The sequence below is a fragment of the Thalia democratica genome, chromosome 4 (assembly GCF_965202585.1).
Source record: "Thalia democratica chromosome 4, ktThaDemo2.hap1.1, whole genome shotgun sequence".
NCBI classification, from domain to species: domain Eukaryota; kingdom Metazoa; phylum Chordata; class Thaliacea; order Salpida; family Salpidae; genus Thalia; species Thalia democratica.
The window spans coordinates 50851315-50912262 of record NC_139168.1 but is presented as its reverse complement, the minus strand read 5'-3'; the positions used below and the strand labels follow the sequence as shown (position 1 = coordinate 50912262).

General features: G+C 25.0%; 4 protein-coding genes across 7 annotated transcripts in view; 3 read left to right on the top strand and 1 right to left on the bottom strand.

Annotated features, from left to right (window-relative positions):
- Window positions 1–518: 518 nt before the first annotated feature.
- On the top strand, window positions 519–11971 carry LOC145834125 (proteasome subunit beta type-2-like). Its single transcript, XM_082941479.1, has 4 exons — window positions 519–668; window positions 6306–6499; window positions 7213–7425; window positions 11420–11971. Exons 1-4 carry the CDS (start codon window positions 578–580, stop codon window positions 11525–11527), a joined length of 606 nt encoding a protein of 201 aa, XP_082797605.1. The 5' UTR covers window positions 519–577; the 3' UTR covers window positions 11528–11971.
- An 11058-nt stretch (window positions 11972–23029) lies between these two features.
- LOC145834165 (box C/D snoRNA protein 1-like) lies at window positions 23030–33593 on the bottom strand. 2 transcript variants are annotated; one of them, XM_082941528.1, is made up of 9 exons: window positions 33396–33593; window positions 32754–32904; window positions 30495–30560; window positions 30322–30431; window positions 29244–29335; window positions 26538–26713; window positions 24304–24378; window positions 23537–23626; window positions 23030–23298 (listed from the first exon to the last, which is right to left on the bottom strand). In XM_082941528.1, the coding sequence occupies exons 1-9, from the start codon at window positions 33517–33519 to the stop codon at window positions 23151–23153; spliced, it is 1032 nt and encodes a 343-aa protein (XP_082797654.1). In that variant the 5' UTR covers window positions 33520–33593; the 3' UTR covers window positions 23030–23150. The 2 variants fall into 2 exon arrangements, with proteins under 2 accessions (XP_082797654.1, XP_082797655.1); XM_082941529.1 differs by lacking the exon at window positions 24304–24378.
- Window positions 33594–41021: 7428 nt separating this feature from the next.
- LOC145834017 (uncharacterized) lies at window positions 41022–49056 on the top strand. 2 transcript variants are annotated; one of them, XM_082941324.1, is made up of 9 exons: window positions 41022–42338; window positions 42695–42872; window positions 43129–43278; window positions 43786–43947; window positions 44621–44764; window positions 46966–47032; window positions 47456–47570; window positions 48472–48605; window positions 48923–49056. In XM_082941324.1, exons 1-8 carry the CDS (start codon window positions 41090–41092, stop codon window positions 48567–48569), a joined length of 2163 nt encoding a protein of 720 aa, XP_082797450.1. In that variant the 5' UTR covers window positions 41022–41089; the 3' UTR covers window positions 48570–48605; window positions 48923–49056. The 2 variants fall into 2 exon arrangements, with proteins under 2 accessions (XP_082797450.1, XP_082797449.1); XM_082941323.1 differs by having other exon boundaries at window positions 48472–48932.
- A 4302-nt stretch (window positions 49057–53358) lies between these two features.
- Window positions 53359–60948, top strand: part of LOC145833830 (beta-1,4-glucuronyltransferase 1-like) — an 8073-nt gene continuing 483 nt past the window's right edge. Inside the window, exons 1-11 of one of the 2 annotated variants that reach the window (XM_082941024.1) lie at window positions 53359–53596; window positions 53779–53842; window positions 54099–54206; window positions 54671–54787; window positions 56350–56506; window positions 57214–57383; window positions 57757–57849; window positions 58500–58631; window positions 59844–59993; window positions 60219–60292; window positions 60458–60533. In XM_082941024.1, the coding sequence (XP_082797150.1) occupies window positions 53433–53596; window positions 53779–53842; window positions 54099–54206; window positions 54671–54787; window positions 56350–56506; window positions 57214–57383; window positions 57757–57849; window positions 58500–58631; window positions 59844–59993; window positions 60219–60292; window positions 60458–60524 (1296 nt within the window). In that variant the 5' untranslated portion in view covers window positions 53359–53432 and the 3' untranslated portion in view covers window positions 60525–60533. The remainder of the gene's footprint in view (window positions 53597–53778; window positions 53843–54098; window positions 54207–54670; window positions 54788–56349; window positions 56507–57213; window positions 57384–57756; window positions 57850–58499; window positions 58632–59843; window positions 59994–60218; window positions 60293–60457; window positions 60534–60948) is intronic. The other variant, XM_082941025.1, reaches the window with a different exon arrangement.

Below are 60948 nucleotides of genomic sequence, written 5' to 3'. Positions count from 1 at the left end.
TAGTTAAAATTCAAAGACTTTTTTACAGAAACTTGGATTGAAAATGATTAAAGTTTTAAAAACATTTTTTATCAAGTAATGCATAACAAAGCAGAACATTTTATTTTTTTAAGAATTGTTTACTAAAAAAAAACAATTTAATTAACTTCTTATTGTATTTAAGTCCTGATAAGTACAACAGGTCGCGGTAGTTTTAACTAATGATATCAAACTTAATAGACACTAAAAATAAGATTAAGTAATTAATAGCATTTATAAAGCTTTTTAAAGTGTTTCTGGATTTTTTTGATTTTGTTAGAAACCTTTTATATAATTTTAGTAACTTAAGCATTCAAGAATTTTTATAGTAAAGCTTAACTTAATTTGTGCACTTCAAAGGTTTATAAATGTTTAATTACATTATAACTTTTTAATAAACTGCTAGAATTAAAATAATTTTAGTAAAATTTATAAGTATATGAAGAACTATAATTTTGAAAAGGTTTTATTTGTTTATATAGCAATTACTAGCTTTGGCCTTACTAACTTATGATAATTGGGAAATTGTAGTTCCATTCCAGATATAATCTTTTTAAATATGGAGTTTCTCATTGGAATGCAATGTAAAGACTTTGTCCTGGTGGCTTCAGACACTGCTGCAGCCAGAAGCATTGTACAATTTAAACAAGGTTAAATTTTTGTTAGTTAACATATTTAAAAAGAATATTAAACCATAAATTTAAAAATTAGTAAACTTGACTTAATTTTAAAGTACACGTTATATGGAAGTGATAAGTTATGTAATGTCAAAACTGAACAGTTTTTTATAAAATTGTTTAAAGTATTTAGATTATCATCAATTTGTGTAATAAGGTTATTGTCAGCTTTTTTTTAAACTAAATAACTTTTTTAGCTTCAAATAAGTTTTAGTAATTGGTTGGTCTATGTAAAATGAAGTTATATTCATACTTTAAGATCTGCTGTACTCTAGAAGTACAATAAAAAAACTTAAATAGTATATCAAACAAATTTTCTTATACTTGAAAGAAAATCTAAATAAATGAAATGTTTATTCAAGGCTTGTCTTAATGTCTAACATTGTAAACAAAAGTAGATTCATATTTAATTTTTGTATTATTTGTTGCTTCTTTTAAGCTTTTGGAAATTTTTTTTTTGAATTTTAATCAATCCAAGTAGAGTTGTAAGTTAGATATATTAAACTACAGCAGGCAATTGGTAGTTGTGGGCCAAATTTCAAAAGTATTTGTGAGCTGCAGTTTTGTTTTAACTTATATTTTCATAATAAACCCTAAATACCTAGTGTAAGTTTTATTTTTTTTTTTCAATTTTGCATAAGACCTTTTTTGCTCCTTAATTTAACCTCTTTTAACTATATAGTAATTGGTTAAAACTTTCTTTTGTGCAATGTATTTTACCATTTGTTTTTGGCATCTAATTTATAATAAAAACATGCTTTCATGTTGTAGTTTTGCAACCAGTGAATTAAAAGATAACCATATGGCAATTAAACTTTGAATTTTGACCCATTAATGAAATTTTTTATATATGTAAATAAACCACTTACTTTTTATTGTTTGCAGGGTTGCTACACACTCAAGGTAACTCAGAATATTTATTTTTTAACTTAGGCTAATTCTAGAGTCTTAAGAGTTAAAATCTAGTATATTTTAAATAAAAAAAAGCAAATATTTGGAAAAAAAAAAAATTTAAGATAAAAAGTATACTGAATAAATTATAGTTACTAATGTTGTATTGATAACTACTAAAAAAAATCACAATAACGCTTTTAAAAAATTGAACTTAAAAATACTAAACTTAAATGAAAAAGAAAGTATAATTGTATCTTGAATTTTAGATGTAGTACTTTGATAAGATATTTTAGTTTTTTTAACTATGGTCATGTATTATAGCTGGTAGGAAAAAAAAATCAAACTCACATAAAGGACTGTTATAAGAAATGTTAAAATATTTTTTACTTGATAACAAAATTTGTTAATGTTTTGAAAATTAAGAATCAGGAAGTTACAAATCAGCTTTTATATGATCTTTTTAGTCATTATTTATTGCTGTTTCAAGTTAATAAGTTTTTGGCTAATTTCCTTATTAAAGGAGGTTAATAAAAATTTATGTATATTCTAAATATTTTTGTTTTAAATTTAAGATACTTTTTAGTGATCATGTAATTAATTTTTATTATGTATGCTTCAGAATTGCTACATACTGAAGATATTTTGAACTTTTTTATAATTTGATTTTGGTTTGTAAAATTTTAAAGTTTAAGTTCTGAGTTGCTTTTTATAGATTTAAAAAATTATAAATATTTTATGAGATATCATATACCTGGTTAAATTTGGACAGTACAACAGACTCCTTATGGGAGACGCAAACTAAAACATCAACAAAAAGACTTTTGTATTAAAAATCTATCTTATGCGTTTTTTAAGAACTTCAAATTTTCAAGAAATGATCTTTGCAGTATTTAGAAAGATATGTCCCAACAAAGTTTTAATTTTTTGAATTTTTTTATGACACATTTTTCTAAATATTGCAACAAACACTTCCTGAAAGTTAGAGGTATTTATCTCAAAAAACGCAAGAGATAGACTTAAATCATTTCTATTAACATGCCATTTTAGTTTTCTCTTCCCATAAGGAACCTGGTGTACTCTCTTTCTTCAACGGCTATATCTCATAAAGCATTATGTAATAAAATAGTGTAAAAAGCAACTTAAATCTTAGTTAGAATTAGTGATCTACCAGATCAAAAATTCGGAATGGCCATCTTTTGCTTGGAACCAGAACTGGCCGGGTCTTAAACTTTCATAAAGATTTTGGTTTTTGATCTTGTTTTATATAGTTTTTACTAAGCTACAAGATGCTTTTTACAGATTTAAAAAATTCAAAATATTTTTTGAGATATAGCCAGTCAAAGTTGGAAGCAACAATAGGATCTTATGGGAGGCGCAAACTAAAACGGCAAATAACTAGAAATCACTAAAAATCTATCTCCTCCTACGTTTTTTGAGATAACTACCTCAAACTTTCAGGAAATGTTCCTTGATATATTTAGAAAATCTGTGGGAAGGAATTTTGAAAAAAATTAAAAATAAAAATTTTATAACAAAAAAACCGAAAAAAAACAGTTTTTTTTGTTTATTTTTTATATAAAATTTTTATTTTTATTTAGTCAAGCAAAACAGACTAATTAAACTTCAGTTAAATCTTTTGTTGTACACACAGCTGTTTAACAAAAAGTTATTAAGTTTTCAACTCAAAATGACCAGCATTTAATCTACTTTTGATGAAAACTTTAAAAGTTTTGGAGTAGAAAATATATTTTTAGTTACATTATAATAGATATAGGGAGATATGATTTGGTTCTTCTTTTAAATAAAAAGAAACAGGGTTTAAACACGGTCAGGGTACTAAGATAATTCAGGATAGTTTTGTAAACTTGAGAACTTTCAAAATTTCAGAAAATATATATTCCAGATTTTATTTAAAATATAATTTAGTTGGTTTAAATTTCATGTAATTTATTTTTTAACTATATTTTTTGATAAAACTCAAGATGACTCAGTACAGTTTCATTGGCAAATAGAGTGGCAACCCTGTAGAAATGTGAGACAAATCTTCTCATTTTAAATTTAATAAATTTTTAACAATTGCATCTTTTATTTCTCCTTAAATAAAAATTCCAATTGCATGGAATTTTTTCAACATAAGTGAGGAAGACCCTTGTTAATGCTAATGCATTTAAATTTGCAATTTGCTGTCTTAGCAATAAACTCATTAAAAGAGGTAATGCTAATTTTTGCAGCACTTTTTTCTAAAGCATTTGAATTCAAAATATCAAAGAAATGTCATCATCATCCAATAAAGCAGTCAGCGATAGTTTGTCCCCAACTCCAAAACAAAAGAAGCTATCAGCAATGAACCAAGCTAGTATAGAGAGTTTTCGCCCTGTTGAACAATGTAAAATAAACAATCAACAAGTAATCAAATTTCATAAAAAATTATGAACATGATTTCTATGGTCAATCAACCATTTTGAATTACTAGCAATAAAGGTTCCATAGACCTGTTAGCTGCTTTAGAGCCAGGTTATTTGATTCTGAGCACTAAATATTTTACTGATACAATGCATCTCATACTTATGAAAGTTAGAAGATAAACAAACTGAGTTATCAGAAGCTTCGTTTTTGTTATTTATAAGTGACACATAGGCTAATTCGAAGACTAAGACATATCTTTCTATAACAGTGCATTGGTTAAATGAAAGCTTGTAGTACAAACATTGAACTTTGTACTGTTAGGAAATAGGAGGTTCTCACATTAGCTTTAATATTTGTGAAAATTTGGGTGTTAATATAAATCGCATTCACGTTTTTTTTGCGTGATAATGCATTTAACATAAAGGCTGGTATGTTGATTTTAGAATCCTCTTCAGCACTCTGTTTCATTCACACGCTTCAACTGATAATTAAAGGTTCACTGATTTCAGAAATTAACCTAAGTGTGTTAATCAGGGTTGCCAAAAAACTTGGAAACCTGGAAAAACCTAGAATTTTGAACAATATCACTAAAAAACCTGGAATTTAAAACAATTTTTCATGTTAAGTAGAAAATTTTGATTTGAAACAAAAAGTCTACCATATAGATAAAACTTTTTGTCATCATCAAATTTTTTTTCTGTTATAAAACACATTTGAAGTATCTCCTCTATGTTTTTATAAACCAGTTTTTTACCTTAAACTTGACTTGAAACTAAAAACAGACCCAAAAATGTGTTCCTTTAAAAACCTTGAAAAAGTTATGAAAATCTTGGGGAGATTTTCCAAAAACATTTGGCAACCCTAAAAAATAGCCAAGACCCGTCAAACTATTGGCCACTTTAATCATTCTTATACAGCATGCGAGAAAATGAAAAAACTCCAGGTCCCTTAAGGTTCATCAGTGTCAAAAAGCTTTGTTACTTGTGCAAGATATTGAAATAACAAAGAATCCTACCTAATGCTGAAAAGAATAAAAAAATTAAAAACAAGTTGCTAACAACAAATTTAACTGAAAATATTCTTAAAGCTGATGAAAGGAAACTTGTTAGCCTCCTTATGAACTGCTTGAACCTATTTATACAGTAAAACAAAAGTGTAGTAAAAACCACGCATTGCCGTCAAGTGTAATCCAGCAAGCGGCAGTACTAAAAAAGTTTATTTAATCATAAAGCTAATAGTCCACCAGGTCTAGATCAAAGTAGTTCTACCACCTTGGCAACCTTGGTAGAAAGCATAGAAGAGGCTTTCAAATATATAAGCTAATAGTTATACTAATAATAAGCATACAAACAAACCTTCATGATGTTGACTTAATTTTACTCACAACAGCTGTTGATCCAAGGTATAGACTTTACTTTTCCCTGCTAATCTCAAACATAAGGTTGTAAGGCTACTGAAATCACAAGTAAAAAAAAACATACTGTGACTGACTGATGAGTCCCAATCAGGACGAAACTGGTATCAGTCTACCAAAAGCTTGTGGTCTGATGATTTAATTGGTATGATCTAACCTTGTCATAAAACTAAATAATATTTTTGATTATTGAGTCTAAATTAGATAAAGTGAAATACAAAATAAAATATCAAACAATAGTACAAATCACTCATATGAAGTTCAAGAATTACTGATTCAATATATTAAATTGTTGTCAAACATTCAAAAAATCATCCAATAATTACAACACAACATTACGCTACCACGCATCAACATTAGATAATAAATTATCTACATTATATACTTTATAGGTTGAGTCTTTGAAAATATTTTTTCAAAAGTATCTTTTATTGGTTTAAAAAAGTTTATTTATATATATTTGTTTTTAAGATTAAAAAAAAAATCAAAAAACAAACTTAGGATTACACAGGACAGTTTGAGGTCAATCAGGACAGTTTTTAGTCCATAAAGGAAGTTTTTTTGTACAGTGGCAACCCTGTACAAAACATTAACATCTCTTAATATTTTTTAAGCTTTCTAAGTACAGTAATAATTCAAAAAAATTGGAGCCATTGAACTTATTAGTTTAGTTAACTTTTTTTAGACAAAAAACAATGATTACTGAAACTATAAATTTTACCAAAGGTCAGAATCTGTCCCGAAAAATCAAGGCCAGAATAGAATCATTAATATAGTTTTCTGGCTAAAAAAAAGTTTTAGTGAAAACTTTGCAAACAGCTTTTTAAGACATTTCATATTTTTAGCTTTTTGGAAAGATCTTAAATGTAATAAACTGTTTGTTCGTTTGTTTACAGATCAAGAAAAAACAATTGAATTGGGTAATAGTACAATAATGTCAGTTTGTGGTGAATCTGGTGATGTAATGCAGTTTGGTCAGTACATACAAAAGAATTTGCAGTTGTACAAGATGAGAAACGGCTATGAGCTATCACCTAAAGGAATGGCACATTACACCAGAAGACAAATTGCTGACTCACTCAGAAAAAATGTTAGTTGTTAATTTTCTGTTAAATATAGTACATAACTTGAAATGGACTAAATTTTAAAAATAAGTCTAAAAAATTAATTGAATCTTATAAACTTACTTATGTTTAGTTTGTAGAGTATTACGTTATTAAGTTTGAATAAATTAGAGTTTAATTATAAAGCTCTTAAATTAAAAAAAAACCTTTTTCAATAACGTTTAAAAGTATACTTAGTAATCTTTTGTTCTTCGCAAAGTTGTGGTATTAAATTAGGTTACATGACAATTCAAATTCTTAAAAAAATATTTAAAAACTTTATATCAGTAAATAAAAAAAAAAATAAATACATATGTAAATCATATTAATATCTACAAACCTCTTTTTTTATTTTTTGTAAAATCTTAAATTATTCTCAAGGTATTTTAAAGTTACTAAAATTACTATGTTGTATACTTTGTTTAAGCCATATCTCAAAAAATATATCCTGTTTTGCCAAAAGAAAAAAATGCCTTGTAGATATAAATTTGACCTTTATATGTAATTTTTGTATTAGACAAATATACATTACTTTTTTTTTTGAGGCCCTTTCAATTTTTTTATAAGAATTTTAATTGTCGGAATTTGAATAGTTGTGCACCCATTAAATTAGGTGTATTATTTTCTAAGCAGTGCTATGTGATAATTTAATACATATGTCTAATTTTTTTAAACCATAATTTTAAAAATAAATTTTTAGCCTTACCAAGTAAACATGTTAGTGGCTGGACATGACAAAAGCATAGATAAATGTGAGTTATACTTTCTTGACTACTTTGGTACCTGCATGAATCTTCCCTTTTGTGCCCATGGATATGGTTCAAATTTTATTCTTTCTACCATGGACCGTCACTACAATGAAGCTATGAGTATTGAACAAGCTGTAAAATTGCTTAAGAGATGCATGGGAGAGGTATGTTGATTATTTTTTAGATAGTTTTATGATAATTTATAATATGTTGTTAAAGGTTCTAGTCCAAAATTTATACTAATATGATAAAATAACAAAAATGCCAGCAAAAAGATCCAAAATCTTTTTCTTTAACTCAGTCATTAAATAAATGTTAAGTTATTTTAAGTCTTGAATTTATTAAAGGCCGAAGGGGATGCAAAGTGATTTATAGAATTTTGTACAGATGTAATAAAACTTTACAAAATAATAAATGTCCATCAAACCTGGAAATTAGGGAAAATTAAGGGCATAGGGGGGATAAACACCCTTTTTTGGTTTTTGATCATACTTTTTATAGTTTTTACTAAGGTACAAAATACTTTTTACAGATTTAAAAAATTCAAAATAATTTTTGAGATATAGCCGGTCAAAGTCGGAGGCAACAATAGGTTTTTTATAGGAGGCGCAAACTAAAACGGCAAAAATAGACTATTTCACTAAAAATCTATTTTCTCCTACGTTTTTTGAGATAACTACCTTAAATTTTCAGGAAATGTTTCTTGATATATTTAGAAAGTTCTGTCGGGAAGAATTTAAAAAAACAAAAAAAATATATAAAAAATAAACAAAAAAAAACAGTTTATGCCCTTAATTACTTTGAAAACTTAAATTTATTAAAAACTAGTTTTTAAGAATCCCGGAATATTTGACTCAATTTTAAAAGTAATCAAATTAATATAATAACTTTTAACTAAAAAAAATATTTACTTCAGTAATCTAATGAACAAAGAAGACCTATCTGTAAACACAAACAATTCTAATTTTTTTTTTACAATTGTAAAAGTATTCTAAAGTAAACAAAATGCTTTAAATTTTTTTCTAAATTTCAAATTTATACAGAAGCTAAAAATGTTAAACTCGATATTGCTAAAAACTAGTATATCTATTAAAACTAGTGTAGATAATATTTAACTAGCAAATCTTACGAAATCTTGGTATATTAATCGAAAAGTAACATATACAGGGTTCGTGCGCGTCAGGCTAAATCAAGCTAAGTCAGGCTAAATCAGTTTTTTTGAAAAAAGTTGAAAAACGTCAGGCTAAATCAGTTTTTTTATTTTAAAATTTGAGAATCTCAGTTTTTCTCAGTTTGAATGCTTTAAAATTTTTGATTAAAAAAGTTGAGAAATCTTTTTTTATGAAATTGATATGTGAGTTTACTTCTAAATAATGAATTAGTTATTAAAGACAAAATCAGTCAGTACTTGTAAAAATAAATGCTTAAAACCTTTTGTTGAATCTCTAAAAAAATTTAAGAATCTTCATTATTTTGTTATGAGTAGATTATATACGTCATAACTATAAAAATTTTTAAAAAAAATACAGTTTAAACACTACAGTTTAGTTCAACACCTTAGCTGTTTGTTTGAATTTTAATACTCGTGTAAGCGTTTCATTTTAAGTTTTAATAAAACACGACAATGCACGTCGTTTTATTACAAATCTTCTGGTTATAATGTTTTTACTTAGTGCTTAAGTAAATTAACAATTGTGTTTAGTAACATATATTAAATTTTTACACTAGTAATAGATTAGATATAACACTTATTTTAAAACTTATCACTGAATTTGTTATGTTAAGGGCATAGGGGGGGTTAATCACCTTTTTCACAATTTAGTTTTATTTTATTGAGTTGTAACTAAGCTATGAGTTGCTTTTTCCAAATTTTTAAAGCTCTAAATATTTTTGAGATAAAACTAGTTGAAGTCGGAGACTACAATAATACTAATTAAGACCCCCCAATATCTAAAATGACTTTTTAAGGGGATTTTCCTTACTTTAAAAAAATGTCAGGCTATATTGGTCCCAGTCAGGCTAAATGAAAAAAATTTCGCGCACGAACCCTGCATATATAAAAATTTTATTTCTTTGGTTTTACTACTTGATTCTTGTTTTGAATATCAATATTTCTTAAAACTTTTGTGAATATTAAAGTATGGTTTTAATATAATTTTTATGACTAAATATAAAAATGATTTTGATTTTCTTAAAAAACATCGTAGTGAGTCAGTATTTGTTAATCAAACTGATTCTTAAAAAAAAATCAAATTGTAAGTGGGTATTAAGACTACTTATGATAAATCAGTGCTAAGGTTTTTAAACAATCAGATGATAATACTTAATATATCTTGATTCAAAGACTTAGTGTTTGTTGCAACATAATGTTTTTCGTAATTTTAAACTAATAAAAGCACCTTTTAATCTTAAGTTCCTTTTCTACAAAAAAAAGGACCGAAAATTTGTCTGTAAAAAAATAAAAAACTTAATTCCCTGTGGCCACCCTACTAATAAAATAAACTAGTACAAACGTTCAATTGATGTAAGAATATTGACACTTAATTTATGTAAGAAACATCAAAATAAAAAAGCTCTTTTTCACTACTTGACTCGTAATTGGTACACCATTAAACGTTCTCCATAGAGTCATGAAATTTATAGTAGAGTAGATATCTATTACTATACCATGAAGCGCCTTTAAATCCTTAGTTAGCATTGGGTAGTACAACCTTAGTAATTTTATATTTCTCAGGTCTTGTGCCATCGTTTTTAACTTAAAATGGATCGTATTGTAATGATAAATGAGAAGTTCATATTTAGTTGTAGCTTAGACACTTGGTTCAAATTGATTGGAATGTCTTGGGTAATACAATCTTTTTGGCATGATTATGCATTGATGTGTGACTTCTTGGTGAAAATTGTAATTTGTTGAGGACACTTGATTGTAAACTTACGGGTACCATTACTCTGTCCTTGTGAAGTATACTGCTTTACATAAGTATAACGCATCTTTATATCTCAAGTACGCCAAGAATAATTTTCTTCAATGCACCTAGATGCTCTTAAAAGTCTTTTCTCATTAAATGTCTTTTCTACAATTTCCTCCTAGGTAAATGCCTTTAGTGGCATACTTAATTACTTGAATAAGAAATTAAAACAAATTTATCTATCAGATCACTGTGATGCAAATTTACTTTATTTATCAAAGGTTAAATAATGTATCGAAGTATCTTAAAATTACTTTTGTCTGGCAAGTAATGAATTTAAATACCCTGATTCGTGTGTGCTACTTCAGCCTAAAAATAGGGGTTTTCTCGATTTTCAAGACGCAATCACCTAAAAATCTATATTGGTGGTTTATATTCATTAAAAACCTGCAAGTGTATTTTTCCAGCTCATGGTGTAGCAGTTTAGTTATGGTCTATAACAACCGCAGTGTTTCTGCTTAATAAAGTAGCCTAACCTTTACTTTGACTAACTAGCGATTAAAATTACTTATGCTAATCAGTATGCTACTGAGGCGTTGAAATGGTCTTGTTACTATAATCTTGATGGAATTTGTGTTAAGTTTTTGTTAAGGTTTCAATAGAATTAAAACAACTACATTTTTCTTCTGGTTTTTGACTTACAAAAAAACCTAAATATTCTAAAGCAATTGTTGTCAAACCATGGGCCAAATGTGGTATGCAAAACATTTTTCACTCTTTTTTTTTTGTTTAAATTACTGATTTTTGTTGATTACTAAAATTTTTTTTATAACTGCTGCAGCAGCCCGCCAAAAATTTTTTTCTACACATTGCATCTCGCGTTAAAATTTTTCTATAAAAGTTTGTCCTCACTTACGAAAGTCTGTCGACCCCTAATTTTAAGTTCAATTTCTACTAGTAAAAATAGAAAGAAACTTTTTTGTATCAAAACCATGGAGTATAATTAAAAAGTCAGGAATGAATTTATAAAACCAGAAAGAAAATCATAAAACCTGAAAAAACTAAAAAAAAAAGAAATAGCCAATCTTACTTAAGATATTTTTTGCTTATGCACTAAATTAAAGTAAATAGCAATATAATTAATTGCACAAAAATATCACAAGATGCATCTAAAAGTAAGTATAGTATAAAAGTTATTTATACTTATTTTGTGTAAGTTTTTTAATGTTATTGTTTTTATTATTTGCAGTTGAAGAAACGGTTCATCATAAACATTCCAGCAATGAATGTGAAAATCGTTGACAGAAATGGCATCAATAACTATTGTGTACTTGGGGAAAAGGATTATGAACAGTAGTTTGTTGGTTTTCTTTTCTTATTTTGTATAGTTGCTTTAAATTTTTTATTGTGTTTATTGGTAATAAAATTTATAGTAAAACTTTTTAATTTTGTTAATAACTTTTGTAATTGTTAGCCTTGTATTATTTAAGTTATTTTTGTTACTTGAGTTAGTGTTAAATTGGTACAAAATCAAACAATTAAATGGTACAAAAATACAAGGTTTCTCTTTTTACTAGATTTTTAATATCTATAAGATTCTTTTTACTTTTGCTTTACCAAATTTGGTCGGATCTTGGTTTCAAAGCGAGATCGGATCGTATTAATTTGAAAAAAGCATATATCTATTTTTATGGATAGAAAATGTTTATAATAAAAGAATAGTCTAAAGTTTTTGATCAAAATAAACCTGAAAATGCTCAAACCATCAAGCACTGACAAATCGACAGCATACATAATTATACAATAGTTAATTGACTTACATTTTAAAAGATATCAATTTATGAATCTTTTGATAACGATTGAAGTTACAGACGAAAATAATAAAGCATTAAATAATAAATCCAAATGTAAAACTCTTTGTGCCTCATACTCTAATTAGAAATAGAACAATAAAAGCACGTTGATTAATTCATAGTAATTTCTTGTTATGACACACAATTTTTTTAATGTAATTTTTAAGTTTTAATAGAAGTTTTGTTCGTAAGACAGTCAAACTTGGTTAAATATTTTATTCAATGTTCTATAACAGTCGTCGGCATCCTTTAATAGTGAAGTGTTTCAATTGATATATTATAAGTTTTTCGCGGGCCAGATTTGGCAAAAATGTCTTTGCAGGTTACTGTAATTTCGAAAAATTCCAACTATAAAGTAATAAAATGTTTTCAAAAGCTAAGTTGTATTTAAAGTTTGCTGGAAATTAAATTTGCAAAGTACTTACTTGCAAACAGTTTTAATCAAGATTTTAGATACTTTCACCAATTGTTTTATCCTTCAAAATACGTCGAGAGCGTATTAATTAATTATTTAATCACCTCTTGCAAATCTACGCACTCGTTTGGTTACGCACTCTCTTTTACTTAGGCAGTTTAGAGTTCTCAATAAATACAAAATAAAATAATTTGAAAAATATTGGAAGCAACAATAATGAAAGGAACATTTAAAGTAAATATTTTGTATTTTAAGTTTGTGCCTTCTATAAGGAACCTTTAGAATCTATTGCATTGCTCTTTATACTTAAATGTCTTAGCTCCCTTTTATTCTCCTTAATAAAACAAGATACAATGTTCAATAAAGTTTTATTCGAACTTCATAATCTCTTATTTTCAGCAACTTTGTTCCTTGCCCACCTAAGATTGAACTTGTCTCGCATAGTAGACTAGTTCAATTGAGCAAGGAACACGAATGGAAGTTAATTTTTTTGATCAAAATTAGAAAAATCTCTTTTTTTTAATGTATTGTCAGAAAACAGTTAATATAAAGGGTGTGGGAACGGGTCTAAGTTGCACGAAGACAAAAATTCTCGAGTTTACTAAATTGCACGAAGCCAAATTTGCACAAAGCCAAAATTGCACGAGGGAACAAAATTGCACGAAGACGATTTTGTACAAAGGGTCAATTTTGCACGAGTTACATTTTTGCACGTGAGTATAAAATAAAGAAAACAAAAAAAGTTTAGGAAAAAAAAATTAATATAATCAAAAAAGAAGAAAAAAGTTATTGACCGAGAGTAAGGTTTAGGGGTAATAGTGATAGTAAAAATAAAAATATAATTAATAAAAGTAGCAATAAAAAAATATAAAAATAAAAGTTACTGACCGAGAATAAGGGTTAGGGGTAACAGTAGTAGTAAAATAAAAAAAAGTTAACCCGCGCAAAATTGTTTCCGTGCAAAATTGTTTCCGTGCAAAAGTGTCTTCGCGCAAAAGTATCTTCGTGCAAAAGTATCTTCGTGCAATTTTGTCCCCTCATGCAATTTAGACAGCTACTCAAAGGGTGTATTTACTACCTATCGTTTAGTTACGTGTTTCTGCTGTGTACACAATGTGCGTAGATTCGCGAGAGGAGACTGTACATAAGTTTATTTATTAACAACTTAAAATCAGGGTTCATATACTAGGGTGGAGCACTCGAGCAGTTGCCACACCTAAAAAAAATAAACTTCTTTTAATACTATAAAACTGAATATTATTAATTTTAAAACAAACTTTTTTACTAAGGATTTACTGTAATCGTAACATAATTATCTTAGTAAATTAATTTTAGAAAATACCGAATAAACGGGTTTCTAAAATACTTGTAAATATTTCCGCCCCTCCCCCATAAAAAAATACCTCGCGGCGCCATTTGTTCATACGCGTCAATCCAAATAATTTTTTTTGGAAAAATTAACAAAATATCAGTTAAATGCTTGAAAGATTTTGAATTTCAAAAAAAATATTCATTAAATCATGAATTACTTGCTATTTTAGCATTTGGTTTACATGTGTACATATGTTAAAAGTTTATAAAATTAATTCGAATATAGTTTTTGTAACGACATTGAATAAATTTAAATCTTTGTCTGCTTTTATCTTTGTACAAACATTTAAAAGTATCTAAGTTTCTAAAATTAAAATTGAGAATTATTTCGTTACATATTATAGTTTTATCTTGGCTATAAAATCATTTTAATTAATTATCAAGATTTAATTTTAAGGTAACAACTCTAAAGTATGAGAGTTTATCAGGTAGTTCATTAAAGTCACAAACTAAAATGGTCAAACATACTATTTTGTTAAAAATCCATTCTCTCTCTCATCTTAAAGTACTTTTTTCAAATTTAAATTGTTAAACTGAAAAGCATTTTCAATTTAATATCAAAAAATATTAGAAAACTCCCCTTATTTTAATAGTTCTGTCTAAAATTTTAAGTATTGAAAATAAAAATCTTATTATAGCAAACTATTCATTTTACAGTATACTGACTACATTATTTTAAATTTCATTAACATCAAGGCTTGTTCAGCATTATTTAAAGGCAAAAATTGAATATGTCTATATAATACTTGCCGTATATTTGCGCGACGTATTTGTGATTTATTGTTGTCAATTTTTAATATATATTTAAATATATAGTGGTCAAAATTGCACGAAGACAATTTTGCACGGAAGGTCATTTTTGCACAATAGTAAAAAAAAATAAACAAAAAGAAAGATTAATAAAAATAGAAAATAAAAGTTACTGACCGAGGATTAGGGGTAACAGTGATAGTAAAAATAGAAAATATAACTAATAAATATTATTATTGAAAAAACAACATTAATCAATTAAAAAGAAAAAAAGTTACCGACCGAAGGTTAGGGGTAACATTGATAGTAAAAACAAAACTAAATTAAAAATAAAAGCTGATAAAAAATTATAAAAATGAATAGTCCACTCGTGCAAAAATTTCTCCGTGCAATTTTATCTTCGTGTACTTATGTGCCCTCGTGCAGTTTTTCCCCTCGGGAAAGTTGACAGCTACCCTAATATACTCAATACAAGATGATCGATCATATATCCAACATAGTTAAAATGTTTGGATAAATTAAATGTATACTGAATGAGTAGAAAACTAAGCTATTTGTGTTTAAAGAAATGGAGCTTAAATTTTTTTATTTCTGTTTTATTAAAACAAATTACTTCTATTTAAGTTTTATGAACTTGTAACAATAAATTTATCGATTCTTTATTTTTTTGGTCGTATTGGTACTAGCAATTACTAGCGTTTCTAGGCATTTTTAAAAGTTGGGTAGCACAACGTTTTTCTGATCATTAATAGTGTATTTTTTATAGTAGCTTAAATTAGACACTGAAGAAAATAAAGAAAGGCACTGTTATTATGTCAAAGGATTTGTAAATAAAAGATGTTTTTAATAAATTAAGATTTAAACATTTGGAGTAACCCTTCCTCATAAGTTTATTAAAAGTTTTACTTTGAATAGAATGCCTAAAAAATGTTTTTAATTAAACTTTTACAGTCATCATGACAATTAACTTTCTCTGCAAAAAGTTAGCCGTTAACAGTAACCTCTCGCTTATTTACGCACATTGTGTCCACAGAATAAAAATGCGTACAAATACGAGAGGTACTAAATATACTTACTATAATGGCTGTATTTTGATATTTTTTCTAGTTAAAAGCAGACTGGGGACTTTCCCACTTTTAACTGTTTGTTCAAAATATCTATAAATTTGAAAACAAAAGATAAAACTATATATTAATATTTATAAAAAGGATTTAAATTTATATAAAATAATATAAGTAGATTTTATCTTTATCTATATGTGACTTCTTTGATACTTAACATTTATTATTTATTCTACTTAGAAAATTCAATTTATGTTAAGCAATTTTTTACAATTAAGAAATGGTGTGGTGTCTATATAAAAATTTGTTTTTATAGCCTTTTACAAAAATATGCATATGGTGCTGTAATGGATTTCTTCACACATATGACTTTCACACAGTCATATATTTCTTTCAGAATTTAATTATAACCTTTTATTATTAACAAAATTTCTGATATACTGAGGTATAACTAAATTTTTATCAATTAGTAAAGGAACATAAGTTTACAAAGTTTAAAGACATAGAGAGGTGAGTTAGCATTTAAAAACATATTTTAAATTAAAAATATACAATAAACTTAATTTGTACAATAATAAAAAAGAAAAAACAGTTTTTTGAATTTTTTAGAGTTCTAAAATGCGTAACTAAACGAGAGTGCGTAACGCCACGAGTAAGTAAAGGTGCGAGAGGTAACTGTAATTAAAAAATCGTTTTTAAATATAAAATAGCTTAGACTAATGTTTTAGTGTAATATCATTCAAGTTTTTTAAATGTTACTTCGTAAAGTTCATGGTCGATTAGTTTAAGCAACATGATCATTTTTTATTAAACTAAATCAAAACTAAAAATCTATATGAAAACAAAGTAAAAATCTGTTGTAAAATATGCCTTTTTTCAATTTCTAAAAAAATAAGTCTACTCCGTATGATTTTATTTTCTGCAAGTAAGTGAAGTTAAACTTTGTTCTTAAAATTGAATATTTTGTTTTAAAATTACTTTCAATTTAAAAACTCAATATTCTAAATAAGCATAAACTAAATACTAACCGCAATCATGTTTTCTAATATTTTTCCAACATTTTCTATGAAAAATTTAAGTCCATAGTTTTCTTTTACGAAAAGGCTCTTTTAAAACACAAGTTCATTATGACATGTTTTAATTTGATTGTGTCTGGTTACATCTAGTTTCAAGCAATTAATAAAACTTGATGTTTATGAAATGAACATTTATTTAAAATTTTACTAAAAAAATACTTAAACATTAAAAGTTTTTTCTTGAACAACGTTTTAGTGTTTTATCTAAGCTTTCCTTTTTTCAAAAATAGCACTGGCCCAAGAAACCAGTTCAAACACTCTTTGAGCAATAAAACTAATTAATTTTGGTATGAAAAACGTATGCAAAAGAAATTTTTGTTAAAGTACCACTAGTATAGAAAAATACTTTTTAAAATTATTATAATCCATATGAAATTAAATCTCGTGCAGAAGTATTTTACTTGCACAAAAAACGCTCTGCGTAAATGGGACACCAACCAGAATAAAGCAACTGATAAGAATGAAACCAGTTATATTTTACTTATTTTTCTTTGATTAACAACCTGAGATTTGCTGGATAAAAAAATAATTTAGCTGTGAATTGTTATAGAACAAGAGAAATTTTTGAACCGAAGAATTGTAAATAAGTTTAGTTTACCTTAAACTAATTAGCCAAATAGCTTTCAAATTTTTTGTTTCATACTATCATTAAAAACTCAAAATTGCTAGAAACTTACATTTTCATTGCTTTAGACAATCTATTTTAGTTGTTAACTAAAGTATATTTTATGTTTATGATTTCTTAGCAGTATTTAATGCAAATTGTTCATAGCCTTATAATTTTTCAATAGGTCCCTTTTTAAAGTTCCACTGTTTTTAGCCAATCTGAGCTCAACTATTTACAGATTTTTTCACAATAAATTATATAAATTTTAAGTTAGGTTAATCTTAGTTAGGTTAATTCTACTTCTTTCTGCGTTTATCAATATGAAGAAATTTCTTTTTAGCAAAAAACTTTGATGTCATTTCAAATATTTATGATAACTTTACTTCCAATTTTTTTATTTTGATTTATTGAGTTGTATTAACTTTGATTTCTTTTTTAATTCTCAGACTATACTTTTATAATATTATTAATCTAAACTCAAAGGAATATCACAAAAAAAAGTTTTTCATAAAGTTATAATTAATTAAAGTTAAGGTTTTTTAAGTGCAAACCACATAAAGATAATTTAAGATGACAATGACTTACTTAAAAATCTAAACTTCAAAATAAAATACAGAACGCATCAGACTATTAAAATATTAACTTGGTTGTAATCTAATTGTTTAAAGTTACGCTTTCTCTCATCTTAGAAGATTGATAGATCTCTAAACAATATATAAAAAATTTAGAAATTAGTAAAAAAAATCATTTAGCTTAAAAGATTTAAAAATAATGTTGGACACTTATGCAAAATTTTATTTTCCCTTATGTGTCTAAATTTTTATAATTTAAAGGAACTAATGTTTTTCACTTTAAATTATGTTTTCCTTTAAAAAAACAACAAATAAATATAGTAAAACTAATTCCCAAAAAAAAAATTTTTCACAAACAAAATAAGTTTAATTTATAATGAGTGTGTTTCTGATTTCTTGATTGAACTGGAAATAACTTGTTAGCTAAGGGAAATGAGAGAATTAAATGAAAAATCGCGTGATCTACAGTCCAAAGTCCAGGGAAAATGAGAGAATCAAATGAGAGATCGCGTGATCTACAGTCCAAAGTCCATCGGAAATTCTAGAAAAAGAATCAAAAAACTATAAATACGCCCAATCAGAGCGTGAAGCGGGCATTCCGACTCGAAACAAGCACGAAGCGACACTCTGCTGCTCTGAACATAAGTCGCCATCTTGGAAAAGCTAGATGACCTCCGGGAAAACTTTCTTATTCAACAACGACGACGGGGCGAACAACTCGATTTGAGTTGTAAACGTGCCATACTCATAAGCATACGCATGCTGTAGCAGACAACTTCTTTGGATCAATTTGAACACTGAACTCCACGCATAAGCCCACGCTTTCTGTGACATAACTTGTTACTTTTATCTTTAATTTACTTTATTTTATTATTGTATCTTTTTATCTTGCGCGCTCTACATCCGGTGTCAACGAGGAAGTATCAGTCCTAACGTTCTGAACCAGTAAACTGTACGAGCAACCATTTGTTACAGTACAACTAGAGTTGTGAGCTGTAAGAAGCCTTTTCAAGTAGTTAACCTTTTTTATTGTTCTTTCATTTTATTGTATATAAATATATAGATATTTGTTAGTTTATACTTAAACATAAATTAAAAGTAAAATGAATAGGGATTTAGCTCTTAAACCCTCTCACACTCGGTCGCAGACCGAGGTAGCAACTAAAGGTAAAGATGGCCCCGAAGCTAATGCTAATCTGGCTCCTGACGTAACTGCCGAACCTGTTACAGAGGCGGTTTCCAATGAAGCTAGAGACCCCAGTAGTCCGGAGTACATCAATAAATATTTTAGGGCGCGAGGTTGAGATAAAACTTGAGAATAGAATAAAAAGATTTCATTTTAAAAAACTTGATTTCAACAAGTATTTGACACGAGTAAGAGTTTTTTGCTAGCACAAGCTACTAGCAAAAAAAAAAACTAAACAGCCCTTTTGTGTTGCACAATTAATTAAATTTAAAGCTAACAAAAAGTTACAACAGCTTTAAAACGCGTGTCAGGGTCTACATAAGGTAACAAAATATAAACCTTTATATGATATTACAGGGGAACAATAACAAAACAGTAGCACGTAGTTTATAAGTTAAAGTAAAAACATTTTTTAAAACCTATTTTTTCATTTAATAATTAACTAGAGCTTCGAATTAGACTATAAAAACTACAATATAGTATTTAGACAAAAATCAGAGCACAAAATTTTTAACTGAAAAAAAATTTTTGAACTGTTTCATAAAAAAGTTTAATTAAAATTATTACACTGTAAGTCTACTTTTAACTTAGAAAAAAAAAATTTTCAACATAATATTTCGACACACAATTTGCGTCGAAGAAAAAAAATTGTCATGTTAATAACATAAGAAGTATTTAAAAACATGTACTTCTTTTATAATTTATAACATACGTCAGTAACCTATTATGAGAACCAGTTATGATTTATTAAAAAAGTTCTTTACTGACCATAATATGTTTGAAAATTTAATTTAAACAAATATACATCTAAGAGATATTGTGTGATATAACTAATTTTAAGTAAGTAGTATCAGTCATGATCTAACTAACATCTTTATAAAAATATGTCATAAAACAGCTAATAAATGCTTCTCCTCCATTATTTGTTTAGGAAAAGACTTTAAAAGGTATTTAAGTTTAGGGTTACCACTGGTTTTTTTAGAAATTTCTTCCGGGTTTTTGGGTCTACTTTTAGTTTAAAAACTATGTCAAGTAGTATAACTACATTGAAAAGATACTGTAAAGCTACTTAATTTGTTATCTAATAAAAATAATTTTTATGATGACAATCTTTTTTATGTGTAACATTTTTTGTTTCTATTCAAAGTTTTACAACTTGAATGTAAAACTTTTCAAAATTTAAGTCTAAATTGTCAAGTTTCAGGTTTTGTTGCAAACTTGCAAGTGGTTTGCGACTATTTAACCGATTTTTTTTGTGCATCAGGTCCTAGAACTGAATTTGAGCGCTTTTTTCGTCGTTCAATTAAAATTATGTTCATTTTCTAGACAAAAATATCACAACTAGCTACAAAGTTTTCTCAAGAACCTACCCCTGTTTTACAAGCTCAACTCAGTCTACAACTTACTAGTTATTTAAAACTTAATTTCCAAATATGTTTCATGACCAATTTTAGGATACACCATATTCCACGGCACATTAATGTGATGTACTTTTTAAATGACACTTGGCATTTCATTTGTTTAACTACAGTCAAAGCATACTTGTTTTAGATAATATTTGTTTCCATTAGTTTTAAAGCTTGTTAGTAAATGTTGTTTTACACTTTTCCGGAGTTTAATTTCATACTTTCCAAACGTTAAAGTTTTTTAATTAATTCAATGTCCCCCAATTTCTTTGTTTAGTACGGTTTTTGTAATATTTGAAATAAATAAGTTTGTTACATGGTAGGTAATGATTCAAATTTTTATCAAGTTTACATTTAATTTAGTTGTACAACAATTACTTAACAATTTTTTAGTAGTTTTTCTGCCCGATTCGTCTTTTTGTTTGTTTAAATTTATTTAAGTGAGTTATTTAATCGTTAAAATGTTTTACATTATATTAAAACTATGGAAACTTTATGATTTTGTTTTTCAGTTTGAAATTTTTTAAGTAATAATCTTCTGAGTTAAAAATAAGTAAAATTAGAGTACGATTGTTTTGTAGCTACAAGTTAAGTTTTATTTCTATTAAGTTCTCAGAAAGTAGTTAGTCTTAAAAACTTGAATAAAAATACTGGTTTTTTGTACAAAATACATTGCTTTTTAAAAGTAAAAAATGTAATGTTAACTGGATATAACTTTTTACTAAATAGTGTGTTAATAAACGACAAGTTACCTCTGATTTGCTATAAAAACAATTGAAAATTTAAGTCTAAATTGTCAAGTTTCAGGTTTTGTTGCAAACTTGCAAGTGGTGTGCGACTATTTAACCGATTTTACTTGTTTTTTGCTTAGTTCCAATCCGCAATGAATTCACACCCGGTTAAACTGCTTACCGACCAGGTTAGGGGTAAAAATATAAAACTTGGGTGGGAATATTGAGTATATCCGTCATTATACTCAAGTTAATATTTTAAGCACTGATGCATATAAAGTTAATAAGACTTATAAATATCTAACACAGGTGTCTCCGAACAATTTAACTATTATCACGCCTTTTATTATATTATAAAATAATTATTATTTCCTATATTGCAAATTTAACTTTTGAATATCTTATGCAGTGTGAACTAGAATTGTGGCTTGATTCCAGATTTGAAGTTCAGGGTTATTACTAGAAAGTTTCAATTTAGCTATTCTAACATTGAAAACTTCAATATTACAAATATCTATATAAATATGATAATTACAGTAGCTTGCCAACTAGGTACGCACTTTGAACACAGCGCAAAAATACGTACCCAACTGGCAGTGCGTACCTAGTAAGTTTTGGTCTTTAAAGACCAAGATTTTGGCTAATAAAAACATATTAAAAGCCACTAAATTTAACATAGACCGATTAAAGAAAAATTTACCAAACAATAACTTACCATAAAACAATACAAATTTGTATTTGTGATACTAGAAGTCTTGAATATTTATTTAATATATATATTTAAACTTTTACCATGTAAATTTATATAGTACATATAATTAATTATTAGTTTTTAACAAATAGACTGATGAAAAAAATCATCATGCTATTATTAGATTGTGCCTTTTCAAAAAACCTAGCGTAGAGTTATAAAATTTTACTTCTGCTTATTATTTAGCAATATTTGCATCTTAAATGGTTGTTTTGATAGAAAACACAACAATAAAGGATAAATGATGTGGTGCTCATAGTAGATTGTGGTTTTCATGGGAACTGGGCGAAATTGCACGAAGACAAAATTTCACGAGGGTCGTTTTGCACGAGAATAAAAAAAAAAACAAAGACAAAAAAAAAAAATATAAATTAAAAAAAAAAAAGTTACCGACCGAGGGTAAGGGGAAACAGTGATTGTATTATTAAAAATAATAATATAATCAAAAAAACCAACCCGTGCAATAATATCTCCGTGCAAAATTGACACCTACCCGGTTTTCTTAGTCAATATTGTCAGTAATGGATTATATAAAAAGTGATTAAGAATTTTATAAGTTTACTCTTTTTACTCATTTTGTTTATATGTAACTGTCGTGGTTACCTGAATCTCAAGTTACTTAGGCTAACCAGGACAATTCAAGCTAGCTTTAGTTTTTAAAAAATTCAGCTTATTTTGAATTTATTTTTGAACACACCGTTTTCGGCTAAAAAGTTCGTATCATACCGGCAGTGCGTACCTAGTTGGCAGGTTACTGTATTGAACTATTTCTTACATTACAATGGTTTTTCGCTCATTTTTATTTATGAAACATAAAAACTGTACTTTAAGTACTTAGTCTCAAATGCTACGTAATGCTTATTGAAAATTGGATAAACACAAACTTTATATGCTTTATAAAACATTTGTTAGAACTTATCGTATTTTAATGTGTATCTTGTAATAAAAACAATTTAACTTGAAATATTGTAAAAAATACTAAGAACATACAGCTTGTATATTTCACTCATGAACTAAAAACTGTCTTTTATTAGTAACAAAATAAGTAGATAAGTTAAAAAAATTTATTTGGTACATAAATGAGACAAAAAAAACACTAATTAACTTAATGAACACATTTAAATTTTTTAGTTCGTGTTTAAAAAAACCTAAGCGATAATTTTCTAATTATTTTACTATTAAACTAGACGAAATAAAACGTTTAACTTAGAGATAAATCTATGTCTTGGTTGTTACTTAAATACTTTTGCAGATCTGTATCACGAACAACATGAATTCTTGGATATTCAATAATTATACTTCCATTTAAGTTTTTGTTCACTGACTGCACACCTTCCAATTTCTTGAATCTATTTATTTAATTAAAATAACTATTTTATTACTATTTAAAAAATTTACTCATATTGACTTTAAACCTTAAGTATAACTTGTACAACTGTTTTTAAAAATTCTGAGATTACTTTCATAAGTAGTAAAATTGAAAATGAATGATTTTTTTTTTCTATATAGAACTTGTATTATTTGGAAAATACAGCTAAATGTAAAATCAATTGTAAAAAAAAATTCAAGCTAAATGTAAAATCTTACCGACTGCATTGGGCAGAAACTTCTTCATTGCAAAGAAAAAAGTGCAACTTGCTGCTTTCTTTCATAGCACACTTTCTGTAACTTTCTAAACTTTAAGAGAAAAAGTTGTTATTACTTAACATTTAAATCTGTGTTAGTTGTATTTTATTTTTTGATAGATAATTATATCTTAAAACAAAGTTATAAACATAAATATATTTAAAAACAAATTAACAATAATACAAATAAAACTAGTTGAACTTTTTTTTTGTTTTTTTGTTTACTAGAAATAACTTTTTCATAATACTTTTTAGGCTAAAAACAACTAAAATTATATGTGACTAGCTATTGCGGAATCTTAACATTGTATTTAATTTGATTTAATATTAATGAATTAAATTTAATAATATAAATTAATAATAATACTTTGAAGGTTATAAATAAGTTTTATAGAATATACACTAGTTTAATTTTAAGGCAAAAATCTAAAACTAATTAAAATATTATTTTAAATTAAAAACACAGTTTTACAGAGTTTCGATAATGTAGATGATAGTAAATGAAAAAGTACTCAATAAAAACTCAAAGAAACGCTGATAGTTTTTAATAATTTGAGTACTTTTCAAATAACCGTCCGTATTATATTCAAACGAACTTGCTACGTTACGATCTTTACTAGCGATTGATATTTAATAACTAATTAAGTTTGAACATTTGTAACCAAATTTTATTATTGTAAAGTAAAAATAAACTTGGAAAAACTTAAAGTTAAAAAAATTAAAACTAACTTATAGTCGTAGCTTAAGCTTTTAAGATCTAGGAAAGGCTTTACTAGATCTTCCAATGTGTCAGTAAAATCACAACTAAAAATATATAATAAGGTATATTTAATAAGTTTTTGTATTCTTTTTATCATTTATTAAATAATTTTTATCAATAAACTTACATACTGAGCAAAGAATCTACTGCAACTTTGAAAGCATGACTTTTAGTTAACATTTAAAACTTTCATATAATATCTACTAGTGTTTTTTGTAAAAAATAAATCCACCTCTGGCCTTAATAACTGTACTATAGAATAAAATAGCTAACTACAAGGAGTCATCTATGAAGCATAAGAATCAAATATAAAAAAAATATACCAGCTTGAGTATTTTACAACCTTTAAAAGTGTGTTGCGTCTTGAATCTCTATACCATATAATTTTTTCAGATAAAGAAAGCACTAAAAACGTATTTGTAAATATACTCTTTAAATGTTATTAATTTCTTTAAATATACTGATTGAAATCTAAATTTATCGTTTTTAATCCGAACTGTTAATCGATAAATTTAAATTAGGATTCTAATAATATACAAACAATTTTTAAATATTAAAGTAGAGCTAGCCGCAATTTTCAAAGTTGTATTTGATTGTTAAAATAAACACAGCAAAACTAACAAAAATTTAATGGTAGAACAGAAATCAAGTAGAAATCACCAAAATAGTGAAAACTGATTAAACTTAATCTTACTAGAATTTTAACTAAAAACTCAGCCTTTTTTTTAATAAATTATAAAACTGGCCTGGTTTTATCTAAAAAACTTAACATGGTTGAAAGTGTTGAAAACCTGAAGTTATCTATCAAAATAACTTAATGCAGTTTTTTCAAATGTTATTTTAATAAAACTAAATACAGGGTTCGTGCGCGAATTTTTTTTCATTTAGCCAGACTGAGACCAATTTAGCCTGACATTTTTTCAAAGTAAGGAAAATCCCCTTTAGAAGTCATTTCAGGTATTGGGGATTTGAATAGTACTATTGTAGTCTCCGATTTCAACCAGCTTTATCTCAAAAATATATTGAGCTTAAAAAATCTGCTAAAAGCAACTCATAGCTTAGTTAAAACTCCATAAAATTAGACTAGATTGTGAAAAAGGTGATTGACCCCCCTATGCCCTTAACATAACAAATTCAGTGATAAGTTATATCTAATCTATTACTAGTGTAAAAATTTAATATATATTACTAAACACAATTGTTCAATTTAATTAAGCACTAAGTGAAAACATTATAACCAAAAGATTTATAATAAAACGACGTGAAATGTCGTATTTTGTTAAAATTAAAAATGAAACGCTTACACGAGTATTAAAATAAGTAAAAAATGTTTATTATAGTATCTTGACTAATACTTAAAGTTGATTCATAATTAAAAATCCTAAACTCTAAATAATTAATACAGTGATTGTTGATGTCATATCAGATTTAAAAAGCTTACACTTCAATAAAAAAAACCTTTAATATTTCGTTCTTTTAAAGAAAAATGAATTGTACCTAAAATTTGTACTCCCACAAAACTTAGTACTTATATCTTAAAAATAAGTTTTAGTGTTGTGAATATCTCTAACAACTTTTAACAAACATTAAAATATATGAATAAACTGCTAAGAGTCTTAATCTAAAAAGTATTTGGTATAAAGCTTTTAAACTAGAAATTAAAACAGTTCAACCAAATAAGCTCTGAAAAACATGGCTGATGTAAACAAATTCAAACAAACAGCTAAGTTGTTGAACTTAACTGTAGTGTTTAAACTTTATTTTTTTATAAATTTTCATAATTATGACTTATATAATCTACTCAAAACAAAATAATGAAGATTCTTAAAAGTTTTTAAGAGATTCAAGAAAAGGTTTTACGCATTTATTTTTACAAATACTAACTGATTTTGTCTTTAAAAACTAAAATTTTATTTAGAAATAAATTCACATCTCAATTTCATCTTAAAAAGATTTCTCAGTTTTTTTAAATAAAAAGTTTCAAGCATTTGAATTGAGAAAAACTGAGATTCTCAAATTTTTAAATAAAAAAACTGAATTAGCCTGATGTTTTTCAACTTTTTTCAAAAAAACTGATTTAGGCTGACGCACACGAACCCTGTAAGTAATAATTTAGTATAAAATTGAACAACCTATAACTGTAAAATAAATTTACAGAATTATAAATACTTTTTTTTAAACATTGTTAAAACAAAGAACATACGGCTTCGTTAGTTGTTTTTTAACTTTTCCACAATTAAAATTCCATTCAACGTGCCATTTGATAATTTGCTTGCTTTTATGAAAAAAAGTTTTGTTGTTTTTATGTCTTGTAAAATTAGACGACATTGGTTTCCATTTGACATTGTCTAGTTGAAGTGCCAGTTGAACATTTGATTGCTGTTTGAAAAAAAAAAACCAATACATATTTTATTTAGATAAAGTAATTTTTCAGTACTACAATTATTAAACAAAACCTTGAGAAAAGATTCATTCAAAAACAGTTTTATTGACCAAACAAGTAATATATTTCAGCTAACTCTAGCTACTACGGCTAGCTACTAACTTGAAAATTAAACTTTGTGTAAAAAAACTTTTACAAGTTTGATCAGAAAAAAATAAATTAATATATATAGCAAAATTTAGTAGAATTAATTAGAGATAGATTAACAGTTTATAATTATATAATTATAAACTAATGAGTACGCTTATATTAGTTAAATTATTAATCTATCACAAATTAATTCTATTTTATTTTGCTAAATTTACTAACTTAGTATTTTCTGATGAAACCTAAAATTGTTTAATTACTCAAAACTTAATTTTTAAATTAGTTGCTAACAGAAGAAGTTGATTAGGGTTAGCTGAAATATATCTTACTTGTTTGATTAATAAAAATGTTTTTGATCGAATCCTGTTTCAAGTTTTTGTTTATTTAGATTTTTTTATAGTTTTTGTTTATATACATATTTTATGCTAAATTTATAGATTACAAAGTTTTCTACTCTGTGATGTAGGATAAGTTCATATATGGAGGCTAATTTTACTTTAATTTTTTACATAAATAACTAAGCTACCAATTACTTTTTGCCATATGTAAGTTTTAAGATATAAACCATTAAAGTTAGATCGTTTTTGGTAAGTGCAAACTAAAACGGCAAAAGTATTTTATTCAGGGTTGCCACTCGTTTTTTCCAAATTTTTTCCAGCTTTTCCAAATTTTTTTTTCAGGTTTTCCAAATTTTTTCCATGTTTTTAAAAGTACACATTTTTGGTCTATTTTTAGTTTTAAGCTAATTTCTATATAAGAAACTGTGTTGAATAGTATAAAAACATTGAAAAGATAATGTTAAGTTACTTTGAATGTGTTTTTTAATAAAAAATTTATTGATGATGAAAAAAAAATCTTATTTATATGATAGATTTTTTGTGTCAAATCGAAATTTTACTATTAAAAATGTTAAAATTATTAAAAATTCCAGGTTTTTTGATCAAAATTCCAGGTTTTTCCAGGTTATTTTTGCCTAAATTGTCGAATTTCAGGTTTTTCCAGGTTTCCAAGTAAAGTGGCAACCCTGTTTATTTCACTAAAAATTTATCTCCTTGCATGTTTTTTGAGACAAATACCTTAAACTTTCAGGAAAAGTTTTTTGCAATATTTATAAAATCTCTCGTAAGGAATATTTAAATAATAGCTTTTTTTTCAACAATAAACAAAAAATAATAATTAATGCTTAACAATGATAGTTTTTTTAATTTGTAACTACAGATTTTTCTAATATATATTACAAGAAACATACCCTGAAAATTTGATCATTTTTTAGTAAACAAAAAAGATTTTAGTGATTTTTATTTATTTATCGTCTTAGTTTTCTCTTCCCATAAGGTACCTATTGTACTCTCTGAATTTGAAATACCTCAAAAGTTAGTTTGAATACTGAAAAGTTGAAAAAGCAACTTATACTTAATGCAAAATTCTAGAAATTAAGATTAAGTCAAAAAAAGTTATTTACCCCCTCTATGCCCTTAAGTATATAGAAGATAATATCAGTGTTAAAAAAATTGAAGGCAAAATTAGTACTTGTTTAAAAACTAAAAATGATGTAAAATTAAAGCAAAAAACATAATTAGTATGCCTGATAATTGAATTAAATAAATAAAACTGTTGAAATTTCATGTAAAAATATTTATTAAGGATTATCAAAAGAATATAAATAGCCAATGACAATACCTAAATGGAATGTTCCTAAGGTAACCCAATATTTCTGAGTTTTATCAAAGCAATAAACTATTTACTGAGCTTCTATGCAATCAATGACTGCTGCAGTTCCTGATTGCAAAAGGTACATGTTGAGCAAGCTACATCTTAAGAAGGATTTTGGAAGCAAGTAAGCCCTATTTTCTTTCCAGTACAAACTTAGCCAGTAGAGGCTAGCGCTAGTCTCTACTGTTTCCTATTTAAAATTATACCCTAGAGCTATAGATGTTATAATTTTCTTTTTGTTATGGGTAGGTGGACGTTGACCGTTTGTAAAGATTTATTTTTATTTATAGATCAAAGAAAGGATCAACAAAAGTCTACATAGCCTAAGCTATCGAAGGCTTGTGGTCTGATGATCGAATTAGTATGACTATAACTTTTAAATTTAATATCAAAGAGATTGCAAAACAAACTTTATCATTAATAATCAATTATGAAAAAATTAAAATACAAAAAAAAAAACAAAAAAATACAAGATGAAAAAAGAAATATTTCATCTACACATAATTTTGACTAAAAGAACTTTTATTTAAAAAAAAATGTTTATAATCTGAGATTTTAAGATAAAACATAGACAATACTATTTAAAAAAAAGAAATACTTGAACATTTCATACAACATTATATAAACGTTTTGTTTATCTCACATTTAATTTTAATAAAAAATAACCTGTAAGTCAAATTTTTTCAGTACAAGCTTTGCATGAGATGTTGTACCAACTGAAGTTATCATGTGTGTTCCTTTTTCAAGAAACTTATAATCTTAAAATAAAGTTTTTTAAGAAACTAATTAATAATTTGATATTACTCTATTTTAATGTAAAATACATGAAGTAAAAATCTAAATAATAAGTATTTATTTTAATTAAACTAAGGCTATATCTCAAAAAAAAAAAATTAATTTCAACAAACAAGCTCACCTAGTTTGCATATTTTACAGGTTTTTACTTTAGTTACTCAATGCGTTTTTAAAAGTAAAAAAAAAAAGATGTAAGGGTTTATGGTCATAAGGGGTAAATCACTCATTTTTTATTCATATTTTTTGAATAATATACATCTATATTGTTATATACTGTTTTTAAAAATTCAAAGTACTTTTTGAGATAAAAGCAATTGAATTAGGAAAGTTGAATAGGTTCCTTTTTGGTGGAGCTAAGTAAAATTGGCAAAAATAGACTATTTTACTGAAAATCTATCTCCTCCTTTAGTTTTTGAGCAACTTTTTTAAAGCTTTGTAGAGTAATCATTGGAAAATTTCAAACAACTTGTAGAAAACAGATGATTTTTTAATTTTTGTATATAATTTTTTTGGTAAAGAAAAACAAAATCTCATTGGTCATAAATTTTTTAAATTCTCTTTAAAAAAAACTTGCTTCTTACAAGTTGTTTGCAATATTGAAAAGAATACTTTCTAAAAACTTGAAGTAAATTACTTAAAAATAAAAGAGGAGTAGATATAAAGTAAATTTTTCAAATTTTGCAAAATCTAGCATGAAAATTTTAAATTCCATTTACTTGTATCAGAAACTTTATAGAAAAATTTAAGATTTATATCTCAAAGTTAATTGAAAAATTTTGTTTAATAAAAATAATCATTTAGTGTGTACTTTTAAGGCTTTAAAGAAGAGCCAATGTTAGTATTTTCGTAAAAAAAAAACCCTCCTATGACCTTAATTGGAACAAGTATTTATGAAATTATACTTAATAAATTTTATTGAACTTGTAAATAAATTATAAAAATTACTTACCTGAGAAACAACTTTTTTCTGTTATATTCGATCTTAATAGGATTGTTTCAAAGGGTCTTTTTTTACCAGTACAATGTGTAACTTTCTTGTGATGCTTTACACAGTCAATGCTATAGATCATAAATACATTTACACTTAAAAATTTTAAGTAATGCAAGTACAAAACAACTTACCTACAAGATCTTGCTTCACAGCCTGGACATTTGTATTTAAATTTCTTTAAATTACAAGTAGTGCATCTGTTATAAAGTTTTGTGGAATAAAACATGTTATAGCTTTATAAGCACAACATAAAACATAAACTGATTAAGACTCAAGTCAGTAAAAGTGTCTATAAATATCAAAATACATTAACAACTTGAAAATTTTAAGTTTTCACATTATAAAAAGGTACAACATAAAGTATAACCTATTTACAAGGAATGCCACTCTTAGGCAAAAAAAAACATCCTTAATGACCTAAAACTATCCTGATAAAGCCAAAGTTTATTAAAAAGCCTTTGAAAAAATCTATGTGCATTTGATGTAATTATATCTAAGTGTACTTCAGTGTGCATTAAAAATATTTTAGTGTGCACAAGAAATTTTTGAGGTAAAAAAGTATACATATATATAATTTTTTGATAGCATTTCTGCTATATTTCTTATATTTTAGCAAGCTCTTATATATCATTCACCTATAAAGACAATTATACTTTAAGAAATTCATTTTTTTATAAAACAAATTAAGTGTGTGCAAAAAATTATCAGTTATGCACATTAGGGTGCTTATAAAAAAGAAAACCTTTGATCTTTAAGCTAGATTTTTTTTTCTAATTTTGGTACTGTAGTATACTAAAAAAATGTGCAAATTTTTGGAACTTTTGTGGTGTAAAAACTGATTCTCTAAAAACAGTATAAAAAAAAGAGTTTTTCCAATGCGTGCACTATCGCCCCTTAGGAGTGAATTAGGCTGTAAGGGGCAATATCTAGTTTTAAACAAATAAGTAAATAACTAATTTGATAGAAAAGGGGCAATTATTCAGGGTTCGTGCGCGAAATTTTTTTCATTTAGCCTGACTGTGACCAATTTAGCCTGACATTTTTTAAAGTACGGAAAATCCCTTTAAGAAGTCATTTTAGATATTGGGGGGGTCTTAATTAGTACTAATGTAGTCTCCGACTTCAACTAACTTTATCTCAAAAATATTTAGAGCTTTAAAAATTTGCAAAAAGTAACTCATAGCTTAGTTACAACTCAATAAAAAAAGACTAAATTGTAAAAAAGGTGATTGACCCCCCCAATGCCCTTAACATAACAAATTCAGTGATAAGTTTTAAAATAAGTGTTATATCTAATCTATTACTAGTGTAAAAATTTAATATATATTACTAAACACAATTGTTAATTTACTTAAGCACAAAGTAAAAACATTATAACCAGAAGATTTATAATAAAACGACGTGCATTGTCGTGTTTTATTAAAACTTAAAATGAAACGCTTACACTAGTATTAAAATTCAAACAAACAGCTAAGTTGTTGAACTAAACTGTAATGTTTAAACTGCATTTTTTTTAAGAATTTTTATAGTCATGACGTATATAATCTACTCATAACAAAATAATGAAGATTCTTAAAATTTTTTAGAGATTCAACAAAAGGTTTTAAGCATTTATTTTTACAAGTGCTGACTGATTTTGTCTTTAATAACTAAATCATTATTTAGAAGTAAACTCACATCTCAACTTGATATTAAAAAGATTTCTCAATTTTTTAATCAAAAATTTTAAAGCATTTAAACTGAGAAAAACTGAGATTCTCAAATTTTAAAATAAAAAAACTGATTTAGCCTGACGTTTTTCAACTTTTTTCAAAAAAACTGATTTAGTCTGACTTAGCCTGACGCGCACAAACCCTGATTATTTCTTCAAATTATGCCAGTGGGTTGATTATAAAAATAAGTTTTGGAAACCCTGGCTTAAAATGACCAGTATATGAAAATTTTAATACAAAATATTTAATAAAACAATAACTTTTTGTACTTTTTTAGTTAACTCATTATCTAGCTTATTTTAACCAAGCAGCCTTGTTAATAAAAAATCAAGTTACATGGCATTATGTTTAATTCTAAAATGACAGATCTTGTACACTATCACCTTTCAAGTTTACAACTCTGATTGTTCTGACTTAAAATTTAAAAATTTAATATCAAGATACTTAACTACAAAATAAAAACATTTTATCAAAAAAATTGCATACTTTATTTAAAATAGGTAAACAGATTAGAAAAAAAAATAGTGTTTTATATGATTTTTCAATTTATTTAGGCAGATCAAGTGGTTTTCTTAAAATTGCAATTATCCAGGTAATTAGGAACATTTTTTTAGTTATTTGTTTTTAAATTAAACTTAACTATTTGAAATAACTTTATACTAACTTCAACAAGCTCACCTATCAACTGATTTTTTTTCAACACTTGACTTGTTGTTTTCTTGAGAAAAACTTTCATCTAAGGAATTTTCAGCATCTAACTCTTTGTGTATGCTTACTTTGGAAACACAGTTAGTTTCAGCAGTTGAACTTTGTACAGGTTTATCAATAACTAAAAAATACATTGTAAAAATAAATTAAACAAGTTTTATTAACAATATAGGTATTAATTGGTTAGACCAGGATTTACCATAATAAAACATATGGCTTCCTTTGGGGCAATTTCAGAAATTTAGGAGCCAAAAGTAGTAAAAGGGCCATAGGAGGGCCATGAGGCTGTAATTTAAAACTTACGCTAGATATTCTGCAGTTGATGATAAAGATCAAAAAAGGTCTTCGGCCTATCTAAGGGTAATTATTATAGAAATCTTGAAGATGGGGGCCTCAGCATTTTTTTGTTTATTTTAAGGAGACCTTATCAAAAAACAATTGGGAAACCATGGATTAGACATTAATTTAATTGAAACAGCTTTTATTTGATTTAAAAACTAATATCTATAACATTTTGTTGCTGATAAATATGTAACATAAATATTTCAAGATTTGATTAAAAATAAATTAATATTTTTAAGATACTGTTTTTAGAGTACAACAAAAACTCACCTTCAAAGTTTTGCTTGATGCTATATAAATCAACTTTTTTTGATTTTTTGTTTGTAGTTGATCTAAAAGATTTTGAATTCAAAACTAGTTTTATTTCATCTTCTAATTTTCTTTTGGTTGCCATACTTATCACTAATAAATATAAATATTACTAGATGAGGGTTTTACATTTACAATTTTATGAACAATTAGTATTAGGTTGCTTGAGCAAATGTTTAACCAACCATTTACAAAAATAGATACCTTGATTTTCTGAAAACCTTGTGTTCAACATTAAACATAAACTAAAAAACTACTGTACGTAAGCTAAGCACATTGAATGGATCATTTAGTTAAGTATTCGCGACGTGTAGTATTAGAAAATATATTATTTATCACGGTAAAAGAAGTACTCTAGAATGTGAGCTTTAAGGCTGTTGTATAAAAAAAAATTCAGTTATCTAGCCATATACAGTAAAGTACTTTATTTATTATAAACTAACGTTACTTTTTTATTATACGTTATGCACTGTTTACGGAATTTGAACGAACTTAAGTCCTTCAAAGTATAGTTGTAAGTTTTAAACTATCAAAAGGCTACGAAAATATTTAAACATAAAAATTGAATTTGAAACAAACAAACTTTTTTAAGTATTCAGTTTTCATTTGAAATAGTAGCATTAGCATTCTGTTCTACTTCAAAGAGTAGAAAAAAAAGTTTAGGAGATAATTGTGTATTTTTTGTATATGAATATAAACAGACTACAAGTGTGGGTAAACAATTTAACAACTAGTTATAATTTAATACATATTAACTATTTTTTTATATAAATTATTTGAAGATATTAGTTAACAGGACTCAGTTATATTTTTAGAAAACTTTACAGTATAGTTTATTGAACGAAAAAAAAAAGAGCTCAAAAATTTTGGTTTTAGGACCTGGTGCACGAAAAAACCCTTTCGGTTATCGAGTCGTACATCATGGATACCTTAAAATGTCTTGATGAGGACAAAAAAAGATTTTTTTTTGTATAAGGAATTTTTTTGCTAAATTGCTTAGTCTACAATTTAAAATGCTTACATGCTAAACAATCATTACATATTGTATAACTGGAATAACTAGATAAAATATCTAAAAAGTAAAAGATTACTTTAGAATATTAAACTTTTATTAATAAGGTTTAAGTGCACTTAGTTGCTTCTGGATATAGTTTTATGTAATGAATTTCTTATAATTTTTATTTGTACAGCTATTGAAAATTAATTTTGGTTGACCAGATTCCCTTGTTCTTTTACTATATTAATTTCGTATAACATAATAAATCATTATTATTTTTTTAAATTCAAATTTTTAAAGCTCGCTAATTACTGACCAAATCATTTCAACTACTCAACGACGACACTAATATAATGACGTTTAAAAATTTTATTTAACTGAAATAATTTATGTTTCTGTATCAATTATCTTTATTACTACAGTTTTTTTGATGAAGCGTTTTTTCAATTATTACTTCTAAAATTATATAGATTAAACTAAAAAATTTAGAATATTATATGTAGTTAATTAAGTATACTTAGCTATATAAATATACAGTATAATATATCACAATATACATACCAAGACAAGACGTTTAACTGTAAATAAGTTTTTTAAGACTCAATAACCGCAAGGACCAATTCTATTAAGCGCTTATTATTTGTCGTTAAATAAACAATTTAACAATTATAAAGGAATTAAATTTCATGTTTTAAGAAAAAATTCTAAAGGAAACTATAATATTACATTTAAAGTTTTAACAACTGATATTCAATTTGTAAACAATTAGAAATGATAGGCCTGCTACCAGCCGAAATCGGCTAAGCGTATTCAAAGAAGAAAAAAAAACAACTATAACAAATTATAAACACAGTGAAGCAATAAATAAATAAAAACAACTAAAACTTTACAATAAACATAATTAAATAAGTTAATAAACTTAATTTTGTTTCTCATCTCTTGGTCTGATTCGGTTTTTTTAAATATTGTTATAATGTTTCTTTAGTTTTTTATGTAGAGTAGATTGCCATTCGACGCTGTCATTTGAAAGCAACTCCCAATCATCAGTTATTGTATTCAATCTTTTTAGGTCGCGCTTGTATACGTCCTTAAACATAGTTTTGGGCAACTTCGGTTGCGTTTATCCAAAGACAAACTCGCCATATAATAGATACTTTGGAATTCGCTCTTGGTCCATCCTAATAAATAACAAAGCTAGAAAATTCTGCACTGACGGAGGGTAAAATACATGGTGGTAAGACTAGTACGTCTCAACACTTCCTCGTCGGTGATTTTTTGTTGTCATGCAATTCTAAAGATACGAAGAAGGTATTGTAGCTAGAAGATGTTGATTTTTTTTTCCTGCACGCTAGACAACGTCCATGTTTTGCCAGCGCATAGCAGAGTACTGCATACACAGGAACAATAACATCAGCCTTTAAGCGAATGCTTAACTATTGATTATCCCAAACTCTTTAGCAGTTTTAGTAATGCTTTCTTAACTAAATTGCTAGCTTTTCACATATTAAATTAATGATCGTGTTGTGTGTATTAGTTGTAAAAATTAAGACCATTTCCTTTCTAAACCTTCTTTTTGAAAAAAATCATCTCATAAAATTAAAAGGAAGAATCACTACAAATATCTTAATATTTATTTATGAAAGCACACTTTTATTTACATAATTTAAAAATTCTATAGCGCAGTAATAGCTATTTACTTCATTGTCAAAAAAGTTTTATTTAAAATTAATATTAATTTTATTAAAAAAAACTGTGCTACATCACTTGAAAAAGCCTAGACACGTCCCTATTGAAATGTTTAAATAACTTAAATAACTAGTTATTTATATCAAGGTTTTATTAAGTTTTAAGTAAGTTTTGATAAGTTTTTTATTAATTTTTATTACATTTTACAAACCTTCACTATACTGTAATTTTCTAATCAAATGCTTTATAGTTAGTTATGTATCGCAAAACCTATAAAAAAGTGCGTTATTAAACTGACTTACACACTATCAGACAACAGTTTGCTTAATTTTTTGTGTATATATATTTTTCCCCAAAATAGACATTATATTGAGGAAGGCTTTAGCAAGTAGCATAAATGTCGGAGCACATGTAAATTTAGTTTAACTATTTTTGAATATAAATATATAAGGGAGTTATGTTTTTTTAGGATTTTTAAACTACAATTCCTGATACCCTTTAAAAACGTTCCAAATTATGTTCTAAAAGCTCTTTTTCTATATAAAAAAACTGTAATTTACAAAAATCAAAAATAATTACAGAAAATCTAAGAAAGCTTTCACGCAATTTTTTTCAAACCGTTCTAAATTTTACATAGAGTAGTTTTAAGACAATTTCCCATGTATTATTTTTGAACTAAAAAAATGAAGGTCGCATTTTTTATCACCCATACAGTTCGCATTAGGTTTGTTATTCAAAAGGATCTAGGTGGCAATTTTTAGAGGTAAACAAATAAAACGCAACTTACTTTTAACCTTAAAACACAATTTTGAATATTTTTAGGGATTAAATAAAAAATCCTAACATGAATCCCTTATATATGTTGCTCTATGTTGTCTATAAAATGTAGAGTACTTTAAACTAGATGTATTATGTAACAAATATTTTATTTATAAAACATTGATATTATTTCAATAAAACAAAATACTTTCAGTCATGCATATTTATACTTTTTATATATTTGTATTGCTTCAAAAAAAAGTTATAGATTTTAAGTTTTTATTGCTGTATTATATTGTTATAAAATATAACCGCTTAAACTGTTTGTATAAAGTACCTCATGCACAAACAAACCTTTCAGTTATTTTATCAGGTCATACACCACGGATACATTTTAATTTCTTGTCCAAGATAAGTTGTGTATATTTGTTTGCATTTTATTTGTTTTTTCATATTCTTTCACTTAAACCGACTGCACTATCATTCGATTGCTTATTTAAAATAAAATTTTTACAAAAAAAAAAATTACCATAATCTGTTGTTGTCATAAAGGTAAATAAACAAAAATAAAATAATATTTTTTATACCGTATTAGTATAAACTTTGTCTAAAAAAATTAAAACAATACATTATAATGGTAATAAGTACATATTCAATGTAACTTAAATATTTTTTAAATACATGACGCTTATCATAATTTCCATAAGGCTTTATTGCTATACCCCGTGAGACAGGCTAATCTAATGATTCGGAACTTTGGTCCCTATCTGACGGTTCAATAACATTTAAGATTTAAAATACGCAAATCAAACTTTTTGAAAAAAGAACAAATTTTGAGTCTTTTAAAAACTATTTATTTTTTAATGAATAAAGAACGTAAAACCAGTATGCTTATGAATAAAAATTAAACAAAGTAAAAAATTAAAAAAAATTTGATCAAAAAATCTAGGTGTACGAAAAGACATCATATAGTCGTACACCATGAAAGCTTAAAAAATCACACATTAAAACTTATTGTGTCTAAGAATTAGACAAGTTCCGGAAAGTTATATTTAGAACAAGAAAGTACAAAGTACATGCGATGTACGAGTTTGAAAAAGCTAAATAAAGTTCGATATGGTGTTCATTTAAAAATATTCAATGATATTTTATTTTTTCTATAAAATACTTATACTAAAATTAATTAAAACTTTCTTTATTTCATAAGGTTATTTTATTAGAAATTGGATTTATCAAATAAATTACACTTTTTATAAATCAATTCTTTTTTATTATCTTTTTAGGCTTATCACTTATTTAGAATTATTTTGTATAATAGTATATATTATATACTACTAGTAATTAAAAGTTATGTTCAATATATTTTTATAATAAAAAGGATTCAGCTGAAATAACAAAGTCTTTAATTATTTTCATTCATAATATTTTGCAAATGAGATGAAGTAATACTACAACAATATATTAAAAATAAAAATTTCCCTATCTTTTACCCATATCACCTAAAACTTTAATACTAAACCTTTACCCCTAATTTAGGAGTAAAGTTAGGTGCCCTAATCAACCTAACCTAAACATATGATAAACAAAATAAAAGAAAAACTTAAAATATACAGAAGTAAAATTTAAGCAATCAGAAGCACCTAGATTTTGCATCTGATAGAATAAATAGTTCACAAAAACGAGTAGGAGTCTAATATGCACCAAGGACACTTTTGCACGAAGGGTCAATTTTTCACGGGTTGAATTTTTTTTTTGCTTAAAACTTATTATTATAATTTTTTATGCCATCAATACAACCACTAATCCTTACCTTCAGTCAGTATTTTTATTATTTTTGTTTTGTTACAACTTACTTTTAATTATTTTTTTGTTTTTTTTTATATTTTTTTTCAATCAATAATTTTTAATGGGTTAAAAAAAAATTGTATCACTGTTACCCCTAACCCTCGGTCGGTAACTGTTTTTATTTTTATTTTATTACTTTTTTATATTTATGTTTACTATCACTGTTACCCTAACCCTTATCCTCAGTCGGAAACTTTTTTTAGATTATCATTTTTTTTATAATTATTAAAAAATAAAATTCTTTCAATTTTTATTTTTTTTTACTCTCGTGCAAAATTGTCGTCGTGCAAAAATTTCCCTTCGTGCAAAAGTGTCTTTGTGCATTTTTGACTCGTCCCCCACAAAAATATACATTGCGAACATTTCATTTGTTTCATTTTAACTTTTAATTTATTTAACATTACTTCACGTGCTTAATCATTATATTTCAAAACTATATTATCTTAATTTAAAACACTTTAGTCTGAGATTTCTCTTAGATGAAGCCATATTTGGTCTTAAAAGTTACTATGGGTGTCTTACTCAAGGCTTTAGTTTTGCAATTTAGTCTTTGACTTTTGAATTCTTTTTTTTTGATGTCTTATAATATGTCAATTTAGTCTTAGAAAAGGTGTAAACAATTTTTAAAAATTAAAAGGCAACAAACGGCTGAAAAATTTTCAAGAGTTATTCTCTAAGTTTCAAATTTAAAAGTTAGTCTATGGTTTTTTATAGACGTCACAAAATAAATTGAATTTTATTCAAGAAAAAAAAAACTCTTGTAAAGAATAAAAGTTAGTTTAAAAACAACACCGGTGCCTTTTATTTTAGGTCTATAGTTTTTTAAAATATTTTGTAGTTTTTACTAAATTTACTTTGAACAAACTAAAGTGAAAATGTTTATTTTATCTCTGGATTCTAGAGTAAATTTAGTAAAAACTACAAAATATTGTAAAAAACTATAGACCTAAAATAAAAGGCACCGGTGTTGTGTTTGCTGACTCAGCAAATAAGCGTATCTTACTAAGCTTTCCAATATTTATTACACTTTTTTTTTTAATACTATGATTAAAAAATTAGCTTTTCACTTAAGTAATCACAACAAAATATTTAAACGTTTTATTTAATAACTTCAGAATGAAGTTATTAAATCTATAAAGTTATCGTATCTATAGAAATATTCTATTCTAAACTATTCTAAACGTTAAAATATTTTGTTGTGATTACTTAAGTGAAAAGCTAATTTTTTAATCATAGTATTAAAAAAAAAAGTGTAATAAATATTGGAAAGCTTAGTAAGATACGCTTATTTGCTGAGTCAGCAAACTTTTTATTTTATTTGTTACCCTTATCCTTAACCCACCTTACCCAAACATTTTAAAAGTCTGAAATTTGAATATTTAAAGTTAAAAATAAAATAAACTATTTTTTTTTTGCTGATTTAGCAATTATGCAAATCAGACTGACAAGGTTCAAGGAAATTATTTATAGTATAAAACAAGTTGTTTAAAACATTTGTAATTAAATTATAGTTTTTTAGGTTAATAATATATTTCGATAATTACTTTTGTTGCTTAATGAAAAAAAAAAGTTAATTTGTTTTAAATGTCTCAAATGCATGACCTTAAACTGTTCTGGTTTATGACTTGATAACCAAAAGGTTTTTTGTACACCAGGACCAAGGTCCTTTGACCAAACCTTTTGAGTTGTTCAAAAAACAATTAAATTAAAATAATTGTTTTTAAATTAATTTCAGTATAAAAAGTTTATTTAATTGTTTTCATTATTTCCAATAAACTCAAAAATATAATCATTAAACTAGTTATACAAATAAAAATTTTCTACAAATAAATAATTAAAGTTTTTTTTGTTTATTAGCAAGTAATCTTTGAATGAAATTTATAGATGATAATATACTTTTCCGGTTATATGTTCGGTGCTTTTAAATATCAGATAATAACAAACTAGTATTATAGCAGCAAATATGCAAATTAGTTGCAGGTTTTTAAAGCTACTCAATAAAAAATTATATAAAAACTTCAACATAAAGAATAAAAGAAAAATGTGAAAGGTTACAAACATTTTCAATGCATTTAAGTATGTATATATACAGCAGAATTGAAAACTAAAAATAAAACAAGATATATTTGAGGTGTTTTGGGTAGCTTTTTTCGATGGTTCTTTAACTGAAAAGCACAAACTGACTACTAGCTTACTATTCACAATAAGATTTAAAAACAGAAGCAAAGTTGTGAAAATAACTTGTAATAATAAGATGACTATCATCATTACTTTTATTAAGTTGAAAAAATTCAAAAAAAATGTTTCATTACTTTTGTTCTATATCCAATACATTAATCCTTTGTTTTTTAGACAGACATAATGTAAAATGACAATTTTTATTTATCTTCTAATTTTAATTGTTAACTTTTTGGCTATTCAATTATCATTTACAAGTTCAGTAAGAAACAACTCGTTTAGTAACTATTTGAAATTAGATGGATGTTGTGTTTTTATTGCAAATGAAACTGCAAAGGTATATATGGATACAAACAGGAAGTTTATCTGCTTAGAATCAGATTTTCTCAACATTGAAAAAGAATTGAAAAATATTGAAATATATGGCAATTGTAAGAATACAATAGAAATTGTCAAGTTCTATAATGAGGGAATAGAAAACTTGAATATAAACAATGGAAAACTTAGCTCTTTAAATGACATAACTAGTTTGAGTGTCTTTCCTTTAACAAATTTAAGTCACAATAATTTAACAGAATTTATCATTGAAAGAAGAATGCTTTTATCTTCTGTTGTAGTTCTAGACCTTTCATTTAATCAAATTAGATCAGTTGTTGTGGAAAGCTTTGAATCTTTTCCTGTTTTAAAAAGTCTATATTTAAACAATAACAAAATACTCACATATGATGTTGATCAAAAAATGAGTTTCACTTATCTTGATTTATCAAACAATCCCTTAAATTTCTTGAAATCTTCAAAAAATTTCTTTAATGAAAACTTGAAATGTTTATATTTGAGCTCTGTAGATTATTTTAAAACTATTTCTTGCAATGTGACAATAAGGATTGATATTCCTTTCTATCTTGAAGAATTGATCCTTCATAATAATAGATTAAATGTGTTTCCTTCTATTGGTGGTATTTTTAAAGAAACTAGTTTACTTAGTTTAGATTTAAGTTTTAATAAAATAAGAAGAATCAACACTAACTTTTTTGCTGGTTTAACTAACTTAAAGCATCTTAATTTGAGTAACAATGAAATTGTTGTCATAACACCAGATGTTTTGGATAGGATTCCACAACTTATTGCTTTAGACTTGTCTGAAAACTATTTGCAACATATACATGTTAAATTTTTTGATTACTTTTTAAGAAAGAGTAAAAATTTACCAATTAAGCCACAACTTAAACTATCTGGAAATTTTTTTGAATGTGACTGCACCATGGTTGAACTTTATAATTATCTGTTAAGTGTTAGCAACACATTTACTACTACTTTTAAATGCTTAAAAAATAATTCTATTGCTGTAATTCTCACTTCAGTTTCACTTGAAGAGCTTGTTTGCTATCCACCTGAACTAAAGTATGTGAATAGCAGTAAAGTTAATGAAAATAATCCAGGTTTGAATTTGTATTTAATTTTTTTGTAAATTAAAGGTTTAAGGTAATAACTACATTTAGCTTTATAAATAAATACATTTAGATTTAGCTTATGAAATATTAAAGTAGAATTTACATGTTACTTTTGTTTCTCTGTTTTTATTCTGATTCTATTTTTTCCTTTAAAGTTTATTAATTAAATTATATTGAAACAAATATGAAGTTTTTAAGTTCTCAAAGTTATTAAATAATGCAACTATAAATATTAAACATAACTTCATACTTTTTTTTTTCTTTTAAATACTCTAAAATTTATATGAACTTAATATTTTCACCGGCAAGTTTTAAAGTTTTTTTTACAAATTCTTTTACCTTAGGTGAAGTATCATGTGTTTTTATGGGGAGACCAAAACCTAAAGTAAAATGGATTACTCCAAATAACAAGACCACTATATCAATTGAATCTATTAACAGTTTAGATGACTTTGATTTATCGCCGTTTGGAAATACTCTTTATGTGAGGAAATTAAAATACAAGCTGACTGGTAAATATAAGTAAGTTGTGAATTTTTTAAAAGTATGAATTAAATATTGTGAATTAATAAGTAGATCTAACAGATTAAAAAAAAATATATAAATAAAAGTTTAAATAAAACAAAAACATAATTAAGAATATAACCAAACAAAGTTCTTTAGAATTTTAAAAATATATTTAATTATTAGATCTTTTTATTGAACAAGTACCTGGTATAAATAAAAAAAATCTTTTAAATATCTAATAAATATAAGAAATTAATAATTATTCTTGAAGGTGCATAGGATACAATGGAATTGACCAATCGAACTCTACAGTTGTAACAATTGCAATGATACCTTCATCTTTTAGTGCATTTATAGTTGTTGGGGGTGCTACCATTTCATTTATTATAGCGCTTATAATCAATTTTACTAATCTTTCTTTGTTAGTTATTTGTTCCAATTTCTGTAATACTAAAGAGAAAAAAACTAGAGTTTTGCCTAATGGCTCATCAGTAATTTTTTAAGATAGTACCATTACTTTTTTTGAACTTGCAAAAGACATAACATTTTAAATACTTAAGTATTTCTAAAACAAACAAACCAAAAGTACAAATTTCAAGAAGTGGCTACATGAAAAGTTAAGAAATTAAAACTTGTTTAATTTATAGTAATTATTTTTACGTGCCTATAAGTAGGAATGAACTTATTACTCTTCTTAAGACAGCCTTTGTTATATTTTCTTTTTGTTCTTGTGTTTTATATTAAAGTTGAACAGCTGTGGAGGTGAAACTATAGTTATTTTTTTAATTTGTGTTTTTTGCAATAGATTTTTGATGAAATAGTTTTCATGAACATAATATACTAAATAAATTCATGTGTAGTGATTTTAAATAAATGACACAATTTTTTTTAATACAGTATTGCAATAAGTAAAGTTCAATTTATATAGATATCTAATTGATCACATAAGAAAACAAAATTCAAAACGAAAATATAGAGAACAGCAGTTGTTAAATGATCTTGATAATTATGACAATATTGAATTTGAGGAAGCAATTGATAAAGTTCCAAAACTTGTAAGAAAATCTGCAATATCCCTTGATGATTTGAGGTTAATGTTGCTAGCTTTCAAACATCTTTTAAAAATGTATGATTGACATTCATTCAAGGTTGTCAGATTACTCTGCTTAGCTTGAATATTTTTTGACTCAAGGTTTTATTTATTTTGTAATTTTTCAGACTAACTATTATATTGAAAACTTCAAATTGATCTTCTATTGATAAACATGCCATATTTTTATTAAAAAGTGTCTAACATTTATTTTATGTTTTTTCTTATTAATTTTATTAAGTTCTGTCATAAGTAAAGTTATAAACTTTGTTGCTATTTCAGGGCAAAGTAAGCACAGCATTATTTTACAAAAAAACTTCATTGAATCTTTAAAGCGTTTTTATAGTACTTAATTATATGTTTCTTGTGGTACATTAATATCACTAAAAATCGTTGTAGAATATTAAATATACTTACAGTTTTTAATTTGTTATAATTAAAGAATATTTATGTTCTAGATTTTGTATTATTCTAGCTCAGTTTGATTTGTATAATTTTTTTGAATAGTAGTACTTATTTCAATGCTTTTATAGCTTACTGTTTTTTCATAATACTCTATTTTCAGTTTGAAAACATATGAAAAATAACCAACATTAGTAACATTTACTAGAATATGCTAAAACGCAATAAAGCGTTTATCAAATCTTTTACTTTTAATTACTTTTACGAACAGTAAGCACGAGTATTCAACGCCAACTTGCCATGATTACCTGCTGGATACGATGGCAAAGGGGGCTCATACGGTCAAGAAGACAATTAATGATGCAAGAAATTATCAGTTTCATTTTAATGTTGTTGCATACGCGAGTAACTTAAGGTTAGGTATTGCGAAGTCTATTCTTGTTCATTTAAAAAACTTTGTTAATAATTTTCTTTTATTAGTGCTCCTATTCTTTGTAATTACGAAAAAAGTTTTTTTTTAGTATATACTAAAATATAAAACTTCAACTTAAGCTTAATACTTTTATGCCAAATAAAACAGAATTACCACTTTAGTTGTCGGAAAAAAAGTGTACTCAGGCTAGTTTTATTTAAGTATTTTGTTTATTTTGATGTGGCTTAAATTAATTTTAGTATCAATTACTTATAGTCTTTTCATTCGTGAAAATTCAATAATATTTTAAAGAAATGAGTTGATGTTTAACCATTTCCTTTTTGTTTATTTCTTTTTCACTATGGTTTTTAGTACCCCCTTGCAACTAATACTAATTAAAACATCAAAAACATTGTTTAATATTTGATATAACTTAAGCTGTACGAGCTGCTAAGTTACAGCCAGTGATACACAGCTGAAACTTTTAAATTATCAACCTAATTGAACATTTTTTAAAGCATTTAGAGTATAATTGAATGTTTTAAATGAACATTTTTAATCATACACAATGCACTTTTATATTTAAAATACCTCATATTTCAGTTTTAAACGCTTTAAGAATTTAATAAAGTTTTTCAGTCACTTTTAATAACATAGACCAACATATATTTTATTGCAAATTATTGCAAAATTAGCACCGTAGATAGTTTTATAAGCATAACGCATGAATACAGACTCACTTAATCTTAGGATAGTTTTTAATGTATTAAGTAAGTTTTTTTTTTTAATTGGGTTTTTTTTCTTGGAGAGTAGCTAATAAGAAGACTAGTTTATAACAGGGTTGCCGAACAACTTTGAAATCTAGAAAAACCTGGAAAAACCTGAAATTTTAAACAATTTTAACATGTTAAGTAGTAAAATTTTGATTTGACTCAAAAAATCTATCATATAGATAAAGTTATTACGTTGAAATTTGTTTATTAAAATGCACATTTAAAGTAGCTTTAGAATATCTTTTCAATGTTTTTATACTAATTAACACAGTTTCTTACCTTACTTAACTTTAAACTAAAATAGACCCAAAATTTTTTAATTTTAAAAACCTAAAGAAATTTTGAAAACCTAGAGAAAATTTTCCAAAAACATTTGGCAACCCTGTTATAACTATGGCGATAAATTAAAAAAAAACTTCAGTAGACGTAATATAAATCGATTCATATATTTATTATTTTTTATAAGTTATTTACAGTTTCTTTTTTATAGCTTAAAAATTTCTAAAAAAATAAATATATTTTGCAGCGTTAGTTTATAAAAATATGCCTAATCAACTTTATAGAATTTAAACCAACACAAATATTAGGGTTATACTAGAATAATAAATTTATAAGGTTACTTGAATGGTTATAAAATATAATACACCTACACAAACAACCATAATTAATCCTAAACTAAACTTATAACTAAATGATACTTAATAGCTACTATATATGCTACTAAAGGCGACTCTATATAAACTATATTACAATGAGTGGATATATTTTGTATTAAGGTCAAAATCATATTTTAACAATAATATAAACAGGGTAGCCAAAAAACCTGGTATTTGGAATTTGTGAAATTTTGAAAAATAAACAATTTTTAGAGTCAATGATTTTTTTATAATTTTAGTTTTTTAACAATTTGTTTAATACAATTTGTAAATTTTTAGACAAAAAAAGTATACTAAAAAAAAAAAAAAAAACTATACTATAAGTTTTCAATTAGTAATTGATAAACTGTTAGTTGAATTATTACTTTAATTAATGAAACTACTTTTTTACTTTTATTTCCATTGTATTGAATGTCATACAAATTTAGTCAACAAGAACCTTTTTCTGACTGATTCAACTTAATAGAGTTTAGATTAAGAGAAAACTAAGAGCAAGAGCAAAACAAGAGCAGAGCCAAGTAAAAATGTCTGATGCAATGTTTTTATGCCCAATGTATTTATAGAAGCTATAATAAATCTTAACTTTATAGTATAAATTATTAGTTCTGCCATACATGTGTCATCAGTTTTCTTTTAGTTCTTGTCTTCATTTTTATTTAATTTTATATTAGCTGTTGTAAGTAATTAGCTGAAGTAACTTAAAATTATTAAAACTTTAATTGTCAAAATTAAAATTATCTTGCACCCATTATTAATAACAAATTTGGTTTAATAGAGATCGTATGTATAACATAGAAATGCCCTCCACAAGTTTTCAGCTTCCAAATATACCAACTATGGACGTAAGTTAAAATATTTATCTTAATAAGTTTTCATTTGTCAGAAAAATTTTGTTAATGTTTCGGTAAATCTTAAAAATTTAGCATAATGAGTTTAAAAATTGTTAATGTTTCTCTAAATACACAAAAATAAAGTTAGTTATAAAAGTGACACATTGAATTGATTTAATGTATTTTTATTAGTAGTAAATTTGTTAGTCTTATCTTAAAACTTAAACATGAAAGTAGTTTAACATTTGTTTGATTTAGATAATATTCATTGAAAAGCTTATTTTAATTTGCTATAAAAAGTTTAATTTTTCAAGACATCGACAGGTTTAAGCATTTAAAAAAAAAAACTTATTTATCTTTAGATTTGTACGCTTCTATAGCTTTAAATCTTCAATGCAGAAAAACGGCAGTTATGAATACGTAAAAATTTTATAGATAGAAAAAATTTCAACAACTGTTCGTGAAAAATCACATAATATTGCAACTAGTGTTGGAAGTGTGCTTACTTTCAAGAGATTTCTTAAAGAACAAAGCTCAACTGAAAGTGAAGGTTGTACTTTAATCCTAATTTAAAAACACAAAAATACGGTAATCTTATTGAAGTATGTTTTTAATTTAGTACATTAAATTACTGAAGTGTTTTGTTTTAAACAATTACAAAAAGTCTAAAATAAACTAGTAAACTAAAGTTTGAATAACTTAGTTAACTAATTTTATACTTGGTACAATAATGTAAATGGTATACTTTTATTTATTACGAATAAAAATATATAGGTGGGCTTTAGCATTGAAAATAGTATCAGCCCAAAGATACTTATTGTTTAACCATTATTTATAGTTATTTTTAATTAAATGAGATAAGCTAAGTTTTTTGCTCGCTATTTTTTTACTCTATTTTTTATTTAGATGAATTTGAACATATTTGTTGTGTCTAAAGCTAAATTATTACATTTCTTATTGAATTAGAAAATGTTTCTTCTTGATAAATAAATTTAAAACCACTATCGTAAAATTCAAATCTTATTAAAAAAAAACTTTAGCAATTGTTTATCGATAGTGAAGAATAACTATAATTGTCAATTATTTACTATTTTATCAACAATGAAAAACCTTTTTCAAAAATAAATTAGTGTACCCTATTAAGCTGCAAATAATATAAGCAGCTAGTCAAATAATTCAACAACCCCACCAGCTCATTTAAGACAGAAATAAATCTTTACTTAAAAAAGGATAGATCAGTAAAGTTTACAAATATAAAACTTAACTAAAAAGTTGTTTAATAAAAGTTCTAACAGACTTAAATTAAAAAATATTCTAACAAGAAATTTATTTAAAAAACAAAACATAACAGAACAACATAAATAAGAACTAAAACAATATTAAGTTTGTCGAAAGTTATTTTTATAATAATTTCTAATAGAAAAGTTGTTTTAATCAAAATTCAATAACAGGAAAATGCTCTAGCGAAAAGAAAGATATAGTTAAAAACAATATTAAGGATGATTGTGACAGTACAAATATTGTTTTATCGGATGTTATTGATAGTTAAAATCTAAAAAAAATAATTCCTATTTGAAAAATGTTTGTTAGTAAAATTAAAAAACACTTGTATTAAGTATTAATAATTTTGTTCCTTAAGGATGTAAAACCTTTAGATTAAATTTAAAAAGTTTATACAAATTCTACACTAAATGTACGTTTAAAAGAATTACATTTTTGCTATTCTAAAGCCAAAAAAAAAATTGAAAAAAATATTTACTCAAATTATTTTACTAATAATATGTTTTCTTTTTATATCAAAGTTAGATTATAAGACTCTTTTATTTAAATTTGTTTACTTAGTTATAAATAAAAATCAGATCACTGCTATTGCCTCAGCTTATATTATTTATATTTTTTTAGATAAAGACAATCAGTGTGCAAAACTATTGCTTATAGTTATAATGTCTCTTCGTTGATTCTTTTTTTAAACTTTTGTTTAGTTTTAAAGTTTTCTGAAAAAGTTAAAAATTATCATAGTTCTGGTTATATGAAAAATTTCAAACTAGAAAAACACTGTCTAAAATATAATGCACGTGTTCAAATTTTCAAAAATCCTTTAAAAATTTATAATATAAAAATTTAAACATTCTTTAAGTTGTATTTTATTTGACAAACATTTTTAATCTTAATAAAATCATTTTCAGTTGTTGTTCTTTATACTTGTTTACTTTTGTTTTACTTGAACATTTAAATGAACAATCATTTACTACCATTAAAATTTTGTTTTCAATAGATCTAGGGTTCTAAAAGATCAAACAAAATTTTGACTTCAATTAATTTTGTCTTGGTTTTCAATAAAAAATGTAATTAATTAAATTACAAATTACTCAATAAAAAAAGAAGCTAATACAGCAAAAGTAAACTAATTATATTATAATTTCAAAAAAATTGTTAATTAAAAAATATATTTAGTACACTTATATAAATTAATTCAATATTCTTAGCATTCAAGAAATTTATTATATAAAATTTGCAGTAAAATAATACAATAAAACATTTAAGGTGTAGAAATTGTTTCTTGATTTTTTTTGTTCTCTACAAAATCTATAAAATATTCTCTATAAATGTTTGTATAATCAAAATAAAAACAGCACCTTACTTAATTTCTCTTTTATGTTATTTAAATTACTTACTTAACTCTAGTAAAACTACTAAAATGTAAAAATAAATTTCAACTCAAAATTAGTTTTAGTTTTTTATGTTTTCTTACAAGGTTACTGTAGTTAAATAACTAGTCAAAACTTTTGGTTTAAGCTTCTAAAAAAGACAATTTTTTTTGCCAAACAAAGTAGTAAGAATTTTAAAACTAGAAAGTTGAACCATTACATATTATAAACCATTTTTGTATTAAGTAGGGAGAAGTAGAAAAATACTTCATCTTCATTTATTGACTTTAATATTTTTAACTCTATTAACTAATAGCGAAAGTTAAAAATTAAGTTCATAAGAGAGAAAAATTAAAAATCTTCAAACACCTTATTTTTGAAACCCTAATTACTAATTGAAAACTTACATTTACAAATGAACATTTTAAATGAACTAAAAATTTAATTCATTTATATTTTAGATAAGTCAACTCACTTTTTCGGGACAAAATTTAAAAATAGTCAAATTAACTCTAATTCAGTTTAATATTCCGCACATAATATATGTTATAAACTATATTCAAATACATTAGCTTTAATAACTATACTATAAAAATTAAATCATTATTATATTAAAGTAATGCTAGTAAGTTCTACACCTAGACTAATTTTTTTAGATCTTTAATTAAAAAGTAATAGTTAATTCCTTTAAATAAACGAACAAGTTAGTTTAGCTAAAGCTAAGTGAATTTTTATACTTTAAGTTTTTTATTAACAAAAAATAAAAAAAAACTTTTTTGTCACATGAATCATTAACTTATTTAAGCTCTTGTTTAATATTCTATAAATACTAAAGTTTGTTATTAACCATTTATGTAAGGAACTAATAAACTTTAATTAAAACTTAAATAACTTAGTAAAAAATATATTATGATGTTAGCTTTAAACTAAAAAAAAAATATAAAAACTATTTACTAATATACCTGTCCATAGTATATTGTTAGAATTACTGAGTAATAATATGGTATTTAAACACTTTAACTTAGTAAAAACTATTTATAAATAATAATTATAATAAAGTTTATCAAAAGTTCTTACTAAATATATTCGAAAGTAAACCTGCTTTAACATACAAAAATGTCTATATTATTAAGCTATTTATTCTTTATGATAAGTTAAATAAAAAACCTAACATATTAAAATTTTCTATTATAAATATTAAGAATAAAAAAATTATAACGTTCAACTTTTTACTACAGTAGTAAATAATTTTAAGCATATTTATAACATTTTTGACTACTTCCTTTTACATAGTTATTATTAGTTAAACAAGAAATATCTCAACTAATATAAAAATTAAAATTTTACAATAAGATTCAACTTATTTAATTGATTTTTTAGAAACAAACTATTAACTAAATAAGACAACCTAAATTAACTTGGAACATTCGAATTCGATCTTAAGTTTTGAATTTGTTTGTGAGGTTTTGTTTTTAAACAACTCTGATTTTTAGTTGAGTTTTTCCTCTCTAAAGGTTGGCTGGCAATCGCTGAATAGCAGAAGTTAATTTCAGCACTCTTTTTTGCCAACCTACTCGATCTTCTTATTAACGTTTTCGACTTACAGCTTATAACCCTTTTTTGCTAGACTTGATATTTTTTTGTTACATGACGTTCTTTTTTAAATTTTTGATTCTGTTCCACCCTTTTGAACTTGCAAAGTCTTATCAGCAAGTTTTCTTTTAATGTAGTATCCAAATTTTCTTCGCTGCTCTGAGCTGAAGGACTGGGAATATTATCTAATCTAAAATGATGATATTGCTATTAGCGCTTTCAGTTTCCTAAATATCCAACGGAGCACAGACTTTCCAAGTAGCTTTATCCAATTTTGTGAACCTTAAAATGATCTTGTCGCAAGCTTGTTTGGTAAATACTGATTTTGCGACACTTGCAAGTATTTGCTTTGCTACTTTTGTCAAATTGAAGTATTCAAAAAAAAATTTCTTTGTAAAACAAGAAGTGTACAAGCTGTTTACTGTTTGATAATGTTTCGCATTTCAAAAAGACTTTTTAATGTAATTCCTAATCTGAAGTTATAAACAAATGTACCAGGTCTTCAATTGCCTGATGACAATTTGATATTTTTGTATGAATTGTTATACATACTTTGACTATCAAAAAAGCATATTTTTTACTACCAGCTCAACTTCAACACTAATTAATTCCTTATTTTTTGATAATCGTGAAAATTTTATACCACATAAAACCAAAGAAAACATCTGCGAAGTTTTAATACAGATCAAGCCTAAAATTTCGTATTCCTTGAGACAAGCTCAAGTTGTCATAAGGCTTGATCATACCACTGCAGTCATCAGACCACAAGCTTTCGGTAGACTGAGACCCGGGTTTAGATATTATTAAAACTCGTAAGTCAGTCGCAACCGAAAAGTTTGTGATCTGATGATCGAAGTAGTACGATCAAATCTTTATATTAACTTAAAATGTAAAGACCAAAACTTTTATGTAAGTTTTTTTTTGTTTCAAATTTAATGGTAGTGCTTTTTTTTTAAAGTGGGACATGTTAGCTTATATTTTTCTAATTACTCAGTTTATGTGTTGTTAAACTTTGCATGTAATTTATATCTGATTCCCTAATAAGCAGTTATCAAGCTTTTTAAAAATTGCACGGTAAGTATTCAAAGTAAAAAGTCAGTTTACAATGGATCATAGCCAGAATGTTTGTTTTATAAAAAATACTCATTTGAATGTATATATATACAAAAAAGTGTTTTTAAAATCAATTAGAAATAACAAAAAAGTAGTGTTCAATTTAACACTGATTTAACTGAATACCAATTTAAGTTTTAGTTTTTGGTTAAACTTTATGTGCACAGTAAAATATATACTAGTAAGATTTTGAGAAATATTACCCGCTTGTTAGACATGGGAATATATTAGAGAATTTTGAATACAATCAATTAATTCACAGTAAAATCAGAACAAATTTATTTAATTTTTTTTTTAATACGTAGTTCTAAACATGGTAATCATATTTCTGCTTGAGTTTAATTTGTTTTAAAGTACACTGTTTTAATTCATTTAAAACTATATTAAAAAATAGAATTTGTTTAGGGACCAGTTTTTTTTTATAAAATTGTACGTACTTAGAAAACTTGCAGAAAGTCTGAATTAAATAATTTTTTCTACTAAGTAAAGCTTCTTTATAAACTATTAATTTTTGATTATATTGTGTCTTTTTATTAGCAAATAAAATATTTGAACATAAAGTAGACTTTAAAATAGAAAATTTATCAAACTTTGTTTAGTTTATTTGTAACAAAACAACATGTGTAATATTTAAATATTCTAATAGTTTTTAATTGCGAACATGCTCAAAAAACTTTACTTGGAAAAATAATTTTGTTCATTTTGTTTTAGTTTTTTAGCTAATTATTATACTGGTTTACGAGTTTAGTTTTTAATCACATTACTTGAATTATTTTTATTGACTTTTCTTAATTTCAGCATTCGAGTAAATCAATACTACTGTTTTGTTTAATTATTTTATTTATATTTATTGTTACTAGTATTGATTTGTTTTTGAAAAGTTAGAAATAAAATTTAAACATTTACTTTTAACTTATGCCTTAGGCATAATTCTAGAACTCATGTTGTATACTCATTTCTTTTGCTTGAACTAATACTACTACACTAAAATTGTTTTGTACAAAAGTTCTAGCTTATTTATGTTATTACTTAAGTTTTAAAACAAATGAGTTAGTGTTATGTATTGGTTTAAAAGAAAGTACAAACTTGTAGTTGAAGTAGGCTCTTGGCTTTTATTTTTTTCATTTATAAAAATTTTAATAAAAGAGGACTTTTTAAAATCAGTTAGAACTTCATCTTTGCAAATAAAACGCACTTTAACAGGAGAAACATTGGACTATAGGTACAAAGCTATTTTTTTAATGAATATTATGGTATGGTAGTAAATAGCTTTAAACTTTTTATTCAATCGCCTGATTTTATGGCACTATAAGATTAAAAAGAAATCCCTGTATAGTAGTTTACATAAACTTACGTTATGATTCATTAAGAATGTATACATAAATTTCAAACGTTTATTTTCAGTGGACAATACAAGATTATTCGGTTCTATAGATTTAATGGATTAGAGAAGAAGTTTAGTCATAATGTAAGCGTAAGCTTAAATTTTTAATTATTTAAAACTTATCTTTTTTCTACTTACTTTTTTGTTAACTTTTTTTTATGTAAACATACTTTTTAATCAAATTGTTATTTGTATTTTGTTTTAGGATGTCAGTAAAAAAATAAAACACCTGTTAATTATTAAAATGCTACAAGGTTTTAAAATTTTTATAGTGAACTTGTAATAGAATTATGAATTGTTTTTTACACCATTGAATGAAAAAATACTAATTTGTTTTAAGGATATAACTCTAGTAACACAATGTTCAATAAATCATCTACATCACTTAGTAGACCTAGTAAAAGTTTGGAACGGACCAATTAGCTGTTCTATATTTGCTCCTAACTTGGTTAGTATTGCAAATATAGTCAGAACAAACTTTTTCATTTGGCCTAATATATACTATTGTTTTTATAGGAAACTTTTGTTTGAATAGGTTTTGTTGTTAATTCGTTTAACAACAACACAGTAAAAAAGTAAAACGGTAAAAAAAAAATCTTTATGAAATCATATTATTAGTGATAACAAATATGTGATTATGCATTCCAATAGTTTGCTTTTGATCTATTTAGTTTTATTTATAAAATTAAGAACAAGCTTAAGGTACAAATTAGTACAACCAATTAAGTATTCGACAAGTAAAACTTTGAGGACTTAAGTAAATTGTTTAGGTTAAATTTGTTATGAAGTTAAGACTTACTAGCATACAAAAAACTGAAATTTGAATTTTAAACAGTAAATTTTGTTTGTTAAAAAGCGACTCACCAACTTTAAATTATACATAACAACTTAACTTAGATAATTTTTTTTAAGGACGCAAGTGTTGCTTCTGATGCTATAACTGTTTTAAAAAGGTGTTATCCTAAAATAGGCTATTATGTTACATTTCATCTCGTATACCCTGCTGTTCATCGAGCAGATATTTCGAAGGTTAGTTTTAAAAAAACTAATACTACACTTAAATCAAAAAATTATATAGTTTGTATTAAAAAATTCGACTTCTGCAAAATAAATTTCAAATAAAGACTTTATCTACTTACAGCTTCATTTAATACTTTAAAATGACAGAAACAAATCAAAAAACTGCACGCAATTAGCAAGTTACCTGTCGAATTTAAAATATATCAAGATTAATAATTCAACTAGAAAAAAGTCTTTCTTAATGCAATCACAATAGTATGTACAGTAAATTTTATTTAACTTCGAAAAACTTTAGATAAAGCGATAAAATCAGTATTTTGAATCAAAAATATATTTATTATACAGTGTCCATACTACTTAGCTGAATTCTTATAAGCAAAAATCTATGTACAGTAACCTCTCGCTTATATACGCACATTAAGTCCACAGAAAAAGTGCGTAAAGATGCGAGAGATTGTAAAGATACGAGAGGTACCAAATATACTTACTATAATGGCTGTTTTTTGATATTGCTTCTAGTTAAAAGCAGACTGGGAACTTTACCACTTTTAACAATTTGTTTACTTTATTTATAAATATGAAAACAAAAGATAAAACTATACATATACTAAAAAATAGGATAAAAATATATCTAAAATAATAAGTAGATTTTATCTCTATCTATATTTAAATGTCACTTATTTGATACTTAACATTCATATTCTATTCTACTTAGCAAATTCAATTTATAATAAAGCATTTGGTTACAATTAAAAAATGGTGTGGTGTCTATATTAAAATTTTTGTTGCTTTATTCATATATAATGCAAGAGTGCTGTATTATTTTTTTGTGTTTTTAACTCTCATAATTTTATTATACTTTAATTATTTAACACAGTCATATTTCTTTCAGAATTTTTATTTAATCTCTCATTGCTAACATAATTAATCTAAATGTTTATCAATTAGTCAAGGAACATAAGTTTACTCTGTCTAAAGATATAGAGAGGTGAGATAGCATTTAACAACATATTTTAAATTAAAAATATACAAAAAACCTAACTTGTGCAATATTAAAAAAAACTAAAATTTTTATTTTTTGAAGTTTTTAGAATTCTAAAATGCGTAACTAAACGAGAGTGCATAAAGATGCGAGAGGTTACTGTAATGTATTTTAAAATATCACAAAATTATTATATCCATTTTACTTTAGTTTTTTTTTTGTTATTTTAATACTTATTTTTGTTATAATATCATTATAATATTTTACCCAACAATTGATCAACTTCCATATATTAAAAAAACTTCATTTTAAGACTGACTGTACATTACTAATAGATTAGCTCATTCAAATTAAATTTTGTAAACTTTTTAAAAGTTAAGTTTTTCAGCATCCAGCTTATTATCAATTACAAACCTCAAATAAAGATAATATTTCAGAAAGTAAGAACAAAAATGATTGTTAACTTACTACTTAACATAAGAGTTGTAACAAACTAAGAATTATGACATATATTGAAATAAAAAGAAATACTATTTTGACTAATGTTTGAGGTCATTATACCAACTATGCTTAAAAATAAACTTTTTAGAAAAGAAGTTGGTTGATGTTTTCTTGTGATGAAGTTGTAGAAATGTTGCAAAAATACGGTTATGAAAATTACATGGTGGGTGACCTAAGTTTTCCGCATAACGTACTAAGAAATAGTGCTAGAACTGGAGTTATGACTAAATATTTATTCCTTATCGGTAAGTATATAAAAAGTTTTTAATGCTAAATAAGTCGTTTTGATAAGCTTTTAAAACATAAAAATTATATAAATGTTTTAAAGACTCAAACCTTCTTAGAATATTTTTTTAATGTTTAGTTATACAGCTATTGTTTCGATATTTATATTTATTTTTAATAAAATTACTTATTTCCGTACTTTTATAACGAAAAAATAACTATAATACTAAAAAAAGGTAGTTTAACAACTAAAAATTAAATAACATTAAATAAGTTTTACATAACTTTCTTAAAGAAACATAGATTAATTTTTATAATATTCATGAAAGAACATAAATTAAACATTTCATTATGTAAACCTTTATTGTTTTACGACGCTTGTTTATCAGTCGTTTAAGAGGAGGTAGAAACAATTCAATATGCTTTTTATATAAGGCATACCGTACAATCAAAACATGCAACTTATAAAAACTGAAGCTTATAAAAAAAACGTTAATATACAGAGTATATCTTTATTAATTATTTTTGTGAACTGACTTGTTTTTAAAAAAAGTACAGATAAAGGTATATTTACAAAATTTTTACATTAACACATTTTCTATTCCATATAAAAATATTTCTTTAGTTTAATACACTTTTTGGTTTAAGTTGTTGTTAATAAAACGTATTTTTATTCAAGTATACTTTTAGCTACTAAAGTTTACGAAATTTATAAAACAACAAACAGATATAGATATTGTTCCGGCAAATGGTTTACGTGAGAAGTTTTTAGAATTTGCTAACAAAAAGATGCTTTTTGAAAACTCAGAAAAAAAATTGTCTGCATTTGTTGTTCCTGTGTTTGAAATCAAGAAAGATGGTGAAGTACCAAATAACAAACAAGAACTTTTGGAAAAAGTTTGAATTTTTGATAGTCAATATAGTTCAATCTAATTATGTTTGATAGAAACAATTTTAAAGAAATTGTACTAGATTTTGAAAAATAAAAATAAAGAAAAGTAATCCCGTTCACGATAAAAAGTTTTACACATACTAATAGTTTAGTAACTAAACTATTAGTATGTTTTCATTACTTTCAAAATGCTTTATTAGTTTAGACCTAAATATATGTTTAAAAACTTTACAAATATAATTTTGAACTAAGTGTTGTCAACTTATAAGTAAAAAAGTTATTAAGCACATTAAAAAAAAAAGTTCTCGAATTTTAAAGCACCTGTTGGTGTAATTTTAAATTAAAATAGTATTGGTCAAATGTTATAAACGGTTACAGTTAGAAGAAGGGATTGTTCGTCCTTTTCACAATGAAACATGTTGGTGGTGCCATAAGGCAGAAGATATTGATAGGTGGAAAAAATTTCCTCAAGTATAAGCTTTTATATAATATTTTATTAAGTATATTTACTTGATTGAGCTTAAAACATCTTTTTAAATATAATTTTTTAAAGTTTATGAAATAAACTTTAAGTCTTAGTCTTACATTCACTTAATATTATTTTTAGATCTCAATTCAACATTAGCTTCTTTCAGTTTTTTCTTTAAATACACAGTAATGATTAAACACCATTTTATTTTTTTATAATATATTTTTATGAAAAAAAAAATTCAAATTAAAGTTCTATTAAGATATCAAAAAATATTTGAAGTTAAACATGAAGTTTTTAAATATATTTGTTATCAAAAAATTGTCTTTAAAAAACCTTAGTTAACTTAACACTAATAAAGCTCTTTGTTGTGTTTTACCTTGGTTTTTTACGTTTAAAAAAAATAAAAAAACTAATAATATATTTTTCTAGCACGATAGTTTAATGTAGTTATAATTATTTCATGTTTCCATAGAAAAGAATTAATAGAAAAGTAGACTTTGTTTTTTTGAAAAACATCACAGTATTTCTTATTGAAAAATTAAAAAAAAATGTTACGAGAACGGCTTGTATTGTTTTCTTTTTGAAGCTATAGTAAACTAGTTTTATCTAATTTATGTATATTATTCAATAATTAAAGTTTAACATTTAGCGTTCAAACGATCTTGATGTAGCTTTTGAAGCTGATTGGGACAAAAGCTGGGAACCATTTTATGTTGCAAAACACAATGTTCCCATGTTTGATGAAAGATTTAAGCAATACGGCTTTGACAGAATTCAACAAGTGTTTTTTCAATTAATATTATTCACAAAAAAAAAATTACTATCATAAAAGTTAAAGTAAAACAAATTTAAATTACTAGCACAAATATAAAAATGTACCAATAGTGTTTTTGGTCAACATTATTTTAATTTTTGACTTTGTAATGCTAAAAAAATTAATCGAATAAATTTATTATTTTTTGAAAACTCAAAGGATAAATTATTGAAATATTTACAACTACTAGGTATGACATTGTTTAAAAAATATGCATAAAGTAAACAAAACAATTTAATTTTAAAGAAACTTCAATGTTTTTAACTTTTATAATACAGTATTTTACAGATACCCATATAATCTTAGCCTATAATATTAGACGTTTCGCTGACCATAAAGTATGAATGGGGACCAGTCTGTTTTGCACGAGTCGTCAGATTTGTACGGCTTCATTTTTGCATGGACTTAACTTTTACAATTAATTTTTTAAATAAAAAAACTATAGTATAAACATAAAGCTAATTTTAAACTAGTTTTAATAAAAAAAATACTAAATTTGAAATATATTTAAAGTAAAATTTAATAGAGTTAGTGCAAAAGTGACTCTCGTGCAAAAGTGAATCTCGTGCATTTTTGACACTTAAACAATATGAACAGCTCTACAGAGAAATCTTATTTACAACTTATGCATAACTTAGTAGTTATATGGCTCTATATAGCTGTTCATATTTTCGTCAGTCAAGAAAGTGTTTGCGTACAGAAATAGATGTTTATAAATATACAAAGTTTTAATACGTATTTCTGCTAAAGTACTGCTAACGTGTAAAATTTTTTCAAAACTTTTAATGAACATATTTTTTTTTTGAAATTAAAGACTGTTTGGAATATGTTTGTCAAAAATACTAAAAGTAAGTTTTAAAATCGTTAGTTTCATACTTTATAATTTGAAAAATAACTTATTTTAAAACTATACCTATAAAAAACGCTTTTAGAAATAGTTTATACAAAGAAAACTTTACAGTAAATTTAGACAACATTTTAAAACTGCATTTTAGTATTTTTGACAAAAACTATTTAAACAATCTTAATTTCTAAAAAAAAATCTGTTCAATGACACTAATTTCACATTATTGAATTTTTTGAATTATTGTTATAAAAACTATAATGAAATTTATTAAATGAAGTTAAATTAACTTTGTAGTTTATATAAGTAGCTAAAGATAAGTGAAAATTAATCAGGTATGTGAAATGCATGTTGCTGGATATAAGTTTTTTGTGTTCGACAATGCATTTCTTACTCACCGGGGCTGGAAATTTTTAGGAAAGTTTTATGCTAATAAGGATGTTGATAACGCGCAAAATTGGCTTTTATTCAATTATCAGTTTAAGGTTTTTTATTTAACAGTATCTTAAAGTTTATTTTAATTTAAGAAAATTATTAAAGAGCGTTTTTTATTTATTGTTGTTGCTTCTTGAATTAATTATTTTTTAATGTTTGTATACTTACAATTAGTTTTTAAATTAAATTGACTATTAACTAAATTTAAAATTATTTTTAAAATAATGTAAATAAAATACAAAATACTTTTGTAGTTATCAATTTTTAATTTGCAGGATGAACTTTTAAAAAAGTACAATACTAATCGTACATGTTCACCTTTAGAAAAATTTAATGAAAACAGTATAAGGTTTGTTTTAAATATCAATTAATTTAGTTTAATCTCGATAAAATTTTAAACGATTATTTTGATCATATTTCTAACACAATTAAAAAGAATGTTTTTTTTTATTTTATAGCAGTAAAAATAATGTACTTAGTTGTTGAAAATTTTTACAAAGTTTATTCTTTATAGAAAAATGCCACAAAATGGAAAAAGTAGAATTATATCTAGATTCAACAGACCTTTTGGAGTCGGATAACAACTAGAAGTGATTTAAACTCGTTTTAACAAATATATTTTGATGAAGTTCCATTTCAAAAATAAAATGTCTTGTTTTTTAGTTTTATAGTATTTAAAGCTTGTATATATTCAAGTATATACAAAAGATTTCTGTTATTTTATAAAAAAAAAAATTATATATTAATCAATCTGTTATTTTAAATATTTTAAATATTTTTTATATATTTTATTTATTACTTAAGTTTTTAATTTAAAAAATCCAACTTTACTTATAACATACTAAAAAGATTACCCTGTTTCAATCATTTGTTTTAGTATTGAAAATTGCTTGAGCTTCTATACTTTTTTATGTCAAAATAACTTTATAATGAAAGGCTAAGTAAGTAAGTAAAACTATAACTTGTGAAGGTTTTATTTAAAAAAATAGTTTGCAAATAATTTTT

Excerpts from the sequence above, each read along its gene's own strand:
- LOC145834125 (XM_082941479.1), top strand. The coding sequence starts at position 578 with ATGGAGTTTCTCATTGGAATGCAATGTAAAGACTTTGTCCTGGTGGCT. Across the intron at positions 669-6,305 it reads CATTGTACAATTTAAACAAG|ATCAAGAAAAAACAATTGAA; the intron begins GTTAAATTTTTG and ends GTTTGTTTACAG. Across the intron at positions 6,500-7,212 it reads CTGACTCACTCAGAAAAAAT|CCTTACCAAGTAAACATGTT; the intron begins GTTAGTTGTTAA and ends ATAAATTTTTAG.
- LOC145834165 (XM_082941528.1), bottom strand. The coding sequence starts at position 33,519 with ATGGCAACCAAAAGAAAATTAGAAGATGAAATAAAACTAGTTTTGAAT. Across the intron at positions 30,432-30,494 it reads TGTGAAGCAAGATCTTGTAG|CATTGACTGTGTAAAGCATC; the intron begins GTAAGTTGTTTT and ends TATGATCTATAG. Across the intron at positions 23,299-23,536 it reads GTTTCTGCCCAATGCAGTCG|ATTCAAGAAATTGGAAGGTG; the intron begins GTAAGATTTTAC and ends TTAAATAAATAG.
- LOC145834017 (XM_082941324.1), top strand. The coding sequence starts at position 41,090 with ATGACAATTTTTATTTATCTTCTAATTTTAATTGTTAACTTTTTGGCT. Across the intron at positions 43,279-43,785 it reads AATTTTACTAATCTTTCTTT|ATATCTAATTGATCACATAA; the intron begins GTTAGTTATTTG and ends CAATTTATATAG. Across the intron at positions 44,765-46,965 it reads GCATACGCGAGTAACTTAAG|AGATCGTATGTATAACATAG; the intron begins GTTAGGTATTGC and ends TTGGTTTAATAG.